This window comes from Oncorhynchus kisutch, linkage group LG18 (assembly GCF_002021735.2).
Source record: "Oncorhynchus kisutch isolate 150728-3 linkage group LG18, Okis_V2, whole genome shotgun sequence".
Classification (NCBI taxonomy): domain Eukaryota; kingdom Metazoa; phylum Chordata; class Actinopteri; order Salmoniformes; family Salmonidae; genus Oncorhynchus; species Oncorhynchus kisutch.
The window spans coordinates 42,662,220-42,726,853 of NC_034191.2; the positions used below are offsets into that span (position 1 = coordinate 42,662,220).

Here is a 64,634-nt window from a genome sequence, read left to right on the forward strand (position 1 = left end):
TAGAGGGAGCTGTTTAGTCCCAGGGTCCTTAGCTTAGCAATGAGCTTTGTGGGCACTATGGTGTTGATCACTGAGCTGTAGTCAATGAACAGCATGCTCACATAGGTGTTCCTTTTGTCCAGTTTACCGAGGAGTATAGAATGCAGTGATGTGTCCAATAAAGAGCATTGGTGGCAAATCTGATGGCTGAATGGAAAGAACATCTAGCCGAGCGAGAGCACCATTACCTGTCCATCTATAAATTCCGGGTAGAACGATCATCTGAATCAGAGTTAGTTTGGCAGCTGGGGTGAAAGAGGAGCAAATTACGAAAGAGGAACCAAGTCTAGATTTAACTTTAGCCTGCAGCTTTGATATGTGCTGAGAGAAGGACAGTGTACCGTCTAGCCATACTCCCAAGTACTTGTATGAGTTGACTACCTCAAGCTCTAAACCCTCACCCCTAGTTAGCAAACTAGGCCAAAGACCCCTCAGAGACACCAATACTCCTCAGCCGGCCCACAAGAATGGAATGGTCTACCGTATCAAAATACTTTGGCCAAGTCAATAAAAATAGCAGCACAACATTGCTTAGAATCAAGGGCAATGGTGACATCATTGAGGACTTTTAAGGTTACAGTGACCCATCCATAACCTGAGCGGAAACCAGATTGCATACCAGAGAGAATACCATAGACATCAAGAAAGCCAATCAGTTGATTATTGACAAGTTTTTCCAACATTTTTGATGAACAGGGCAAAATAGAAATAGGCCTATAACCGTTAAGATCAGCTTGATCTCCCCTTTTAAATAAAGGACGCACTGTGGCTGCCTTCCAAGCAATGGGAACCTCCCCAGAGAGGAGAGACAGGTTAAAAAGGTCAGAGATAGGCTTGGCGATGATCGGAACCTTAAAGAACCTTAAAGAAGAAAGGGTCTCAAGTTTAAGGAGCTCCTTTAGCACCTCAGACTCAGTGACTGCCTGCAGGGAGAAACTTTGTAGTGGGGCAGGGGAAAAAGAGGGAGGAGCATCGGGGTTAGTTGCATTAGAAGGGGTGGGAGATGAGGAAATGTTGGACGGGCATGGAGGCATGGCTGAGTCAAATAGGAATCCTGAGTTACTGAAGTGCCGATTAAACAACTCAGCCATGTGTTTCTTGTCAGTAACAACCACATCATCAACATTAAGGGACATGGGCAGCTGTGATGAGGAGGGTTTATTCTCCAGGTCTTTAACCGTTTTCCAGAACTTCTTGGGGTTAGACCCACACAGAGAGAACTGCTCCTAAAAGCAACTAACTTTGTCCTTTCGGATAGCCTGAGTACACTTATTTCTCATTTGCCTGAACGAGAGCCAGTCAGCCTGAGTATGCGTGTGCCGAGCCTTTCGCCAAATACAATTCTTGAGATGGAGTAACTCTGCAAGATCACGGTCGAACCAGGGGCTGAACCTGTTTTTAATTCTCATTTTCTTTATGGAGGTGTATTTGTTAACAATACCACTGAAAAAAGCACCTTCAACAGAGGGGATCAAGCTGATTCTATAACAATTTACAGAAGCCAGGTCACGAAGGAAGGCTTGCTCATTCAAGTATTTTAGCAAGCGTCTATGACAAATCAGGACAGGTTGTTTCACTGAGCAGCCATTACGAACACAGGCTGTAAAACAGTGATCACTAAGGTCATTACAGAAAACACCAGACTGACACCTATCAGAATTATTTGTGAGGATAAAATAGAGGAGAGTAGCCTTTTCTGAGTGTTTGGAGTAATACCTTATGGGATTGATAATAATCTGAGAAAGATTTAGTGAGTGCCATTGCTTTAGGACTTGGTCAGGTGGTTTAAGCATGTCCCAATTTAGGTCACCTAGCAGGACAAATTCAGACTTAGTGTAAGGGGCCAGGTGTGAGCTTAGAGAGCTTAGATAGGGTACTAAATGATATAATATTTTTTTTACATTGTTTGCAAACTGATATGTGACATGTATTAATTCCAAAATAACATGCAAAACAGGCAGGCCCCCAAAAAAATAATATATATATATATATATTTTGCTAAAAATGTGGGTCTCAAAACAAGTGGGGCTCTGCTCTGAATGACATGTCGCCACTGACCATTGTAGCAATTAAAAAGGGAACAGTTTGGAGATTATGGGAAAATTATTCGACTAAAGGTGAGGTCACAGTAGTTCCCCTGACATGTTCCCCAGTTCCCCTGACATGTTACTGTACAGCCACTGTTTCAATTTAGGCGCTTATCAGTGTCCAAATCTGCCCTTTTCAACCTGTATAAGGGTACAAGTGTAAATGGCTCCCAGATACAAAGTGTAGTACAACTGCTCTCAATACAATACAGAAGGGCGTTGTAATAACTCTGTACTGTGCATGTCCTCACTGTTTCTCTGGTTAGGCATTTTAGCAAGGAAGTTCTACTAGTGTGCAGTAACCGTTGCTAGGTGAAACATACTTGGGGTTTCACACTTGAATAAATGATGCATTTTTTTATTTAACCTTTATTTAACGAGGCAAGTCAGTTAAGAAACAATTCTCATTTACAATGACGGCTTACCTCGGCCAAATCCGGACAACGCAAGGGCCAATTGTGCGCCGCCCTATGGGACTCCCAATCACAGCCAGAACCAGGGACTGTAGTGACACCTCTTTGCACTGAGATGCAGTGCCTTAGACTGCTGCGCCACTCGGGAGCCTGATGATGACCATGTACGTATCATTGGAAAGAGTGTTGGTTGAGACTTTTCCCTAGAGGAGTGCAGACAGCCATGAGACTCGTGCTTCTGGAGAGTTCAACAGACCAACTTCATTCTCTATCATCATCATCATCATCACTGTCTGTAGAGATGGAGGAGACCTTCTTCACGGCAGATGAACTGAAGCTCAGTCTAAAGTTAGCCTGTTTTCAGGAGAACTCAAATACAAGCCTTCTCGCGCTATAAAAGAAGCTGTTTCGACTCACGCAATCAACAAAATAATGTTTAAGCCCACAGCATTAGTTTACTTGTCCTGGAAAGTCTGTCACCTGTTATCAAATCAAATCAAAGTGTATTTGTCACGTGCGCGAATACAACAGGTGTAGGTAGACCTTACCATGAAATGCTTACTTACAAGCCCTTCACCAACAATGCTTTAAGAAGTTTTCAGAAAGAAAATGTCAGGTAAAAAAATAGATAAGTAAAATTTTTAAAATAAAAGTAACAAATAATTATACAGCAGCAGTAAAATAACAATGTGGAGGCTATATGCAGGGGGTACCGGTACAGAGTCAATGTGGAGGCTATATGCAGGGGGTACCGGTACAGAGTCAATGTGGAGGCTATATGCAGGGGGTACCGGTACAGAGTCAATGTGGAGGCTATATGCAGGGTGATACCGGTACAGAGTCAATGTGGAGGCTATATGCAGGGGGTACCGGTACAGAGTCAATGTGGAGGCTATATGCAGGGGGTACCGGTACAGAGTCAATGTGGAGGCTATATGCAGGGGGTACCGGTACAGAGTCAATGTGGAGGCTATATGCAGGGGGTACCGGTACAGAGTCAATGTGGAGGCTATATGCAGGGGGTACCGGTACAGAGTCAATGTGGAGGCTATATACAGGGGGTACCGGTACAGAGTCAATGTGGAGGCTATATGCAGGGGATACCGGTACAGAGTCAATGTGGAGGCTATATGCAGGGGGTACCGGTACAGAGTCAATGTGGAGGCTATATGCAGGGGGTACCGGTACAGAGTCAATGTGGAGGCTATATGCAGGGGGTACCGGTACAGAGTCAATGTGGAGGCTATATGCAGGGGGTACCGGTACAGAGTCAATGTGGAGGCTATATGCAGGGTGGTACCGGTACAGAGTCAATGTGGAGGCTATATGCAGGGGGTACCGGTACAGAGTCAATGTGGAGGCTATATGCAGGGGGTACCGGTTCAGAGTCAATGTGGAGGCTATATGCAGGGGGTACCGGTACAGAGTCAATGTGGAGGCTATATGCAGGGGGTACCGGTACAGAGTCAATGTGGAGGCTATATGCAGGGGGTACCGGTACAGAGTCAATGTGGAGGCTATATGCAGGGGGTACCGGTACAGAGTCAATGTGGAGGCTATATGCAGGGGGTACCGGTACAGAGTCAATGTGGAGGCTATATGCAGGGTGGTACCGGTACAGAGTCAATGTGGAGGCTATATGCAGGGGGTACCGGTACAGAGTCAATGTGGAGGCTATATGCAGGGTGGTACCGGTACAGACTCAATGTGGAGGCTATATGCAGGGGGTACAGGGTCAATGTGGAGGCTATATGCAGGGGATACCGGTACAGAGTCAATGTGGAGGCTATATGCAGGGGGTACCGGTACAGAGTCAATGTGGAGGCTATATGCAGGGGGTACCGGTACAGAGTCAATGTGGAGGCTATATGCCGGGGGTACCGGTACAGAGTCAATGTGTGGGGGCACCGGTTAGTCGAGGTAATTGAGGTAACATGTACATGTTAAAGTGACTATGCATAGATAATACCGTGCCTTGCAAAAGTATTCATCCTCCCTTGGCATTTTTCCTATTTTGTTGCATAACAACCTGCAATTTGATTGGATTTTTATTTTTATTTGGATTTCATGTATTGGACATACACAAAATAACAAGATAAAAACGGATATGTGGTGCGTGCGTATGTGTTCACCCCCTTTACTATGAAGTCCAATAAATAAGACCTGGTGCAACCAATTACCTTCATAAGTCACATAATTAGTTAAATAAAGTCCACCTGTGTGCAATCTAAGTGTCACATGATCTACCACATGATCTATATATACACCTGTCCAGAAAGGCCCCAGCGTCTGCAACACCACTAAGCAAGGGGCACCACCAAGCAAACGGCACCATGAAGACCAAAAAAACTCTCCAAACAGGTCATGGACAAAGATGTGGAGAGTATAGATCAGGCTTGTGTTATAATTTGTTTTATCTGAAACTTTGAACATCTCACGGAGGACCATTAAATCCATTATTTAAAAAAGGAAAGAATATGGCACCACAACAAACCTACCAAGAGAGGGCCGCACACCAAAACTCACAGACCAGGCAAGGAGGGCATTAATCAGAGAGACAACAAAGAGACCAAAGATAATCCTGACGGAGCTGCAAAGCTCCACAGCGGAAATTGGAGTATCTGTCCATAGGACCACTTTAAGTACACTCCACAGAGCTGGGTGTTATGGAAGAGTAGCCAGAAAACAGCCATTTCGTAAAGAAAGGCATGTGGGAGACTCACCAAACATTTTAAAGAATGTACTCTGGTCAGATGAGACTAAAATTGAGCTTTTTGGCCATCAAGGATTTAAAAAAGTTTTATTTCACCTTTATTTAACCAGGTAGGCTAGTTGAGAACAAGTTCTCATTTACAATTGCGACCTGGCAAAGATAAAGCAAAGCAGTTCGACACATTCAACGACACAGAGTTACACATGGAGTAAAACAAACATACAGTCAATAATACAGTAGAAAAAGAAGTCTATATACAATGAGCAAATGAGGTGAGATTAGGGAGGTAAAGGCAAAAAAAGGCCATGGTGGTGAAGAAAATACAATATAGCAAGTAAAACACTGGAATGGTAGATTTGCAGTGGAAGAATGTGCAAAGTAGAAATAAAAATAATGGGGTGCAAAGGAGCTAAATACATAAATAAATAGTAGGGGGAGAGGTAGTTGTTTGTGCTAAATTATAGATGGGCAATGTACAGGTGCAGTAATCTGTGAGCTGCTCTGACAGCTGGTGCTTAAAGCTAGTGAGAGATGTGTTTCCAGTTTCAGAGATATTTTGTAGTTTGTTCCAGTCATTAGCAGCAGAGAACTGAAAGGAGAGGAGGCCAAAGGAAGAATTGGTTTTGGAGGTGACCAGAGAGATATACCTGATGGAGCGCGTGCTACAGGTGGGTGCAGCTATGGTGACCAGTGAGCTGAGATAAGGTGGGTACTTTACAGAGCAGGGTCTTGTAGATGACCTGGAGCCAGTGGGTTTGGCGACGAGTATGAAGCGAGGGCCAGCCAACGAGAGCGTACAGGTCGCAGTGGTGGGTAGTATATGGGGCTTTGGTGACAAAACGGATGGCACTGTGATAGACTGCATCCAATGTATTGAGTAGGGTATTGGAGGCTATTTTGTAAATGACATCGCCGAAGTCGAGGATCGGTAGGATTGTCAGTTTTACAAGGATATGTTTGGCAGCATGAGTGAAGGATGCTTTGTTGCGAAATAGGAAGCCGATTCTAGATTTGATTTGGGATTGGAGATGTTTAATATGAGCCTGGAAGGAGAGTTTACAGTCTAGCCAGACACCTAGGTATTTATAGTTGTCCACATATTCTAGGTCGGAACAGTCCAGGGTGTTGATGCTAGTCTGGCAGGCAGGTGCGGGCAGCGAATGGTTGAAAAGCATGCATTTAGTTTTACTAGCGTTTAAGAGCAGTTGGAGGCCACGGAAGGAGTGTTGTATGGCATTGAAGCTCGTTTGGAGGTTAGTTAGCACAGTGTCCAAGGAAGGGCCAGAATCGAGAGCGACATCATTGATATATACAGAGAAAAGAGTCAGCCAGAGAATTGAACCCTGTGGTATCCCCATAGACTGCCAGAGGTCCGGAGAACATGCCCTCCGATTTGACACACTGAACTCTGTCTGCAAAGTAGTTAGTGGACCAGGCGAGGCAGTCATTAGAAAAACCCAGGCTATTGAGTCTGCCGATAAGAATACATTGATTGACAGAGTCGAAAGCCTTGGCCAGGTCGATGAAGACGGCTGCACAGTACTGTATTTAATCGATATGATATTGTTTAGTACCTGGCGCGTGGCTGAGGTGCACCTGTGACCGGCTCGGAAGCCAGATTGCACAGCGGAGAAGGTACAGTGGGATTCGAAATGGTCAGTGATCTGATTAACTTGGCTTTTGAAGACTTTAGATAGGCAGGGCAGGATGGATATAGGTCTGTAACAGTTTGGGTCTAGGGTGTCACCCACTTTGAAGAGGGGGATGACCGCGGCAGATTTCCAATCTTTAAGGGTCTCGGACGATACGAAAGAGAGGTTGAACAGGCTGGCAATAGGGGTTGCAACAATGGCGGCAGATAGTTTCAGAAAGAGAGGGTTCAGATTGTCTATCCCAGCTGATTTGTACGAGTCCAGGTTTTGCAGCTCTTTCAGAACATCTGCTGTCTGGATTTGGGTGAAAGAGAAGCTGGGGAGGCTTGGGAGAGTAGCTGCGGGGGGGGGGGGGGGGGTTGAGAAATGCTTATTTTAATTATCATGGATTTATCCGTGGTGACCGTGTTAACTAGCCTCAGTGCAGTGGGCAACTGGGAGGAGGTGCTCTTGTTCTCCATGGACTTTGCAGTGGCCCAAAACTTTTTGGAGTTAGAGCTACAGGATGTGAATTTCTGCTTGAAAAAGCTATCCTTTGCCTTCCTGACTGACTGCGTGTATTGGTTCCTGACTTCCCTGAACAGTTGCATATCGCGGGGACTATTCGATGCTGTTGCAGTCCGCCACAGGATGTTTTTGTGCTGGTCAAGGGCAGTCAGGTCTGGAGTGAACCATCTGTTCTTAGTTCTGCATTTTTTGAACGGGGCATGCTTATCTAAGATGGTGAGGAAATGACTTTTAAAGAATGACCAGGCATCCTCGACTGACGGGATGAGGTCAATATCCTTCCAGGGTACCCGGAAAACGCTATGTCTGGCGCAAAGCCAACATAAGACCTGGTGCAACCAATTACCTTCATAAGTCACATAATTAGTTAAATAAAGTCCACCTGTGTGCAATCTAAGTGTCACATGATCTACCACATGATCTATATATACACCTGTCCAGAAAGGCCCCAGCGTCTGCAACACCACTAAGCAAGGGGCACCACCAAGCAAACGGCACCATGAAGACCAAAAAAACTCTCCAAACAGGTCATGGACAAAGATGTGGAGAGTATAGATCAGGCTTGTGTTATAATTTGTTTTATCTGAAACTTTGAACATCTCACGGAGGACCATTAAATCCATTATTTAAAAAAGGAAAGAATATGGCACCACAACAAACCTACCAAGAGAGGGCCGCACACCAAAACTCACAGACCAGGCAAGGAGGGCATTAATCAGAGAGACAACAAAGAGACCAAAGATAATCCTGACGGAGCTGCAAAGCTCCACAGCGGAAATTGGAGTATCTGTCCATAGGACCACTTTAAGTACACTCCACAGAGCTGGGTGTTATGGAAGAGTAGCCAGAAAACAGCCATTTCGTAAAGAAAGGCATGTGGGAGACTCACCAAACATTTTAAAGAATGTACTCTGGTCAGATGAGACTAAAATTGAGCTTTTTGGCCATCAAGGATTTAAAAAAGTTTTATTTCACCTTTATTTAACCAGGTAGGCTAGTTGAGAACAAGTTCTCATTTACAATTGCGACCTGGCAAAGATAAAGCAAAGCAGTTCGACACATTCAACGACACAGAGTTACACATGGAGTAAAACAAACATACAGTCAATAATACAGTAGAAAAAGAAGTCTATATACAATGAGCAAATGAGGTGAGATTAGGGAGGTAAAGGCAAAAAAAGGCCATGGTGGTGAAGAAAATACAATATAGCAAGTAAAACACTGGAATGGTAGATTTGCAGTGGAAGAATGTGCAAAGTAGAAATAAAAATAATGGGGTGCAAAGGAGCTAAATACATAAATAAATAGTAGGGGGAGAGGTAGTTGTTTGTGCTAAATTATAGATGGGCAATGTACAGGTGCAGTAATCTGTGAGCTGCTCTGACAGCTGGTGCTTAAAGCTAGTGAGAGATGTGTTTCCAGTTTCAGAGATATTTTGTAGTTTGTTCCAGTCATTAGCAGCAGAGAACTGAAAGGAGAGGAGGCCAAAGGAAGAATTGGTTTTGGAGGTGACCAGAGAGATATACCTGATGGAGCGCGTGCTACAGGTGGGTGCAGCTATGGTGACCAGTGAGCTGAGATAAGGTGGGTACTTTACAGAGCAGGGTCTTGTAGATGACCTGGAGCCAGTGGGTTTGGCGACGAATGGCGGCAGATAGTTTCAGAAAGAGAGGGTCCAGATTGTCTATCCCAGCTGATTTGTACGAGTCCAGGTTTTGCAGCTCTTTCAGAACATCTGCTGTCTGGATTTGGGTGAAAGAGAAGCTGGGGAGGCTTGGGAGAGTAGCTGCGGGGGGGGGGGGGGGGGGTTGAGAAATGCTTATTTTAATTATCATGGATTTATCCGTGGTGACCGTGTTAACTAGCCTCAGTGCAGTGGGCAACTGGGAGGAGGTGCTCTTGTTCTCCATGGACTTTGCAGTGGCCCAAAACTTTTTGGAGTTAGAGCTACAGGATGTGAATTTCTGCTTGAAAAAGCTATCCTTTGCCTTCCTGACTGACTGCGTGTATTGGTTCCTGACTTCCCTGAACAGTTGCATATCGCGGGGACTATTCGATGCTGTTGCAGTCCGCCACAGGATGTTTTTGTGCTGGTCAAGGGCAGTCAGGTCTGGAGTGAACCATCTGTTCTTAGTTCTGCATTTTTTGAACGGGGCATGCTTATCTAAGATGGTGAGGAAATGACTTTTAAAGAATGACCAGGCATCCTCGACTGACGGGATGAGGTCAATATCCTTCCAGGGTACCCGGAAAACGCTATGTCTGGCGCAAAGCCAACACCTCTCATCATCATGCATGCTGTGGGGATGTTTTTCATTGGTAAGGACTGAGAAACTGGTCAGAATTGAAGGAATTACGGATGGCGCTAAATACAGGGACATTCTTGAGGGAAACCTGTTTCAGTCTTCAAGTGATATGAGACTGGAACAGAGGTTCATCTTCCAGCAGGACAATGACCCCAAGCACACTGGTAAAGCAACACTCGAGTGGTTTAAGAGGAAACATTTAAATGTCTTGGAATGGCCTAGTCAAGGCCCAGACCTCAATCCAATTGAGAATCTGTGGTATGACTTAAAGATTGCTGTATACCAGCGAACCCATCCTACTTGAAGGAGCTGGAGCAGTTTTGCCTTGAAGAATGGGTAAAAATCCCAGTGGCTAGATGTATCAAGCTTATGGAGAAATACCCCAAGAGACTTGCAGCTTTAAGTGCTGCAAAAGGTGGCTCTACAAAGTATTGACTTTGGGGGGTGAATAGTTATGCACGCTCAAGTGTTCTGTTCTTTTGTCTTATTTCTTATTTGTTTCACAATTAAACAAATTTTGTATCTTCAAAGTGGTAGGCATGTTATGTAAATCAAATGATACAACCCCCCCCCCCCCCCCCCCCCCCCCCCCCACACAAAAAATACATTTTAATTCCAGGTTGTAAGGCAAAATAGGAAAAATGCCAAGGGGGGTGAATACTTTTGTAAGCCACTGTAAACAGAGAGTAGCAGCAGCGTAAAAGAGGGGTCTGGCTAGCCCTTTGATTAGATGTTCAGGAGTCTTATGGCTTGGGGTAGAATCTGTTAAGAAGCCTTTTGGAGCGAGACTTGGCGCTCCGGTACCACTTACCGTGCAGTAGCATAGAGAACAGTCCAGGACTAGGGTGGCTGGAGTCTTTGACAATTTTTAGGGCCTTCCTCTGACACCGCCTGGCATAGAGGTCCTGGATGGCAGGAAGCTTGGCTCCAGTGATGTACTGGGGATTACGCACTATCCTCGGTAGTGCCTTGCAGTCGGAGGCCGAGCAGTTGCCATACCAGGCAGTGATGGGACCAGTCAGGATGTTCACGATGATGCAGCTGTAGAACCTTTTAAGGATCTGAGGATCCATGCCAAATCTTTTCAGTCTCCTGAGGGGGAATAGGCCCTCTTCACGACTGTCTTAGTGTTTTTGGACCATGATAGTTTGTTGGTGATGTGAACCCCAAGGAACTTGAAGCTCTCAACCTGCTCCACTGCAGCCCCGTCGATAAGAATGGCGGCGTGCTCTGTCCTCCTTTTTCTGTAGTCCACAATCATCTCCTTTGTCTTGATCACGTTGAGGGAGAGGTTGTCCTGGCACCACACAGCCAGGTCTCTGACCTCCTCCCTATAGGCTGTCTCATCGTTGTTGGTGATCAGGCCTACCACTGTTGTGTCATCAGCAAACTTGATGATGGTGTTGGAGTCGTGCCTGGCCATGCAGTCATGAGTGAACAGGGAGTACAGGAGGGGACTGGGCACGCACCCTTGAGGGGCCCCCGTGTTGAGGATCAGTGTGGCGGATGTGTTGTTACCTACCCTTACCACCTGGGGGGGGGTCATCAGGAAGTCCAGGGACCAGTTGCAGAGGGAGGTGTTTAGTCCCCGGGTCCTTAGCTTAGTGATGAGCTTTGAGGGCACTATGGTGTTGAACACTGAGCTGTAGTCAATGATTAGCATTCTCACAAAGTGTTCCTTTTGTTCAGGTAGGAAAGGGCAGTGTGGAGTGCAATAGAGATTGCACCATCTGTAGATCTGTTGGGGCGGTATGCAAATTGGAGTGGGTTTAGGGTTTCTGGGATAATGGTGTTGGTGTGAGCCATGACCAGCCTTTCAATTGACTTCATGGCACCAGACGTGAGTGCTACGGGTTAGTAGTCATTTGGGCAGGTTACCTTAGTGTTCTTGTGCACAGGGACTATGGTGGTCTGCTTGAAACATGTTGGTATTACAGATGATAGTATACATTTACATTTTTTCTCATTTAAGCAGACACTCTTATCCAGCGCAACTTACAGTAGTGCATTTTGCATTTTTGTACTTTTGTAAGTATAAGGCCGTGGGTTGTAGGTGTTGAAGTTGAAGAAGCTTACATAATGCATCATCAGTACATTAATGCTGAGACAAAAAAGAGGAGCGGTATTCATGTCACCTCCACATACTACATCCCTCAAATTTAATTTTGACATCAAAGGCAGTTCCGCTGCTTTTTGAATCGGGGAAGGATTTAGACCTTGGACACCAGCTGGGTGCAATTAATTAATTATCAAGTAGAACAGAAAACCAGCAGTAGTCCAGACCTTGTAGGGTAAGACTTTAATAACCTTGCACTACATCAAAGATTGTCTATTACATTGACAAGATAGACATGTGACCAATCTAGCAAAGAAAATACATGTCTTCAAATACGGAAAGCAGGAGGAAGAAGGCTAGATCAGCTGGGACCATTGTAGCCAATGAGAGGGCAAATACACCTGTGAACAACAGGCCATAGATAATAGAGGACTCATCTTTGTATCCTCTGTTCTGTTTTGTTCCTCTGTTCCTCTGGTGATGTAGAGGTGAATCCAGGCCCTGCAGTGCCTAGCTCCACTCCTATTCCCCAGGTGCTCTCTTTTGATGACTTCTGTAACCGTAATAGCCTTGGTTTCATGCATGTTAACATAAGTCTCCTCCCTAGGTTTGTTATATTCACTGCTTTAGCACACTCTGCCAACCCGGATGTTCTAGCCGTGTCTGAATCCTGGCTTTGGAAGACCACCAAAAATTCTGAAATCTTCATCCCTAACTACAACATTTTCAAGACATGATAGAACGGCCAAAGGGGGCGGTGTTGCAATCTACTGCAAAAAATAGCCTGCAGAGATCTGTCCTACTATCCAGGTCTGTACCCAAACAATTTGAACTTCTAGTTTAAAAAATCCACCTCTCTAAAAATAAGTCTCTCACCGTTGCGGCCTGCTATAGACAACCCTCTGCCCCCAGCTGTGCTCTGGATACCATATGGGAACTGATTGCCCCCCATATATCTTCAGAGCTCGTGCTGCTAGGCGACCTAAACTGACATGCTTAACACCCCAGCCATCCTACAATCTAAGCTTGATGCCCTCAATCTCACACAAATTATCAATGAACCTACCAGGTACCACCCCAAAGCCGTAAACACGGGCACCCTCATAGATATCATCCTGACCAACTTGCCCTGTAAATACACCTCTGCTGTTTTCAAACAAGATCTCAGCGATCACTGCCTCATTGCCTGCATCCGTAATGGGTCAGCGGTCAAACGACCTCCACTCCTCACTGTCAAATGCTCTCTGAAACACTTCAGCGAGCAGGCCTTTCTAATCGACCTGGCCGGGGTATCCTGGAAGGATATTGATCTCATCCCCTCAGTAGAGGATGCCTGTTTTTTTTTTAAATGCCTTCCTCACCATCTTAAATAAGCATGCCCCATTCAAGAAATTTAGAACCAGGAACAGATATAGCCCTTGGTTCTCTCCAGACCTGACTGCCCTTAACCAACACAAAAACATCATATGGCATTCTGCATTAGCATCGAACAGCCCCTGTGATATGCAGCTTTTCAGGGAAGCTAGAAACCAATATAAACATGCAGTTAGAAAAGCAAAGGCTAGCTTTTTCAAACAGAAATTTGCTTCCTGCAACACAAACTCAAAAAAGTCCATGGAGAATAAGAACACCTTCTCTCAGCTGCCCACTGCACTGAAGATAGGAAACACTGTCCACCGATAAATCCACTATAATTGATAATTTCAATAAGCATTTTTCTACGGCTGGCCATGCTGTCCACCTGGCTACCCCTACCCCGGTCAACAGCACTGCACCCCCCACAGAAACTCGCCCAAGCCTTCCCCATTTCTCCTTCTCCCAAATCCAGTCAGCTGCCACCCCTATTACTAGCCTGTTCAACCTCTTTCGTGTCGTCTGAGATTCCCAAAGATTGTAAAGCAGCTGCGGACATCCCCCTCTTCAAAAGGGGGGACACTCTTGACCCAAACTGCTACAGACCTATATCTATCCTACCCTGCCTTTCTAAGGTCTTCGAAAGCCAAGTCAACAAACAGATTACCGACCATTTCTAATCCCACCATACCTTCTCCTCTATGCAATCTGGTTTCAGAGCTGATCATGGGTGCACCTCAGCCACGCTCAAGGTCCTAAACGAAATCTTAACCGCCATCGATACGAAACAATACTGTGCAGCCGTATTCATTGACCTGGCCAAGGCTTTCGACTCTGTCAATCACCACATCCTCATCGGCAGCCTCGATAGCCTTGGTTTCTCAAATGATTGTCTCGCCTGGTTCACCAACTACTTCTCTGATAGAGTTCAGTGTGTCAAATCGGAGAGCCTCAAATCGGAGAGCCTGTTGTCCGGGCCTCTGACAGCCTCTATGGGCGTGCCACCGGGTTCATTTCTTCGACCGACTCTCTTCTCTGTATACATCAATGATGTCACTCTTGTTGCTGGTGAGTCTCTGATCCACCTCTACGCAGACGACACCGTTCTGTATACTTCTGGCCCTTCTTTGGACACTGTGTTAACAACCCTCCAGACGAGCTTCAATGCCATACAACTCTCCTTCCGTGGCCTCTAATTGCTCTTAGATACAAGTCAAATTAAATGCATGCTCTTCAACCGATCGTTGCCTGCACCTGCCCGCCCGTCCAACATCACTACTCTGGACGGTTCTGACTTAGAATATGTGGACAACTACAAATACCTAGGTGTCTGGTTAGACTGTAAACTCTCCTTCCAGACTCACATCAAACATCTCCAAACCAAAGTTAAATCTAGAATTGGCTTCCTATTTCACAAAACAAAGCATCCTTTACTCATGCTGCCAAACATACCCTTGTAAAACTGACCATCCTACCAATCCTCGACTTCAGCGATGTCATTTACAAAATAGCCTTGGAGGCCTACCCTACCATTTTGTCACCAAAGCCCCATATACTACCCACCACTACGACCTGTACGCTCTCGTTGGCTGGCCCTCGCTTCATACTCGTCGCCAAGCCCACTGGCTCCAGGTCATCTACAAGACCTTGCTAGGTAAAGTCCCCCCTTATCTCAGCTCGCTGGTCACCATAGCAACGCCCACCTGTAGCACGTGCTCCAGCAGGTATATCTCTCTGGTCACTCCCAAAACCAATTCTTCCTTTGGCCTCCTCTCCTTTCAGTTCTCTGCTGCTAATGACTGGAACAAACTACAAAAATCTCTGAAACTGGAAACACTTATCTTCCTCACTAGCTTTAAGCACCAGCTGTCAGAGCAACTCACAGATTACTGCACCTGTACATAGCCAATCTATAATTTAGCCCAAACAACTACCTCTCCCCTACTGTATTTATTCATTTGTGTATTTTGCTCCTTTGCACCCCATTATTTCTATCTCTACCTTGCACATTCTTCCACTGCAAATCTACCTCAAATCTAAATCTTCACCACCATGGCCTTTTTTTGCCTTTACCTCCCTTATCTCACCTCATTTACTCACATTGTATATAGACTTATTTTTCTACTGGTTGTTGTATGTGTCGAACTGCTTTGCTTTATCTTGGCCAGGTAGCAATTGTAAATGAGAACTTGTTCTCAACTTGCCTACCTGGTTAAATAAAGGTGAAAATAAATACATAAATACAATTTTAAAGAATCTGTGCCATTATAGTGTCTGTGACAGCATTGGCCGCATCATTGAGGCTATCTCCATTTCAAAGTAGTCAATTATCTTCTTCTCTATTGTTTGATTCCTCCTAAATCCAAGGAATTCCCACCCAGTTGACTACCTTCAAATGTTGGAAGCAGGGCCTCCCGTGTGGCGCAGTGGTCTAGGGCACTGCATTACAGCGCTAGCTGTGCCACCAGAGACTCTGGGTTCGCGCCCAGGCTCTGTCGCAGCCGGCCGTGACCGGGAGGTCCGTGGGAAGATGCACAATTGGCCTAGCGTCGTCCGGGTTAGGGAGGGTTTGGCTGGTAGGAATATCCTTGTCTCATCGCGCACCAGTGACTCCTGTGGCGGGCCAGGTGCATGGTGTTTCCTCCGACACATTGGTGTGGCTGGCTTCCAGGTTGGATGCGCGCTGTGTTAAGAAGCAGTGGTTGGGTTGTGTTTCGGAGGACGCATGGCTTTTGACCTTCGTCTCTCCCGAGCCCGTACGGGAGTTGTAGCGATGAGACAAGATAGTAATTACTAACAATTGGATACCACGAAAAAGGGGGTAAAATTAAAAATAAAATAAAAATGGTGGAAGCCCTCAAAGGTAAAGTCCATGCTAAAATGGGTCATATACATGATAAATCCTCTATCTCTATGACAACAGACACAACTTTCAAAGTTGCCAAAATGCCACATGCGTCCACTTATATCAGTGCATTCGTAACAACTATTATGACTATTATGAAACTTCTATTGGATCAAATAATAAATAAAATAATAATAATAATAATAATAATAATAAATAAAATAAATAATAATAATAAAATTAGCAATTCATTTTTTGGTTGACCAAATTTGACACTCTCTCATTGACCGCCATACAAAAATTCCTCACGTTGTGGGCTTATTTTCGTGGACAGATTGTGGGCTGAGTAAAAACGCTCGCTTCGCCTCTTCCTCTTTGCCTACATCATGGCAGCTCTGACTTATCTTCTACCCAGAAGTCCTTGCTCTAATACGGGAGCCAATTAGAATACAGGTAGCCTATGGACAGATATCAGGATAAAAGTCCTACACATATTAGAGAACGACTGATATGGATTTTTTTAGAGCAGATGCCAATCTTTTGGGTGTCATAGATGAGATTTCCCACACATCGTCACTTCCTGTTGAACCCGGAATGAGGCAGCGCTCAGTTCGCTGGTTAGGAAGGTTTTGAAAGTGTCTGAAAAGGTGTTCTATTGGAAAAGTTTTGTTACTAGCTAGCTACCTTTTGATTTTGGATCCCGCAACGCGGTTGGTATCAGTTGCTGGGACCGCTGCTATCTGTCCAGGGATCCTAACGACCGAGGGGCTGATGATTGAACTGTTTGGCATAGCAGCTAGCCTAGCTCTACTGTTAGCTGCCTATCAAGCTAGCAGGGTTTCCTTGAGGGATTGAACACAGCCGAGGCTCTGGGTTCGTAGCTTTAACACCGCAGCACACACACACACGCTCACACACACCAACTGATTAATGGATTGCTAAATGTGTGTTTTTTTTCTATTACTTTGCTTGTTATTTTCCATATTATGTCTATAACTTGCTAACATCAGATAACATTAATATATTAGCCATTTATGAGACTCACTTAGATAATTACCTTGATAATACAGCAGTAGAAATACAAGGATATAACATCTATAGAAGAGACAGGACCGCTTATGGGGGAGGTGTTGCTATATACATTACCAGTCAAACGTTTGGACACACCTACTCATTCAAGGGTTTTTGTTTATTTTTACAATGTTATACATTGTAGAATAATAGTGAAGATATCAAAACTATTAAATAATACATATGGAATCATGTAGAAACCAAAAAAGTGTTAAACAATCAAAATATATATATGAGATTTGAGATTCTTCAAAGTAGCCACCTTTTGCCTTGATGACAGATGTTCATACTCCTGGCATTCTCTCAACCAGCTTCATGAGGTAGTCGCATGGAATGCATTTAAATTAACAGGTGTGCCTTGTTAAAAATTTATTTGACTTCTTATGCGTTTGAGACAATCAGTTGTGTTGTGACAAGGTAAGGGTGGTATACAGAAGATAGCCCTATTTGGTAAAACACCAAGTCCATATTATGGCAACAACAGCTCAAATAAGCAAAGAGAAACTACTGGCCATCATTACATTAAGACATGAAAGTCAGTCAATACGTAACATTTCAAGAACTTTGAAAGTTTCTTCAAGTGCAGTCGCAAAAACCATCGAGCGCTATGATGAAACTGGCTCTCATGAGGACCGCCACAGGAAAGGAAGACCCAGAGTTACCATTGCTGTAGAGGATGAGTTCATTAGAGTTATAAATGCTTCACAGAGTTCAAGTAACAGACACATCTCAACATCAACGGTTCAGAGGAGACTTCGTGAATCAGGCCTTCATGGTCGAATTGCTGCAAAGAAACTACTATCAAAGGACACCAATAATAAGAAGAGACTTGCTTGGGCCAAGAAACATGAGCAACGGACATTAGACCGGTGGACATCTATCCATTGGTCTGATGAGTCTAAATGTGAGATTTTTGGTTCCAACCATGTCTTTGTGAGACGCAGACTAGGTGCTTCTACACCTGCATTGCTTGCTGTTTGGGGTTTTAGCACTTTGTGACATCAGCTGATGTAAGAAGGGTTTTATAAATACATTTGATTGAATTTGATTGATAGGTGAACGGATGATCTCTGCATGTGTGGACCCCACCGTGAAGCATGGAGGAGGAGGTGTGATGGTGCTTTGCTGGTGACACTGTCTGTGATTTATTTAGTATTCAAGGCATACTTAACCAACGTGGCTACCACAGCATTCTGCAGCGATAAGCCATCCCACATGGTATGCGCATAGTGGTACTATCATTTTTCAACAGGACAATGACCCAACACACCTCCAGGCTGTGTAAGGGCTATTTAACCAAGAAGGAGAGTGATGGAGTGCTGCATCAGATGACCTGGCCTCCACAATCACCCGACCTCAATCCAATTGAGATGATATGGGATGAGTTGGACCGCAGAGTGAAGGAAAAGCAGCCAACAAATGCTCAGCATATGTTTGAAATCCTTCAAGACTGTTGGAAAATCATTCCAGGTGAATCTGGTTGAGAGAATGCCAAGAGTGTGCAAAGCTGTCATCAAGGCAAAGGGGTGGCTACTTTGAAGAATCTCAAAACATTTTTTTTTTGGTTACTTCATGATTCCATACGTGTTATTTCATAGGTTAGATTTATTCACTACTATTCCACAATGTAGAAAATAGTCAAAATAAAGAAAACCCCTTGAATGAGTAGGTATATCCAAACTTTTGACTGGAACTGTATATATTCAGAGCCATATCCCTGTAATTCTTAGACAAGATCTCATGTCAAGTGTTATTCAAGTACTGTGGCTGCAGGTTCACCTGCCTCATCTAAAGCCAATTATTGGAGTGTTGCTATAGGCCACCAAGTGCTAACAATCACTATCTAAATAATGTGTGTGAAATGCTTGACAGGGTATGTGATGTAAACAGAGAGGTCTACATTCTTGGGGACCTGAATATTGACTGGTTTTCATCAAGCTGTCCGCTCAAGAGGAAGCTTTTCACTGTAACCAGTGCCTGTAATCTGGATCAGGTTATGAATCAACCTACCCAGGTGTTTACAAACACTACAGGAACAAGATCATCCACATGTATTAATCACATTTTAACTAATACTGTAGAACTTTAATCTAAAGTTGTATCTGTACCCCCTGGATGCAGCGATCACAATATAGTGGCTATATCTTGGAGAACCAAGGTTCCAAAAGCTGGGCCTAAAATACTGTATATTTTTATTTAACCTTTATTTAACGAGGCAAGTCAGTTTTAAGAACAAATTATTATTTACAATGACAGCCTAGGAACAGTGCCTTGTTCCGGTGCAGAACAACAGATTTTTACATTGTCACCTCGGGGTTTCGATCTCACAACCTTTCGGTTACTGGCCCAACACTCGACTGTGACTCTTATGTAAATGATCTAAAATATATTTGTTGGTCTGTTGTGATTAATAAGGAGCATCCAGATGCTGCACTTGATGGATTTATGAAATTGCTTCTTCCAATTATTTATTAACATGAACCTGTTAAGAAACTGACTGTTAGAACTGTTAAGGCTCCGTGGATTGATGAGGAATTGAAAAACTGTATGGTTGAAAGCGATGGAGCAACAGGAGTGGCTAATAAGTCTGGCTGCACATCTGACTGATTTACTGCAAATTGAGAAATTATGTGACTAAACTCAACAAAAAGAAGTATAAACTGTATTATGAAGTCAAGATCAATGATCAATAGGAGAAAAAAAACTATTGTATACTTTAAATGAAATTATGTCCAGAAAGACAAATTCAACTCCATCATTTATCGAATCAGATGGCTTATTCATCACAAAACCACTTGATGTTGCCAATTATTTTCATGATTGCTTCATTGGCAAAGTGGGCAAAATTAAACAAGAAATACAAACAACTAACAGTGAGCCATCGTATTCATGCATAAAAACAAATATTATAATGAAAGAAAAACGTTATTGTAAGTTAGTTTGGGACAGGTGGGACAATTATTGTTATCGATTATTAATATCAAACCTCCTGGCATTGTCAGCTTAGATGGAAGGCTACTGAGGATGGTAGCTGGCCACTCCTATCTGTCATATCTTTAATCTGAGTCTAGAGAAGGAAGGTGTTTGTCTTCAGGCCTGGAGGGAAGCCAAAGTAATTCCGCTACCCAAGAGTGTTAAAGCGGCCTTTACTGGTTCTAAAGCAGACCTATCAGCTTGCTGCCAATTCTTAGATAACTGTTGGGAAAATTGTGTTTTTGACAACATTTCCCAGAGACAGCCATGTATGCATTCACGCATCAATTTTAAAATCAAACAATACATTTGACTTTGTTTTTACCAATCTAACTACATAACATAACGGTAGTAATTGTATTTGAATGGTAAATCTCTTGATAAATGAATAAATGGTCAATGAATATGGCATAGGCCTACTCACAATACAGATATGCATATTCAATATGTGTGCGTGCATTGAGTGTGTGCATGCATTGAGTTATTGAGCTTGTTTCAGCTGATGAGTGGAGTCTATGGTGCTACAGATGACAAACAATCTGTTGGTCTTCCATTTGGGACTTATATTAGCCTACTGATCAGCAACATTTGAATTGAGGCATCACCCCAGTATGTCACGCCTGTATGGTAGGAAATCATCATATAGGCACCGCTGTTAGTTTGAGAATATGAAAGAGCATCTATTCAATGCAAATGGGACCACCGTAAACATCAAGATTTGTGATCACGGCTACTTATGAAACTAGTGTTTTTAGTCATTGTCTGTGATCGGGATATAGTTGTTGTTTTTCTCCAGCTGTCAGGACAAATCTCTAAACAATGCGGCTGCCAGGACAAAATTTGAAACAACTCAATTGGCAATTTCAGCTATCTGTCAAGAAATGGGCGGGTTGGAATTTGATCCTACTGCTACAATTGGATAGAGGCTTTATCTTCTCCCTTTCACATCTCCTCACATCTCTCTCCATCGCTCCTATCACTTACTGCTGTTTACTGCTACTATGAGAACTAGCTCAATGGCGATGACATTTGCTACCAAGCCATTAATGTGCATAATGTCTATAGAAGAACGAGGGCAGTAAAAAAAGTTGAAACGACGCTACACGTTCTGTCTGAATGACTCAAATCTGCCCATAGTTTGAGAAAGTGAGAACTCACAGACGAGCGCTGATCTACACCTTTCTTGGTCCATAAACATGCAGGAAGATTCGCAGGTAGCTAACCCTATTGCCAACCTTTATTTGGGCATTTTAAAACACTTCCTTTTTTCATATTACCACAATCATCTAATTCAACTATCAGCTGCCAATTTACAGATACGATTGGGGATGGGGTCATATCAGCACATCAGTAAATAGCTAACGTTACACTGCAAGTCAGATAGCTCGTTGCCAAAAATTGTGCACTTTCAAAATGATAAGCAGTTAACGTTAGCTATCTACGTTGGCTATTAGCTCCTATCTGATATCTTAGCACTATGTTTATCTAGCCAGCAAGCTAGATAGCTAACACCACAGATGAAAGAGTTAGGTATTGTAATATTGCTAACAGGTCACATAGCTATCTGCTTAGCTAGCTAACTAACTTACTTATTGCATGCATGTCATGGCGCGTCAACACAAGCCTTATTATTAGTGAATTAACTAAACTAATATTTGTAACTGACCTTAGTCACTGTGTCAATTCATCCATTTCTCAATACTGCACTTTTCTGTTGGAGAATGATCTAGCTTGCTGCTGCTGCTGATTTTCCCAGCTAGACATCTCTCGGCATTGTGCAGAGCTTGAGGCATAACAGTAGTTTCGCTATGTAGAGGGAATTTCAGCAAAGCCGATAGAGAAAGGCCGATATCAGCCCGATATATCGGCTTGGCCGACTATTGTCTTCTCTAATGCATATGCCACATCACGTTCCAGTCCCAAAATAGAATAGGGCTTATAGTGCATACAGCTAGGCCCACAGTTGGTCACGGTTATCATTTCAGTGACTGATCAATTTAAACAAGCAAAACTGTTGATTGAAAATACATGTTATATTGCAGCAATGGGTCTTTGCTATTTTGATATATTGATCATCTGAAAATAAAATTGTCTCACTAACCGGATTGGTTTTGGTGTTTGGGCTCCATTGGATATTCCTACTCGGTTTCTATTCTTGAATTTGATAATTAAAACTTACAACTAAGCTACGGTGTGATTATGTTTAAAAAATTAAATAATTTAGCAATATTTCCCTCAAAAATTGGGATTCGTCAGGTTTCCAGGTCGCAGTTTGGCAGGCAAACAGAAGTGCATTTGAGAATGCAAGGTTTATCCAGTGTTGCTGGTCAGGCTAATGTTTCTAATTCCCAGAGAGAGCATGTCTGTATCCCTATGCTCTAGTGTTGCTTATGGTTAATTAGGAAATTGGTATGCTCTGGTTGCATTCTGGGTAAGGTGTGTCCTATTTAAACCTGGTCATTACTGTCTTGGCCAGACTGTCAGCATACCGGTGCATATTTGATGCTTGTGTCATCTTTTGAAAGAGCGCTAGCCTACTTATATTTTGAATCGGTTCAGTTTATGTCCCTTTCATCATCCTGCTTGTTATTTTTGTCGAACAGGCCTATACTGAATACAGTTTTGCCCGGCTTTACATCTTCAAATTCACTGTTAATGAAAGCAACATCCTGGGCAATCAAACCGTAGTCTACCATCATTGTCTGCCTCCTCACTCTAGCATCCAGCGCGACGGCCTACCTCACACAGCTGAAGATGCTAATATCGGTTGCCAGTGGTTACTGTGTGAATCTGTTGCAGACAGAATCCTGGAAGAGGAGAGCCTCTGATCACAACTATAGATAAACGCAAGTCACCATCCGTACCTGCCAGAAAAGGTACAGTGACTGTTCCAATGTCGCAATATTAAACAAGGCAACAATAAACATGTCGTCCCTCGCAAATGATGCAACATCCCCCCTTGGGCCAATTGAGATATTGTGTGTGACTAACACATTTCAGTTAATTACTATAGCTCCCGCCTTGGGAGAATCAGTGTCATTTTGTAAATGCCGGATCTCTATGGCAAGACTCATCATTCACCCGAGTTACGTCAAAATTAGGCCAGTGCTTTCTGAGATATCGGAGACAGATGGACGGCTGGATGGAGAGCCACAGTCCCTTCCCCGATTTCATCGTGGGGGACAATGATCCAAAAGAGTCACGAGACAGAGGAAAGGTCAGTTCAAAAGACACAGGAATTTAAAACATCTGCAAGACTCATATTCACAGATGGTCCCTTTACCGTTCTCTCTCTCCCTTCCTCTATATCTTTCTCCCCCTCCCCTCTCTTTCTCACCCTTACTTTCCCTTTCTGGGAGCAAGCGGTAGGGTCGGAGAGTGTGTTCGCTGTGGAGTGGAGGCCTGCTGTGCCCTAGAGGAAATTCTCAGGGTGATCGATTGGGAGGATTAGGACCGGCTTTGGGGCTCAGAGGCCTGGATCTGAACAGTACTCTCAGGAGAGACCTGGGAGAGCCAGAGGGGAGAACCAGGGGGAGAGTCAGGGGGAGAGAGGGGAGAGTCAGGATGAGAGGGGAGAGAAAAGAGAGTCGGGAAGAGAGGGAAAATGCAAACTTGTAACTGTCAGCAGGCAGCATGAGGGGCGGCCAGCCTGGGAATGGTAGGGTCAGGTTGATGTGAGTGGCACTATGTGTCTCCCACATAATGCTTTTTCTATGACTTGAGGTAAGGTGTGGATAAAGATACAAGCCTGTGTTTGTTATGACTTTATGAGAACCACAGATGCCATTATGTTGCCACACAACATGATGAACCAGGTCATTTTCTGTCTATCTGTGTGTAGAAACTATTTTTCTCATGATCGGTCAGCTCATTCGCTTTCACGCCGCTCTCCCCTGGGTGGGCACGGTTGGAGCCATGATTGATTTCGGAATGGAGAAGAGGAGAGAGACGGAGAAGGAACAGTAGAAGACCATGGGGAAATTATGGCAGAGCTTTTTGGACCTAGAATTAAACAGCATAATTAATCAAGCAAAAACAAGCACGTACTGTAGCTCATGCATTTATTATTTGCATTTTTTCCACTTCAGGAAAATGCAATCAGCGCACATGTTGGGGCCAACTAATTCACGGCACACGACAGTTAGGCCAGCCACCCGTTTTGATGGACCACTGACCCCTAAAGGTGGCCCCGGTATCAGTTGGACTTAATGGTTTATTTTCACATTATCATCTTCACTCTCCCTCCTCATGACATGAACGTAACTATCAGCAGTTTCTATTGCTCTTTACTATTATGTTATGTTCCAGTTGCACATTTTACACAGACGGCATTGACCTATTATAAAACAGTGGAGGCTCCTCGGAGGAGGAAGGGAGGACCATCCTAATCAGTGAATTCCATTTTTTTTTTTTACATTTAAACATAAAAAAGGTATATATATATTTTTTTAGAAAAAACAATACTAAATATATTCATGTCACCAAATAACTGATTAAAACACACTGTTCTGCAACAAAGTGCTACAGTAGTCTCAACAGGACCCTCAAGGGTAGCACCTTGGTGTTGCCAGAGGACAGCTATTTTCTGTCCTCTTATGGATACATTGACTTCAATACAAAACCTAGGACGGTCATGGTTTTCACACCCTTCCATAATCTTACACAGTAATTATGACGACTTCCGGAGGATGTCCTCCAACCTATCAGAGCTCTTGCAGCATGAACTGACTTGTTGTCCATCCAATCAAAGGATCAGAGAGTAAATCTAGCACTGAAAGCATAAGCTACAGCCAGCTAGCACGGCAGTGTAAAAAGTGTGGTGAGTAGTTGACTCAACGAGAAAAACAATAGTTGATCAGTTTTGAACAAATTAATTTGTTCAAAAATTAAGGTAGAAGCAGCAGAGAGTAATAATTGCATTTTAGTTTACCTTTCACTTGATTAGCTAGCTAATTCCTACTCAACAACCTGATTCAAACAGATTGGAATTGTATTTATGTTAGCTAGCGGGCTAAGACTATCCAACACTACAACTCCTCCAAGTCAAGGTAAGCTTTCGGTTTTATTAATTTATTGCCACCGGGGCCCGCTGGTATAGCTGCTAAATTGCTTGCTGTGCACTTTACTATGTGATTGTAAACATAGATTGAATTGAGGGTTTACTAACGTGTTAGTTCTAGTAGCTAGCTTTGTCGACTATGATGTTAGCTAATATGGTGACAACGATGTAGCTGTGTAGCGGTTAGCGGTTATGGTATGAAGGTTTGGCTTGGAGAGATTTTTTCGCCGGTCGCAGAGACAGTTCAAGGAAAAGGTTGAGAGGAGAAGAGCACATAGATGCGAGAAGGAATTATACAATGGGAAAAGTGAGGATGCTGTAAGTGGCTGCTATGAAAATTAACTGTAAATGAATTAATTACATTTTATTTTTGTGTCAAATCGCCAATTGGCAACCCATCCCCTATGGGATTAATTGACAGATAAACAAACAAAATCATTCACTATGGTAATTAAATTATAATTCTTCTCCCATGTTCTCTGCATTGCACAGTGAAAAATCAATATATAATAGTAAATAAGGTTATCCAAACAATAATTACATCCCAAGAGCAGTAAAAGAACATAAACATACATACATACATACATACATACATACATACATACATACATACATACATACATACATACATACATACATACATAACATACATAACATACATAACATACATAACATACATACATACATACATACATACACTGCTCAAAAAAATAAAGGGAACACTTAAACAACACAATGTAACTCCAAGTCAATCACACTTCTGTGAAATCAAACTGTCCACTTAGGAAGCAACACTGATTGACAATAAATTTCACATGCTGTTGTGCAAATGGAATAGACAATAGGTGGAAATTATAGGCAATTAGCAAGACACCCCTAATAAAGGAGTGGTTCTGCAGGTGGTGACCATAGACCACTTCTCAGTTCCTATGCTTCCTGGCTGATTTTTTGGTCACTTTTGAATGCTGGCAGTGCTTTCACTCTGGTGGTAGCATGAGACGGAGTCTACAACCCACACAAGTGGCTCAGGTAATGCAGCTCATCCAGGATGACACATCAATGCGAGCTGTGGCAAGAAGGTTTGCTGTGTCTGTCAGCGTAGTGTCCAGACCATGGAGGCGCTACCAGGAGACAAGCCAGTACATCAGGAGACGTGGAGGAGACCGTAGGAGGGCAACAACCCAGCAGCAGGACGTCACCGATTGAAACACTATTTAGCGCGCACCACCGCTAACTAAACTAGCGTTTCACATCCGTTACACTCACCCCCCTTTTGACCTCCTCCTTTTCCACAGCAACCAGTGATCCGGGTCAACAGCATCAATGTAACAGTATAACTTTAGACCGTCCCCTCGCCCATACCCGGGCGCGAACCAGGGACCCTCTGCACACATCAACAACAGTCACCCACGAAGCATCGTTACCCATCACACACACACACATACACACACACACACACATACATACATACATACATACATACATACTGGCACAAAGAGAAGATTCCATCCCACTGTGTGAGCGAGGTAGGCATTGATTTTCTGGGTCAGTGTGGAAATGTCTGTATTGTGCACTGGGAGCAAGCGGACCCTAATGACCAGTTTTAAGTGAGATGGTTGGTTTGACATACACGTTAATGGGGGTTGAGGGTTACAATATGTATGTGGCAGCAAGAGGGGTCATGGACACTGGTCAAATTCCAGTGGCAGTCAGTGCCGATTAGGATTAAGGAGAATGGCCATATTTCTATTACAGCATATTGGATGACTGTCATTCATATTCCATTCACCCAGCTCAATGTAACATAATTATGTTTAGGCTACAACATGATGTAATCGTTAGTCTAAAAACTTTCAAAAGAGTTTCGTTTTGCAACTAAAACGAGAGTTTCTATTGGACACCTCCAGATAGGTTCATCGCCGTTTCGTTATGTTTGCTTCTATTTAAGAAACGTTTTGCAACCAAATCGGCGGAATTAAAATCAATGCCTACCTCGGGGAGAGAGAGGGCACCAAAATGCATCAATGAGAGTGATCGGCCCCAAGTCAGGCTCGGACAGCGCTATTGATAAGAGAATTTCCACCTGTAGCGATGGGAGTGCTTGAGCCGGAGACTGCCTCATCTGAATTCAATACCCCCAGCAGCTGCAAGTGAGCTCCAGAAAGACACGGATGAACGGAGATACGTGCCTCGACTGATCATAAGAGCAGCCGGACCAGAACCAATAATCTTCTCTCTCTTTCTCCTCCACTTTCCCCAGAACTTTTCAATCACACCTTGTGGCATAAAACAACGGTAGCCTACGTAGCCCTATAAAATGACGTTTTTTTTGTGTTGTCTTTCCGAAGTAGGCTAAATATTGTTTGACATCTCTGGGTTGAGCACCGTACATTTGGCCTACCTGCTGCTTTTGCAGTTTCCAGGGTTGAACTTCACGGTTCATGCTGTGAGAGATGTCGAGTCAGGGTTTAACATCTGGATTATAAATCTGAGATGGGCCGCTTTAAATTATATTGGTCACAAATGTGCCGTATTATTAAGCGTTGTCTCCGAGTTAACACCCAAACCCCGGACCACGTACTACAGTCTCATTGGTATTAATGCACAGAGGCAATGGGACAGAAAATCTGAATGTGTGACAAGGAAGCCGCCTAGTGGTAGCCGTGTGTAAGCGCAGCACAGACCCATAGTGCGTTTCGGCCAATGACCGGTATGAGGCCTATATATACCTGTGGTGCGCGGGTCAGCTGTTTGTTCACCCGCAGCCGTCCGCAATTGCTAATAGCCCATCGGCAACCGCGCTACTAAAGTAACAAATCTGAGGCCCACTGTAGGCTGCAATCAAAGATGACGGAACGTGCAGGATTTTTTGGGGCGTGATTTAGATATGTTTCTGCTTATAATTTTCAACATTTTGGTAGGCTATTTGTTAATCAACTTGTCTATAATTAGATACATGCAGCTTCTCCTCTGTTGCTTTAAAATACTAAATAAACCCTTGATCACCAGAATAATGTTATTTATCAATAGAATTAATGTTTCAATCTAGTTGACATTGGTAACGTTTTCTGTCATCTTTTTCAGAGCAGATACGTTTAGGGGCCGGGGAGAAAATGCAATAACTCCCCCAAGAAACTGGAAAGATTTTCTGTGCAAAATTTCCAAATTGCATCAGTTTGACTAGTTGTAAGATAAATAGAAAGGTGTGAAACGACCCAACATGTTGATTAAAACACACTTTTGCAATAAAGGTCTACTGTAGCCTCAACAGCACTCTCTGGGGTAGCATCATGGCGTAGCCAGAGGACGGCTAGTTTCCATCTGCCTCTGGGTACATTGACTTCAAAGGAAAACTGAGAAAGCTCATGGTTATTATTATATTATAGTAATTATGACCATTTTGGAGGACATCCTCCAACCTATCAGAGCTCTTGCAGCGTGAACTGAAATATTTTCCACCCAATCAAAGGATCAGAGAATCAATCTAGTACTGAAAGCAAAAGCTACAGCTAGCTAGCACTGCAGTGCAGACAATTTGGTGAGTAGTTGACTCAAAGAGAAAGACAATATTTGAACAGTTTTTGAACAAATACATTTGATCACTTTCCCTTACTTAGCTAGCGAATGCAGCTTGCTAGTTTAGCCTACTCAAACACCCTGCCCCATCAGAGAGGGGTGTTATGTAAGCTAGCTGGCTATGGCTATCCAACACTGGAATTCTTCCAAGTCAAGGGTAAGCTTTTGGTTTTATAAATGTATTGCCACCAGGGCTCACTAGTGTAACTGCTAAACTGCCTGCTGTACACTGTACTGCATGGTTGTAGCAGGTTTACTAACGTGTTAGTTCTAGTAGCTATGTTGACTATGACGTTAGCTAATATGTTGACAATGATGTAGGCTGTGTGTAGCGGTTAGGAGTTATGGTATGAAGGTTTGGCTTGGAAAGTTTTTTTTTGCCTGGTCACAGACAGCTGTTGTGTTGTGCAATGATGTCCTCAAGCGAAGGGAAAAGGTGAGAGGAGGAGAGCGCGTAGATGCGAGTAGGATTTATACAATGAGCAAAATGATCATGGTGTTTGTATGTGGCTGCTATGAAAGTGAACTGTGATTGTGGGTAATTAGGGGTGTATTCATTCCACCGATTCTGTTGAAAAACATTTTTCTTAAAGCAAACCGAACTAAACGGGGATAAACATACCTGAATTTGTCCAATAAAAACTTTTGTTTGCAACTGTTGGACTAATGATAAAGAGTGTGCAAGGTGGTATTGAATGTGTCACTGTCTTGTCACCTTGAATACTCAAATATTTATCTCGACCTGTGCACACACCTATGTTGTAAACTTCAATTCCTAGGCTAGGTTGTAGCAGCCTCATGATAGGTATAGGGAAAATCTGAGTATCATGTCGAAACCTAAACCTATCGATGTTACATTGAGCTGGGTGAATGGGATATGAATAGCAGACATCCAATATGTTGTAATAGAAATAAGGCCATGCTAAAAAAATAGCATCCCTCATCTTAAATGGCACCGACTTCCACTGACATTGTCCTTTTTCCCTCCGTGGATTGAAGTTAACTTTTTCTGCTTGTTACCAAAGGCATTTGGCGATTGGTGTGTGGGCTATTTGGGCATGTACAGTGAGGCCCTAATGCTTATGCACTAACGTTAGATAGCCTAAAATAATGAAATAGCCTATAGATAGATATAAATTGCACAAGAATGATACATTTTTAGATTTTTTTAAGGTATTGTTTTCTCTTTATTTAACCGGCCCGCCACCCTTCATCCACACAATATTTAAAGATCTTAAACGCGGCTGCCCAGCAGATATAACCATGGGTTATGAGTCAACCCGCGCAACACTAATAAACTCAGCAAAAAAATAAACGTCCCTTTTTCAGGACCCTGTCTTTCAAAGATAATTCATAAAAATCCAAATAACTTCACAGATCTTCATTGTAAAGGGTTTAAACACTGTTTCCCATGCTTGTTCAATGAACAATAAACAATTAATGAACATGCACCTGTGGAATGGTCGTTAAGACACTAACAGCTTACCGAAGGTAGGCAATTAACGTCACAGTTATGAAAACTTAGGACAATAAAGAGGCCTTTCTACTGACTCTGAAAAACACCAAAAGAAAGATGACCAGGGTCCCTGCTCATCTGCGTGAACGTGCCTTAGGCATGCTGCAAGGAGGCATGAGGACTGCAAATGTGGCCAGGGCAATAAATTGACAGCGCTACAGGGAGACAGGACGGAGAGCTAATTGTCCTTGCAGTGGCAGACCACGTGTAACAACACCTGCACAGGGTCGGTACATCCAAACATCACACCTGCGAGACAGGTACAGGATGGCAACAACAACTGAGTTACACCATGAACGCCCAATCCCTCCGTCAGTGCTCAGACTGTCCGCAATAGGCTGAGAGAGGCTGGACTGAGGTCTTGTAGGCCTGTTGTAAGGCAGGTCCTCACCAGACATCACCGGCAACAACGTCGCCTACGGGCACAAACCCACCGTCGCTGGACCAGACAGGACAGGCAAAAACGGCTCTTCTCTGACGAGTCACGGTTTTGTCTCACCAGGGGTGATGGTCGGATTCGCGTTTATCTGTACTCTGGAACGGGATCGATTTGGAGGTGGAGGATCCGTCATGGTCTGGGGCAGTGTGTCACAGCATCATCGGACTGAGCTTGTTGTCATTGCAGGCAATCTCAACGCTGTGCGTTCCAGGGAAGACATCCTCCTCCCTCATGTGGTACCCTTCCTGCAGGCTCATCCTGACATGACCCTCCAGCATGACGATGCCACCAGCCATACTGCTCATTCGGTGAGTAATTTCCTGCAAGACAGGAATGTCAGTGTTCTGCCATGGCCAGCGAAGAGCCCGGATCTTAATCCCATTGAGCACTTCTGGGATCGGAGAGTGAGGGCTAGGGCCATTCCACCCCAGAAATGTCTGGAATCTTGCAGGTGCCTTGGTGAAAAAGTGGGTAACATCTCACAGCAAGAACTGGCAAATCTGGTGCAGTCCATGAGGAGATGCAATGCAGTACTTAACACCAGATACTGACTGTTACTTTTGATTTTGACAACCCCTTTGTTCAGGTACACATTTTTCCATTTCTGTTAGTCACATGTCTGTGGAACTTGTTCAGTTTATGCCTCAGTTGTTGAATCTCGTTATATTCATACAAATATTTACACATGCTAAATTTGCTGAAAATAAATGCAGTTGACAGTGGGAGGACATGAGTTTATATACATCACATGACAACAGATGTCTTTTACCACAATCATGTCCTTTATGCTCAAAATCAAACTATACTGAGCAAAAATATAAACGCAACAATTTCAACGATTTTACTGAGTTACAGTTCCTATCAGTCAATTGAAAGACATTTATTAGGCCCTAATCTATGGATTTCACATGACTGGGCAGGGGCACAGCCATGGGTGGGAATTGGCCCACCCTCTGCGGAGCCAGGCCCAGCCAATCTTAATGTATTTTTCCTCACAAATGGGCTTTATTAAAGACAGAAATACTCCTCAGTTTCATCAGCTGTCTGGTTGGCTGGTATCAGATGATCCCGCAGGTGAAAAAGCCAGATGTGGAGGTCCTAGGCTGGCATGGTTACACATAGTCTGCTGGTTGAGCGTACTGCCAAATTCTCTAAAACGACATTCAATTCTTTGGCAACAGCTCCGGTGGACTTTCCTGAGTCAGAATGCCAATTGCGCGCTCTCTGAAAATGTGGACATCTGCGGCATTGTGTTAAGAAAATGCTTTTTTATTGTACTCAGCACAAGGTGCACATGTGTAATGATCGGGCTGCTTTTTTGGTACTTTTTACCCCTTTTTCTCCCCAATTTTGTGATATCCAATTGGTAGTTACAGTCTTGTCCCATCGCTGCAACTCCTGTGCGGACTTGGGAGAGGCTAAGGTTGAGAGACATGCGTCCTCCGAAACACGATTCTGCCAAGCCGCACTGCTTCTTGACACACTGCTCGCTTAATCCGGAAACCAGCCGCACCAATGTGTCGGAGGAAACACCTTATAGCTTGCAACCGAAGCCAGCGTGCATGCGCCCGGGCCGAAACAAGGAGTTGCTAGAGCGTGAAGGAAACAAGGACATCCCAGCCGGCCAAACCCTCAACTAAACCGGACGACGCTGGGCCAATTGTGCGCCGCCTCATGGGTCTCCCGTTCGCGGCCGGCTGCAACATAGCCCGGGATCCGCCTCTGGCACTGATCAGTGCCTTAGACCGCGGCGCCATTCGGAAGACCCCTAATGATCATGCTGTTTAATCAGCTTCTTGATATACCACACCTGTATGGTGCATGGATTATTTTAGCAAAGGAGAAATGCTCACTAACAGGGATGTAAACAAGTTTGTGCACAAAATTTGAGAGAAATACGCTTGTTTGTGCGTCTAGAAAAATTCTAGGATCTTTTATTTCTGCTCATGAAACATGGGACCAACACTTTACATGTTGTATTTATATTTTTTGTTCAATCTAAATGCTATTTCCTGCTGGTAAGTGGTCTAGGTAAGAAACCTTTCCATCACTGTCCTTGTCTCTCTTTAAGATGACTTGATTGGTTGAAGCCAAAAAGATTAAGTCCTATCCAGCCCTTGACCTACTAATGGGGAAAGAAATGAGGAATGGCGTACCAGACACAACCTCTATTCTAACCGAGTCCCTATACCCTGATCATTAATGCGATGGTGGCTACATCTCCAGGTCATCAAACCATCCACAACTCCCCCTTGACACCCCCTAAAGGTCGTAGTTCAGAGGTCAGTCTTCCTATGCGCTCATGAGGCTGCCCTTTTCAGTCCCAATCAGCAGCTCTTTTTTCCAGCGCCAGAATGAAAAGACGTGTGACAAAGGTCATGAAAATGGATTTACTTTGCATTTGACTGGATGAAAAGGTCAGAGGAAGGGCATCCCAAAATGGCACATAACCCTGCACCCTCACAGGGACTAGGGGAATTGCTTTGCCACTCTGACCTCCAAACAAACCCATCATAGGAAGAGACCAGTAGTGGAAAAAGTACCCAATGGTAATACTTGAGTAAAAGTAAAGACACCTAAAAGTGAAAATCATCTAGTCAAATACTACTTTTACATCAAGTTTTTAATATTTAAATTTATAGGATCCATACATACTTTTTTCTATGTGTCCAGAGTGGACACCTTGGCCCTGTGGATCCTGGCTGTGGAGAGCTCCATAAGTACAACCAGAGTGGACACCTTGGCCCTGTGGATCCTGGCTGTGGAGAGCTCCATAAGTACAACCAGAGTGGACACCTTGGCCCTGTGGATCCTGGCTGTGGAGAGCTCCATAAGTATAACCAGAGTGGACACCTTGGCCCTGTGGATTCTGGCTGTGGAGAGCTCCATAAGTACAACCAGAGTGGACACCTTGGCCCTGTGGATCCTGGCTGTGGAGAGCTCCATAAGTACAACCAGAGTGGACACCTTGGCCCTGTGGATCCTGGCTGTGGAGAGCTGCTAAATTTCCTTAAATGTGAGCAGCAATTGTTGCAATGGTAACTGTACAATAATTTTCTTTTTTTTCTTTAGGGGATGGATCAGCTTTAATATTGCAGATAGATTGTAGCTTCCAACAGCCCCAAAACATCACTGCTCTAGAGGAGATCTGCATGGAGGAATGGGCCAAAATACCAGCAACAGTGTGTGAAAACCTTGTGAAGACTTACAGAAAACGTTTGACCTCTGTCATTGCCAACAAAGGGTATATAACAAAGTATTTACCCTCACATTGTAGGATTTTTAATGAATTTATTTGCAAATTATGGTGGAAAATAAGTATTTAGTCAATAACGAAAGTTTATCTCAATACTTTGTTATATACCCTTTGTTGGCAATGACAGAGGTCAAATGTTTTCTGTAAGTCTTCACACACTGTTGCTGGTATTTTTGGCCCATTCCTCCATGCAGATCTCCTCTAGAGCAGTGATGTTTTGGGGCTGGTGCTGGGCAACACAGACTTTCAACTCCCTCCAAAGATTTTCTATGGGGTTGAGATCTGGAGACTGGCTAGGCCACTCCAGGACCTTGAAATGCTTCTTACGAAGCCACTCCTTCGTTGCGCACGCACACACACACACACACGCACGCACACGCACGCACACACACACACACAGACAGTTTAATTCAGAAGTTTACATACACCTTAGCCAAATACATTTAAACTGAGTTTTTCACAATTCCTGACATTTAATCCTAGTAAATATTCCCTGTTTTAGGTCAGTTAGGATCACCACTTTATTTTAAGAATGTGTACCTGTGGATGTATTTCAAGGCCTACCTTCAAACTCAGTGCCTCTTTGCTTGGCATCATGGGAAAATCCAAAGACCCCAGAAAGACATTGTAGACCTCCACAAGTCTGATTCATCCTTGGGAGCAATTTCCAAACGCCTGAAGGTACCCCGTTCATCTGTACAAACAATAGTATGCAAGTATAAACACCATGGGACCACGCAGCCGTCAAACCGCTCAGGAAGGAGACGCGTTCTGTCTCCTAGAGATGAACGTACTTCGGTGTGAAAAGTGCAAACCAATCCCAGAACAACAGCAAAGGACTTTGTGAAGATGCTGGAGGAAACAGGTACAAATGTATCTATATCCACAGTAAAACAAGTCATATATCGACATAACCTGAAAGGCCGCTCAGCAAGGAAGAAGCCACTGCTCCAAAACATTAAAAAAGCCAGACTATGGTTTGCAACTGCACATGGGAACAAAGATCGTAGTCTTTGGAGAAATGTCCTCTGGGCTGATGAAACAAAAATAGAACTGTTTGGCCATAATGACCATCATTATATTTGGAGGAAAAAGGGGGAGGTTTGCAAGCCAAAAAACACCATCCCAACCGTGAAGCACGGGGGTGGCAGCATCATCTTGTGGGGTTGCTTTGCTGCAGGAGAGACTGGTGAACTTCACAGAATAGATGGCATCATGAGGAGAGAAAATTATGTGGATATATTGAAGCAACATCTCAAGACACCAGTTAAAGCTTGGTTGCAAATGGGTTTTCCAAATGGACAGTGACCCCAAGCATACTTCCAAAGTTGTGGCAAAATGGCTTAAGGACAACAAAGTCAAGGTATTGGAGTGGCCATCACAAAGCCCTGACCTCAATCCCATAGAAGATTTGTGGGCAGAACTGAAAAAGTGTTTGCAAGCAACAAAGGCCTACAAACCGAACTCAGTTACGCCAGCTCTGTCAGGAGGAATGGGCCAAAATGTACCCAACTTATTGTGGGAAGCTTGTGGAAGGCTACCTGAGACGTTTGACCCAGGTTAAACAATTTAAAGGCAATGCTACCAAATACTAATTTAGTGTATGTAAACATCTGACCCACTGGGAATGTGATGAAAGAAATTCAAGCTGAAATAAATCATTCTCTCTACTATTATTCTGACATTTCACATTCTTAAAATAAAGTGGTGATCCTAACTGACCTAAAACAGGGATTTTTTTTTACCAGGATTAAATGTCAGAAAATTTGAAAAACTCAAGTTTAAATGTATTTGGCTAAGGTGTATGTAAACTTCCGACTTCAACTGTACATACTATACACATTTTACGGACACAATCTATTTTAAAATAGTTATATTTTGTTATATTTTTATTCCTGGCCCTCCTCCATTTCTCATGTCCATTCAGTTTGATTTCTATTTGCCCTAGTTTTGTAACAGTGCTTTTTCACAGAGGTCCTGAACCTAAATACATTTTACAGACCCAGTATGTTTTACATTTGTTCTCTTGTTGTTATGAGTCCCACCCTTCTGCTCCATTCAACACCTCTCATCTATCTCTTGACACAATCCATATTGGATTTCTATTTGCCATATATTTTTCAACTGAGCTGTGACGCTTGATTTTCTTAACAGCTGTGGTTTCTGCCAACCACACTCTCTGTTGGCGTTCTGACAAGTGCAAATTAGAGTAATCACAAAGCACCATCACTATTGGATCTAATGGCAGTATTTTCCCTATATCGATGACATCGTTAACTTTCCCCCAGAAGTAAACCACCCTCAGGCATTTCCACAGCACATGCTGAAAAGTACCAAGGTCCCCTGTGGTGAAGAACTCACAAAATGGTGATGGACTAATTACCCATCTGATGTATTTTTGGAGGTGTTATTCTTTAAAAAATGTAGTAGCTAATTGGTGAATGGGGTTTCTAGACGATCCAAATATATTTTTTCCAATACGGTCTCCCAATTGATTTGTCTGTCAGCAAGTGTAAAATCCTTTTCCAATACAGAAGATATAGTTAATGGTGTTTGTTCGGCTAGAATGAATTGACTATAGATATTAGAAATAACTCCTTTTGAGGGGCATATGTCCATTAGAAGTTTGACCGATGGGTGTACTGCTAGTTCTGCTGGATAGGCGGAGTTGAAGGTAAAGACAAAATGATGAGCCTGGGACATTAAAACACTGGCGTATTTCCTGGAAACTGAGGAGTCCGTTCAAATTGAATATGTCTTTGAAAGTATAAATACCCTTCTTAGACCAAGAATCTGATATAAATGGTTTCTTACACGCTAAGAATTCTTTATTACGCCATGTTGGAGAGGATAAATGCCATTTAAGATTAGATCTCATATGCTTCTCTGTAGCTTTCCACACATTTACTGAGTGTGCTATAATGGGTCCAAACAATAAGGCACATTTTTTAAGGAGTCAATCCAGAAATTAATACATCTTGTAATCAAATTGGTGAAACTATTGACCCTTCTATAGCACGCCAAGGAACTCTGGGTTTAACCAGGTGTTCAGGAAATGCATTTGGTGTGGTGTGGTGAATGATGTGGTGATTAAAAAAAACATTTATTTGGAACTGCAAGTACACCTGAAGCTTTTTGTTCTCTGTTAGCGTTCCATATTTAATCTGTGGCCTCGTTCTCCCCCAAAATGAACTTCTTTCTGACAGTCATCGTGTCTTTTTGGATCTTTTGAAAGGTTTCTAAGTAGTGTAAATAGAGATGGATACGGTGATGCCGAATTAACGGATTTGTTTCTTCACTGGGATCATGGGTGGTAGTTGCACGCTTCCCAATAGCTGAGTTAAGAGGTAGTGGAGCTGAGTTAAGAGGTCGTAGAGCTGATTTAGACTAGTTGATCTTGGAACCAGACCATGAGCTGAACGCTGTGAAAATAGCCATTATTGTCTGGAGGGATTTCTGAGCGTTTGTGGCGTCGAGCAGTATGTCCTCTGCATCCAGAGAAATTGCTGGTTCAGTTGGCTTGATTTTGAAATGTGAGGAAGCCGAATTTTGACGTATGCTTTGTGCCAGCGGTTCAAAGAGTGAGCAAATAGCATAGGGAATGGCGGGACAATCTTGTTTACACCCTCGTTGTATGATAAAGGGATTAGAATGTGTAGTGCCTGTAGATATAATCAAAGGATTCACGTACATGTATAAATCTAGCTCCGAAACCAAAATGTTCAAGAACAAGGCCATAAATATTCCCCACCTTAGCAGTCAAAGGCTTTCTCTGCATCTAAATGATAACACAGTACATGGGGTGTCCAGATAGGAAGCCTCAGCAACCACATGAAACGGGTGGAGCATGTTATCGGCTGCCTGACGACCCTTAAACCCTGTTTGGTCAGGATGTGCGCGCTTGTTAATAACTTCCTCTTCATGGCTAGAACTTTGGCATACATCTTCATTTCTGCTTCAAGTAAGCTGATTGGCTGAAAAATGTTCACAATTTGTGAGGTCTTTCTCTTTCTTAGAGATATAACACCTGTGATTGAGGTCTCTGTGGAATTGTCCTTTTTCAATAGCAATGTTAAGCGATTGAAGAATAACTGGTCCTAGCTCATCCCAAAAGTTGAGAATGAGTTCAGGAGTTATTCCATCAATACCAGGCACTTTATCTTTATTCATTTTTTTTTTTTTAATCAGCTTTCAGTTCAGATAATGTCTCAGATTCCTCTAATAAAATGGTTTCTTCTTGAGAGAGTAACTGCCGACTCCAGGAACTGCCGACAAACAGGAGTAATAAAGCTCTGTGAGGAACTATATACATCTGAATAACATGCTCTAAGAGTTGTGCTCTACTTCTGTGGGATCAGATATCAGTCCCTTCGTAGAGGATCTTATCGGCTGTATTGATGATCTTGTTTCAGCTGCAGTAACTGGCTACTCCCTTGAAAATAGTATTTTTTTCTCGCACCCTCTGCGTAATGAATTCTGCTCTACGTCGCAACAGGTCATTAAGTTCCAACCGACTTGTTTTTTTTATAGCTCAAATTCTCTCTGTTGAATAGTTGCTTTTAAAAGAGAATCTTCCAGCATTTTACAACGATTTTCAAATTCACTGATCTTCTGAAGCCTTCATTTCTGTAAATTTGAAGGAGAATGTGTAGGGTTTCCTCTTATGAACATTTTTACAGCTCATAGCGGAGTCCTGCGATGAGTGGTCATTTATTCCAAAACATTTTAAAATGAAATCGAAACTGAAAAGGTGCAGTCAGTTGTGTAGTAAAGTATTATCAAACCATCTCAGTGCACACTTGTTCATTGGGAAGATTTGAAATTGACAAAGAATGGGATTAGGATCAGATAGAATGGCCGGTAATGTTTTTACAAGTTCCACGTTACCTGGAATTTAAGTAGACGTTAAAACATAGTCAATTGTCGAGAAAGTCTTAAATCTCGCGGAAAATGCGAGTTATCCAAGCCTGAGACTGGGTTTCGTCATTTGGAAATTGAATTAATGATAAATACATAGGAAGATTATGCTTTGTAGATTATTTGGAGATAACAGCATTTTCTTGTTCATCTCCTGACATACAAAGAGGCCCAACCTACTTTTTGATACAAAACATACCGGAGTAAAAGGAAAGACACCTTAATAGAAAATGACTAACAGAAAAGTGAAAGTCATCCAGTAAAATACTACCTGAGTAAAAGTCTTAAGTGTGTATATATACATATACTGTTAAGTATCAAAACTAAATGTAATTGCTAAAATATACTTAAGTATCGAAAGTAGGGGCCGTGGGGCGACGCACAATTGGCCTAGCGTCGTCCGGGTCAGGGAGGGGTTGGCCGGTAGGGATATCCTTGTCTCATTGCGCACCAGCGACTCCTGTGGCGGGCCGGGCGCAGTACACGCTAACCAAGGTTGCCAGGTGCACGGTGTTTCCTCCGACACATTGGTGCGGCTGGCTTCCGGGTTGGATGCGCGCTGTGTTAAGAAGCAGTGCGGCTTGGTTAGGTTGCGTATCGGAGGACGTATGACTTTCAACCTTAGTCTTTCCCGAGCCCGTACGGTAGTTGTAGCGATGAGACAAAATAGTAGCTACTAAAAACAATTGGATACCACGAAATTGGGGAGAAAACGGGGTAAATTATTTTATTTTTTTTAAGTATCCAAAGTAAAATAAAAAAATAAAAAAAGAGAATGAATAATTAAAAATTCCTTATATTATGCAAACCAGACGGCACTATTTTCTCGTTTTTTAAATTTACGGCTAGAAAGGCACACTCCAACACTAAGACATCATTTACAAACGAAGCATGTGTTTTTAGTTAGCCCGCCAGATCAGAGGCAGTAGGGATGACCAGGAATGTTCTCTTGACAAGTGCGTGAATTAGACCATGCTCCTGTCCAGCTAAACATTCAAAATGCAACAAGTACTGTTGGGTGTCAGGGAAAATGTATGGTACTTTAATCTCTATCTCTTACAGTGGTGTACAGTAAAATGTAGCAAATCGTTACTCTAAGTAAAGCTATTCTAATGTTCTAGGCAGTTTTCATTGGGAAAAGTCACTTGACAACACTAAAAGTTAACTCTTGTCTTTTTAGAATATAATGATGAGAAACACCTGTCAACTGTAGAAAAGTACTTAGGCCCATCGCCCCATGGAGCACAGGTCATTAATGACGGCAGCCTCTAGTGAACTCAACATTGGGCAGTTTTCTCCACTTGGTTCCAGGAGTAGCCGATCTTTCTGTGGAAATAAGTTATTCAATTCCTTTCATTCATTTCCAGTCAATGAAATATGGCCAAATGTATGAATCCATAGTTTAATATTTGACACCTTTTCTCACAGTACACACTGATAATACTACATGTATATGCAAAGCTGTGTGTGGTGAGCCAGGGGATGAGTCAGTGGGTTTTGCACAGACAGACAGACAGGAGGCAGGCTTTACAAGATTGATTTATTAACTAGAATACAGGTCCACGTAAGGCCTTGCTGTATACACCATTCCTATTGAGACAAATTACCATACTCTTAGCAAATAATGACAGCATTTTTTTGTGTTGACAGAATTTTTTTTGTTTTACTTCCATTTGATCTTTTATACAGGTTAACTTTTCCCCCATTATTTCATTGTTTTTTTAATCTTCTTGTCTTAAATACTGAAGAGTGGTCAAGCCACCTCCCTTGCCTGGGCAAATATCATGCACTATAACCGGGCTGGTCTCTTCACCATTCACAAAATTGTTTAAAAAACAAACAAAACATGTTTGTTTTTTTATTATTAAAAAGAAAAACAATTCTATCACCATTGACTAAAGGGCAAAGTGTTAGACCCCCTAACATACAAATAAACAACCATTTGAATATAGTTTGCTTGTTTCTCATTTTAACTTAACAGACCATCTCTCACCATTGTTGCAAAGAATAAAGAAAAAGAAAAGCCACAAGATCGCAGAACCAAAGTCACATTTTTAATACCATGGTTTTTTTCCTCTCCACGTGTCGCTTTGCTTCCTCTCTCCCCCACCTTTTTGTTGTTGTTGTTGTACAGTCTTTGGCTGCCTCACAGTCTGTTCAGTATTAACACATTGATATACACAGGGAATGCCACTGGCCGGCATTCAAAAGTACCAGAGTTTGCACAACCCCCCTTCCTCCCTCCATCTCCCAAATAATGATCCCATTCACCTCTCTCTCTCTCTCTGACTCACTCTCCATCTGTGGAGAAACCTATAGGTAACTAAGAGGATAACTGTGGTCAGGTCCAGTTTTACATTATGTGGGGTAATGACCGTGAGGATAAATACATTCTCGACTATAAGCGACATGGTCTTAAGTGTCGAGTTTACACTGATGTCTGGCTACTGTTGACAGCTCAAATGACATCAGTCCTTAACACAGACAAACAAACGTCATATAGGTAGTGTATGATAGGTCATTGGGTCGGCGTCAGGGTATAACTCCAGTGATTGGAAGGGAGGCCTGTCAGTCAAGACAAATGGGAACTGGAGAGAGGTGGAGACAAGCATGAGTGTGTAAAGCGGAGGGTCAAAATGAAACAAATTACATGACCTTGGATTCACTCTAACGTGCACGCGCGCACACGCACACACACACACTAGCGATCAAACAGGTTTCTATGACAACCACAGACAGAACCATTGGAATTCCGCAGTCATCAACACAGATGAATAGATGGTCTGTTCTGCTCCATCCCGGAGCGCCTCTCTGGACTAGGGAACGGTGCCGTTTCAAAAGAGGGCAGGGGTACCAAGTGGTGCCAACCAGGAAGTGGGACACCAATAAACACAGGATGGCATTGAGGGACTATCAACACCACTGGCTGCGTTTCAATACTCTGAACGAGCTTCCTCATCTCCTTTCCTTTGTGTCCTTCCCGGTCATAGTCAGCTGAATGGATCTGAACCACTATCCTGAGCCAGCCTCGGTACAAAAACACATGACTACACATCACCACATACCACCAACTAGCAGAGCCCAGATGGACACTGGACTAGTCACTGGACTGTCTGCATCATGGACAGCTGACATGAAATGTCGTCATACGCTCCTTCAACACCACACTCTGGAGAGTATATACATCTGTAGCAAAGTGCTGGCACCCTAAGCAACACAACAGATATGAGCCTCATCCACAGGCTAATCTCAATGCAGTTTATATGGCTTTCATAGTATAGACTCTCCATTTACGTTATATACAAAGAATTCCTATTGGGCTCAATATGTCCCATTTGACCTGACATTCAATAGGTAAATATGGGGGATTACGCATGTAGAAAGATCTAATATTACACCCGGGGGGGAATGGTGTTCCGCCCATGCAGTGGTGGGTGAGGTCATAGCTGCAGTAACTATGTTGTCCACCAGATGGCAATGGTGTGTTCTCAGTGAGGTGGCTACACGACTTCACAACGCATTAGACGTGGTGAGAAAGTGTTGGCGCACTTTGCACTAAAGAGGATCCCAAAAGTGCTCTGCAGTCTCTCAATCTCAATAAACTTCAGAGATCTCTACACTAATGATTATCCCGCTCTCTACCATATTAGAAGCATGTGCACACATGTACGCAGACACACACACACAAAGGTCATGCCCCCCATGTCTCTCCAGGCTTCCAAACCCTTCATTGGTAACAGGAGGAAGTATGAATTCCCTGCCACCACTTCCCAATGCCTCCTGGGATCCTTATGGTTGTTCCTCTTGGCATTCCGTGTCTAATTCTCTAAATGCTTTTCAGAGTCCGTAAAGTGCATCCCTGAATCCCACCCCTTCCAAATCCCAATCCATATCCCAGTCCTTCCTACCTCTCCATTACAGTTATTCACAGAAAGCACATGGGCCAATAAGAAGTAAGCATTGATATCTGACAGGAGGGATTTGCTGTGTGAGAGTGCATTCTGATTGGTCAGTCATCAACAGAACACTCCAAAACTGATCCACAGTTTGAAAATCAAAAAATGGAAGCATTGGGGTGGGGGGGTGGTTGGGGGGGAGAACTAAAGAGGAAAGGTGGAACAACAAACATCAGGAAGAAACAGGGGGGGTAAAAGATATCCTCTTTAATCAAAAGAAAAACAGTCTTCCAGCGTTGCCTGGAGGCTCGGGGGCATGTGTCAGAGGAGAGAGAGCGGAACGGAAGGAGCTCTCCCAAGATGCCGAGGGTGTGAGACCACCCAAAGTTCCGTGCTCTAGCCTCCCTGCAGGTCCAGTTAGTTGAGAATTTTGTTCTTGGCATTATCTCTGGCTGTAGCAGACACTGAAGCGAAGGGGGTGGGGGTTAGGAATGAGTCTATTGAAGTGGAAGCTGGTCCATGGGGGAGAGGTGAAGCATGCCTCTAGTCCATTTCCTGGTAACAGTGGTCAAATAAACATAGAGAAGCTACTGGTCAGGTCCTCCCTCCACCTGGACCCAGGATCAACCTGGGAGGACAGGGCAGTCGCTGGCAAACCACAGCCCCATCGCGGTGAGGAGTGGTGGGGGCGAGGAAAGTGGGACACTGGGCAGTGGTTTTAGAGTCCAGCTAGGAGGTCCATATAGTTCAATGTCCTCCCACACTTCCCCCACAGATACCCTGCCTGGCTACAGTCAGCAGTTCTGAGGTCCCTTATGGTTGGGGAGGGACATGTACACGTGGTGTGTGTGTGTGTGTTGGATGGGGAGAGAGGGAGGTACTCTCTAAGGCAGTGGAGAAGGGGGCAGAAGAAATGGTAGCGGGAGAAGAGTCAATAGACTACAGTGGTACGGGAAGACACATGTTGTACTAGTGGCTCAAAAGTTCCTCTTTCCCACCCCCTTCCGTGCGTAGTGTGTGTGTGTGTGTGCGTATATCTTTAAAATGCAAATGGGGGTTGGATAACCCCCTCTCCCAACAGTTTTCCCAAATATGTACTGCATCTCACTCACCCCCTCATCTTCTCGTTCGCTTTCCCTCTCTCAAACCCACTCTTCTCTCGTTCCCTCCATACATCTCACCACCCCTTCAAAATCTCGTCCACTTACATTCTTCTCTCACCGCTCCCTCATACCTCTGAATCTCAAACTCTTTCCATCTCGCTCTCAAATCTCTCTTTCCTTCCATCACTGGTTCACAGCATGTGTTGTTCCGTGGGGGGGTGATGGGGGTGCAGGGGGGGCAGTAGGGCCTGGATGGGGGACTGGGGGGTGTGGGGCGGGGAATGCTGGATCTGGGTATGGGGCGGCCCGTAGTGTGGGATGACTGGCGGCGTGGCGGGCATAACGTAAGGGGCCGGGGCCGGTGTGAGGGAGGGAGAGTTGTACGCCAAGGAGGAGTAGGCCGAGGTTCCCCCGTGGGAGGAGAGGGTGGCTGTGGGGGAGGCGTGCCCGCCAGGGGTGTCAGACAGGGGCTGGTTGTAGAAGAAGAAAGCACACTGGTGGATGAAGGACTCGATGATTGTCTGGTAGGTTCGTGTGGCCGTCAGGGCGTCCATGGTGGTGAAGTCGGGCCGCATCAGAGTGGGCCAGAAACAGATGGACAGGTTCTCACTGGTCATCAGGTTCAAACGGTTATTCTGACTCACCCTGAGAAAGGGAGGGAGGGTTAAGGGAGAGAGAGAGAAAACAATGTAAGTTGTTCAAGAAATCCTAAAGTAACAATCTAGAAATCTAAACTCCCCAGTGTTCAATGACTCAACTGACTGAATATAAAGCTGACTCAATAGAGCCAGGGGTGTAGCTGACAGGGTGGAAGGTCAAAGGTTGCGGGGTGGACGACTGTTACTGTGGTCAGCATGACTGTCACCGCCCTGTCACTGAGCCACTCACTTGTTCAAGTGATTGATGACGTATTTGAAGACGTCATAGTTCTCCCTGGGGAAGCGGCGCAGGATGTCCTTCATGGCGTGAACTCGCTGATCCCGATCGTTGATCTCTGATCGGGGCGAAAGGAGACAGGAGAGGTTAGAGAGAAAGAACGAAAGCACACATGTGCAGGGGTGGGGGAAGCATGGCAAACACTGAGACAAACTGAAATCACAGCTGAGAGCCAGAGATGACTCAACAATGCATAGCAGTGATCATACACACAGAGTTCTAAATCCGCACATGAACACACACACAGGTCCTCTGGGTTGTGCTGAGCCCAATGATAGGAGTGAGTCAGACAAGCTGATATCAGCACTCCCAACACAGCCAGTCTTATGTCTCCATGTGAGCGAGGCAGATGGAGCCACACACATACACACACACCATTTCACATGTTATCCAGCTCCTTCATCAAACCATGTGTTCACTTCTTCTGCAGTCTACAGGGTCATACGCAGAGTTCTGCAATCCATCCTGGAAGCGTTTATTTTCTAACTAGTCTTTAAACGGTGTGTGTAGAGTCTCTCTCCTGCTGCAGGCTGCAGGGTTTCATCAGGGTTTTGTCACGGCTCAGGGGCCTCGCACACACACACACACACTCACTCACTGAATGATGACCGCCCTCCGGAGTAGAGGTAAATCTCTGGGCCGCGACGCTACACCTTAAATCTCCACGACAACAGATTACAAAACGCAATGGGAGTGAAAGAACAGAAAGGAAAGAAGTGTACTTGATATTCTAACATTCTGTATGACTTTTGTTTGTCTTGCTTCACAGCAAATTTGTGCATCTTCCATTGGAGGAGGAGGAGGGGGAGGACCATACTCGTTGAATTTCATAACAATATACTAACTATATTGCACCATGGTGTAGCTGGAGGACAGGTAGCTTCCGTCCTCATTTTTTTCACACCTTTATTTAACCAGGTAGGCCAGTTGAGAACAAGTTCTCATTTACAACTGCGACCTGGCCAAGGTAAAGCAAAGCAGTGTGACAAAAACAACAGAGTTACACGTGATAAACAAACATACAGTCAATAACACAATAGAAAAAATCTGTATACAGTGTGTGCAAATGAAGTAAGGAGGTAAGGCAATAAATAGGTCAATAGTGGCAAAGTAATAACAATTTAGCAATTCAAACTGGAGTGATATTTGTGCAGATGAGGATGTGCAAGTATAAATACTGGTGTGCAAAATAGCAGAAAAACTAAAGAAATATGGGGATGAGGTGGGCAGTTGGTTGGATGGGATATTTACAAATGGGCTGTGTACAGCTGCAGCGATCGGTAAACTGCTCTGACAGCTGACGCTTAAAGTTAGTGAGAGAGATATGTCTCCAACTTCAGTGTTTTTTGCAATTTGTTCCAGTTGCTGGCAGCAGAGAACAGGAAGGAAAGTCAGCCAAAGGAGGTGTTGGCTTTGGGGATGACCAGTGAAATATAACTGCTGGAGCGAGTGCAAGGGATGGGTGTTGCTATGGTGACCAGTGAGCTGAGATGAGGCGGAGCTTTACCTAGCAAAGACTTGGAGCCAGTGGGTTTGGCGACGAATATGTAGCGAGGACCAGCCAACGAGAGCATACAGGTCGCAGTGGTGGGTAGTATATTGGGCATTGGTGACAAAACGGATGGCACTGTGATAGCAAATTGGATGCAGTCTGAGTAGAGTGTTGGAGTGTTATTTTGTAAATTACGTCGCCGAAGTCAAGGATCGGTAGGATAGTCAGTTTTACAAAGATATGTTTGGCAGCATGTGTTGAGGAGGCTTTGTTGCGAAATAGGAAGCCGATTCTAGATTTAACTTTGGATTGGAGACGCTTAATGTGAGAGTCTGGAAGGAGAGTTTACAGTGTAACCAGACACCTAGGTATTTATAGTTGTCCACATATTCTAAGTCAGAACCATCCAGAGTAGTGATGCTAGTCGGGCGGGCAGGTGCGGGCAGCGATCAGTTGAAGAGAATGCATCTTGTTTTACTAGCATTTAAAAGCAGTTGGAGGCCAGGGAAGGAGTGTTGTATGGAGTTGAAGCTCGTTTGGATGTTAACACAGTGTCCAAAGGGCCAGAGGTATACAGAATGGTGTCGTCTGCGTAGAGGTGGATCAAAGAGTTCTCCCGCAGCAAGAGCGACATCATTGATGTATACAGAGAAGAGTGTCTGCCCGAGAATTGAACCCTGTGGCACCCCCATAGAGACTGCCAGAGGTCCGGACAACAGGCCATCCGATTTGACACACTGAACTCTATCCGAGAAGTAGTTAGTGAACCAGATGAGGCAGTCATTAGAGAAATCAAGTATGCCGAGTATGCCGATAACAATACGGTGACTGACAAGAGTCTAAAGCCTTTGCTAGGTCGTTGAAGACGGCTGCACAGTACTGTCTTTTATCAATGGCAGTTATGATATGTGTGTCACAGTGTCTCCTGACCCCTCCTGTCTCAGCCTCCAGTATTTATGCTGCAGTAGTTTATGTGTCGGGGGGCTGGGGTCAGTTTGTTATATCTGGAGTACTTCTCCTGTCCTATTCGGTGTCCTGTGTGAATCCAAGTGTGCGTTCTCTAATTCTCTCCTTCTCTCTTTCTTTCTCTCTCTCGGAGGACCTGAGCCCTAGGACCATGCCCCAGGACTACCTGACATGATGACTCCTTGCTGTCCCCAGTCCACCTGGCCATGCTGCTGCTCCAGTTTCAACTTCCACCTGACTGTGCTGCTGCTCTAGTTTCAACTGTTCTGCCTTATTATTATTCGACCATGCTGGTCATTTATGAACATTTGAACATCTTGGCCATGTTCTGTTATAATCTCCACCCGGCACAGCCAGAAGAGGACTGGCCACCCCACATAGCCTGGTTCCTCTCTAGGTTTCTTCCTAGGTATTGGCCTTTCTAGGGAGTTTTTCCTAGCCACCGTGCTTCTACACCTGCATTGCTTGCTGTTTGGGGTTTTAGGCTGGGTTTCTGTACAGCACTTTGAGATATCAGCTGATGTACGAAGGGCTATATAAATAAATTTGATTTGATTTGATGATATCATTTTGGACCTTGAGCGTGGCTGAGGTACACCTGTGACCAGCTCGGAAACCAGATTGCATAGCAGAGAATGAACGGTGGTATTTGAAATGGTCAGTGATCTGTTTGTTCACTTGGCTTTCGAAGACTTTAGAAAGGCAGGGCAGGATGGATATAAGTCTAACAGTTTGGGTCTAGAATGTCTCCATCTTTGAAGAGGGGGATGACCTCGGCCGCTTTCTCAGACGCTTTCTCAGAAACTCAGACGATTCGAAAGATCAGACTAGTAATAGGGGATGCAACAATGGCGGCAGATAATCTCAGGAAGAAAGGTTCCAGATTGTCTAGCCCAGCTGATTTGTAGGGATCCAGATTTTTCAGCTCTTCCAGAACAGCAGCTGTCTGGATTTGGGTGAAGGAGAAGCGCGGGGGGGGGGGCAGTTGGGCCAGTTGCTTAAGGGGGTGTGGGGCTGTTGGCCGAGGTTGGGGTAGCCAGGTGGAAAGCATGGCCAGCTGTAGAGGAATGTTTATTGAAATTCTCAATTATCATGGATTTATCAGTGGTGACAGTGTTTCCTAGTCTCAGTGCAATGGGCAGCTGGGAGGAGGTACTCTTATTCTCCATGTACTTTACAGTGTCCCAAAACTTTTTGGAATTAGTGCTGCAGGATGCAAATTTCTGTTTGAAAAAGCTAGCCTTTGCTCTCCTAACTGACTGTTTGTATTAGTTCCTGACTTCCCTGAAAAGTAGCATATTGCGGTGACGATTCGAAGCTAGTGCAGTACGCCACAGGTTTTTTTTGTGCTGGTCAAGGGCAGTCAAGTCTGGAGTGAACCAAGGGCTATATCTGTTCTGAGTTCAATTTTTTTTTGAAAGGGGCATGCTTATTTAAGAAGGTGAGGAAAGTACTTTAAAAGAACAACCAGGCATCCTCTACTGATGAGATGAGGTCAATATCCTTCCAGGATACCCGGGCCAGGTTGATTAGAAAGGCCTGCTCGCAGAAGTGTTTTAGGGAGCGTTTGACAGTGATGAAGGACCCATTACAGACCCATTACGCAGTGATCGCTGAGATCCTGGTTGAAAACAGCAGAGGTGTATTTAGAGGGCAAGTTGGTCAGGATGATATCTATGAGGGTGCCCGTGTTTACGGATTTGGGGTTGTACCTGGTAGGTTCCTTGATAATTTGTGTGAGATAGAGGGCATCCATCTTAGATTGTAGGACGACCGGGGTGTAAAGCATATCCCAATTTAGGTCACCTAGACGATAGATGGGGGGCAATCAATTTACATATGGTGTCCAGGGCACAGCTGGGAGCTGAGGGGGGTCTATAACAAGTGGCAACAGTGAGGGACTTATTTCTGGAGAGATGGATCTTTAAAAGTAGAAGCTCGAACTGTTGGGCATAGACCTGGATAGTATGACAGAACTCTGCAGGCTCTCTCTACAGTAGACTGCAATTCCGCCCCCTTTAGCAGTTCTGTCTTGACGTAAAATGTTGTAATTGGGGATGGAAATTTCAGAATTTTTGGTGGCCTTCCTAAACCCGGATTCAGACACCGCTAGGACATCGGGGTTGGCGGAGTGTGCTGAAACAGTGAATAAAGCAAATTTAGGGAGGAGGCTTCAGATGTTAACATGCATGAAACCAAGGCTTTTGTGGTTGCAGAAAAAAAAAAATGAGAGCGCCTAGGGACACACAGGGCCTGGGTTAACCGCTACATCACCAGAGGAACAGAGGAGGAGTAGGATGAGGGTATTGCTAAAGGCTATAAGAAATTGTCATATAGTGCTTTGCGAAATGAGATTAAAGGGTGCAGATTTCTGGACGTGGTAGGATAGATTCAGGGCATAGTGTACAGACAAGGGTATGGTAGGGTGCGAGTACAATGGGGGTAAACCTAGGCATTGAGTGGCGATGAGAGAGGTTGCATCTCTGGAGGTACCAGTTAAGCTAGGTGCAGTCAGACCAGTCGTGATGGATCGGCGGGGCTCCGTGTTGACAAAGGGTCCAGGCCAACTGGCAAGAGAGGTATTGTAGTTGGTGTACTTCGTTTGCTAGACGGGAGATGGGCCTAGTTCGAGGCTAACTGGTGCATGCTTTTGGACAAGGGCGTTAGCCACAGTAGCCACTCGGTAGCAGCTAATTAGCTGCGAAGATCTGGTGTAATGGTCCAGAGCTTGTGGCAGGATTCCGGTGATGTAGTGGGGAAAAAAATACGTCCGATATGCTCAGGGCTGATATCGCTCTGTGCTGACTGGCAGGTGTTTTCCGGGCTAAAGCAGCTTGTGGAGAAGCTAAAGGTAAAGACCACTAGCAGTGGCTAACAATGACTAAATAGCTAGTAGCTAATTAGCTGGCTAGCTTCTGATGGAGGTTCCAGTTATAAGGTCTAAAAAATAGCAGATCCGTACCACATTGGGTGAGGCGGGTTGCAGGAAGGTACATTTAATTCGAAAATGAAAAAAAAAGAGATCGAAATAAAATTAAATGTATACAAAAAATACAATATTTACATGGGACGAAAACAAACACGTCTTACTGCTGCGCCATCTTGGAAGGGTGCATTGACTTCAATACGAAACCTAGGAGGCTCATGTTTCTCACCCCCTTCCATAGATTTACAGTAATTATTGCAACTTCCGGAGGACGTCCTCCAACCTATCAGAGCTCTTGCAGCATGAACTGACATGTTGACCACCCAATCACATTATCAGTGAATGAATCTGGTACTGAAAGCATAAGATACAGCTAGCTAGCACTGCAGTGCATAAAATGTGGTGAGTAGTTGACTCAGAGACAGAAAGACAATAGTTGAACAGTTAAATTAAATTTTTCAAAAATGAAAAGCAAAAGAGCTTTGTAGTTGTCTTTTTTTCACTTTCACTTACTTTGCTAGTGAATGCAGCTAGCTAGTTTAGCCTATTCAAACACCCGGCTCAAACAGAGAGGGATGCTGTTAGCTAGCTGGATATCCAACACTGGAACACTTCCAAGTCAAGGTAAGCTTTTGATTTATTCATTTATTGGAACAAGGGCCCACCGGTGTAACTGATAAACTGCTTGCTGTTGACTGTACTACATGATTGTAATGGGTTTACTAATACGTTAGTTCCAGTAGCTATGTTGACCATGGCGTTAATATGGTGACAATGTAGGCTGTGAAGTTTTGGCCTGCAAAGTTTTTTTGTCTGGTCACAGAAAACTGATGTGCTGTACACTGAAGTCCACAAGCGAAGGGAAATGGTGAGAAGAGGAGAGCAGGTAGATGTGAGAAGGAATTATACAATGATCAAAAGGATCATGCTGTTTGTATGTGGCTGCTATGAAAGTGAATTGTTTTTGCGTGTGATCAGGGGTGTATTCATTCCGCCGATTCAGTTTAAAAAAACCCATCTTAAACGGAAGCAAATGGAACGAAACTTGGATAAACATACTTGCTTATGTCCAATAAAAACTCTTGTTTGCAACTGTTGGACTAATGTTTACACTCTAGATCAGCTAGATGCAGGCAAGAGAGCGCAAGGCGGTATTGAACGTGTCAATGTCTGTCACCTTGATTACTCACATTTCGCTTGACCTGTGCACCTAAGTTGTAAACTTTCATTCATAGGTTGTAGCAACCTCATGATGGGTATAGGGAGAATTTGACTATCATGTAGTGGCTTAAACCTAATGATGTTACATTGAGCTGGGTGAATGGAATATGAATGGCAGTCATCCAACATGTTGTAATAGAAATAAGGCCATGATCATAAATTTAAAAAAAGAAAAAGTGTCCTCCCTTATCTTAAACAGCACCGACCACCACTGGGTTCTTCATAGAGCAAGGACAACCCTAATAACTCCTCTCCCCAGCCCCAGCACTCCCCCAAGCCTCTCCCCTGCCCAGCCCTCTCTCCCCCCCCCCCTTCTCCACCCCACTCTCCCCAGCCCAGCCCCCTCTGTCCCCTCTCTTCTCCACCCCACTCTCCCCAGCCCAGCCCCCTCTGTCCCCTCTTCTCCACCCCACTCTCTCCAGCCTAGCCCCCTCTGTCCCCCCCCCCCTCTGTCCCCTCTCCCCCCCCACTCTCCCCAGCCCAGCCCCCTCTGTCCCCTCTCCCCCCCCCCACTCTCCCCAGCCCAGCCCCCTCTGTCCCCTCCCCCCCCCTCTTCTCCACCCCACTCTCCCCAGCCCCCTCTGTCCCCTCCCCACTCTCCCCAGCCTAGCCCCCTCTGTCCCCTCTCCCCCCCCCCCTCTTCTCCACCCCACTCTCCCCAGCCTAGCCCCCTCTGTCCCCTCCCCCCCCCCCCACTCCCCAGCCCAGCCCCCTCTGTCCCCTCTCCCCCCCCCACTCTCCCCAACCCAGCCCCCTCTGTCCCCCCCCCCCCCCCCTCTTCTCCACCCCACTCTCCCCAGCCCAGCCCCCTCTTCTCCACCCCACTCTCCCCAGCCCAGCCCCCTCTCCCCCCCCCTCTTCTCCACCCCACTCTCCCCAGCCCAGCCCCCTCTGTCCCCCCCCCCTCCTCTTCTCCACCCCACTCTCCCCAGCCCAGCCCCCTCTGCCCCCCCCCCTCCTCTTCTCCACCCCACTCTCCCCAGCCCAGCCCCCTCTGTCCCCTCCCCCCCTCTTCTCCACCCCACTCTCCCCAGCCCAGCCCCCCCCCCTCCTCTTCTCCACCCCACTCTCCCCAGCCCAGCCCCCCCCCCCTCTTCTCCACCCCACTCTCCCCAGCCCAGCCCCCTCTGTTGTCCCCCCCCCCCCCCCACTCCCCTCTGTCCCCTCTCCCCAGACCCATGTCTTACTGAAGGCCTCCACCAGTTCGATCTGATGGCTGTAGGGCACCAGGGGTTCTGGCAGCTCAGAGAAGAAGGCCTTCATGGCCCCAGCCACCGTGTTGATAGTGAAGTCCTTCTCCACCAGGTCCAGGTTATGGTCTAGCAGAGAGACAGAGAGCGAGGGAGAGACAGAGGTTCATGAGAATAAGACACGGAAGAGACACCTAATTTAGGACATGATCTACAAGAGACAACAATATGAAACGCACACACAAAAGGTCCGCCTTAAACTCGTTCGTTTCACTGCTATAGTATCACCCCACCTGGTGATGGACTAAAATACCTGACTAAACAAACCACAACACCAGCACACAATAAAAGTTCTGTATATCTTAGTTCCGTATATCACTGCTCATCCCGTTAGAAGGAACTGCACCCAATTGGCTCCAGCTCCTCGGTGAGTCTCTTTTATTCAGTGTGGCAGGTCAGCACAAGGGACCACATGGGAGAGAATGGGAATGAGGTCAGCAGCACCAGAAGCACAACTGCTGATTAAAAACTATAAACCAAGAGTAATCACAGGCGACGCCTGTCCCACTTGACACGGGCTTGTTGATCAAAACACAGAGAAAAGAGTGTGAGAGAAGGAAGGGGTGAAGGAGGGGAGGAGAGAAGGATACAAATATATAGACTATTAAAAACCCTTCTCTGATTACTCTCTCTGATCTATGACAAATGTGGAGGAAGAGAGGCGGGGAGATGGGGGGGAGGAATAGAAAGTAGGGGGATTGATTGTGGAAGAGTTAGACAGATAGCAATGGTGAGGGGGATAAACGAGGAAGGATGAAAAAGAGACCAAAAAGAGAGAGGATGAAAATAGGACCTGTTGTGTGCATAACAGAGCAGCTTCAGTGATGACACTGGTCCCAAGTCAGTTCTCACCCAGTAATGCCTAGTGCTTCTGATTCAGACCTGTTCTCAGACCAGGCCTCAGAGTGAGCTTCAGATCTCAGTGCTCCGGTTTAGATAAAACAGCCGACATAAGGAGAGACGAGACAAAACTAGACCGTTTTAGAATTTTGTGTGGAAGAATAGCTGACTAAAGACAGGGCATTCAGATCAAGAAGACGAGATGGGCAGTTGAGACTGTTTCCACGGTAACAGTGAATCTTCACAATGACTTCGATAACAACTTTGATACAAAGTTGCCACTTGTTATAGCACAGTGTTGTAGTGAACAAGTATCATGAAATACATGCACCAGAAACAGGGCACACAGACTTGTCAGATAAATATCAGCAAGCTAGGCTTGCTAACGGCAGAAAAATAGCTAGCTAGCGGTTTGCTTGGCTAAACACAGAACGTCAGGGCACTGCTCTCTAATTGGCTAAACAAATCCGTCTCATCCCAAGTCTTTAGCTAAGATTTGACATGTTGAACCTTGGAAACTCCAGCAGCCGACATGAGAAGTTCTAAAACTAGTCTGGTCTCGGCTGTTGTATCTGAACTGGGTGTGTGGTTCTATTGCCATGGGTTACCTTTGCTGTAAAGGGTGGCTAGGTGATATCTGATTGGGTGCTATGGTCTACCGGTGCCGTAATTTCACGTGTAATTGTATTGTCACCTTGGTCTAGGGTCCTGTTCGACTGGACACAGGACTTCGCTTCTGATTACCTCAGGCGGATTCAGCCTCACTGATTTCACACACACACACACACACACACACACCACACCAGCGAGCATGCTTCATTAACCAAACCAATCTGGGAGGAAATTAACGGCCCACACCACACATATGCATGTATACACACACACACACGCTACGGTGTGAGGAAGGCCTCTCCTTCCTGCATATCCATGATACAGATGCTCCCAGGTTAATTAGGTGAATCCATTGGACAACAGGCTTCTGGACAGATACAACACACTAACACTGCACCTCCATGGCCTGTTTGTGCCTAGGTATACGTGTGCGTGTGTGTGTATTGGTGAGTGTGTGTGTATTGCTGAGTGTGTGTGTGTATTGGTGAGTGTGTGTGTGTGCCTGTATGTGCATAGGTCAGTACGTGTACATAGGCATTGGCCACGGGTGGCACGGGGTCTGACGACCCTACAATAATTACACTCAGTCTGACCAGGCAAGGTTTTTCCACTCCTCAATTGTCCAGTGTTGGTAAGTACGTGCCCGCCGCAGCCGGTTCTCGTTTTTAGCTGATAGGAGTGGAACCCGGTGTGGTCGCCTGCTGCAATAGTCCATCCATGACAAGGACCGGTGAGTTGTGCTTTATCAAATTACGTTCTGCACACCACTGTTGTACTGTGCTGTTATTTGCATGATTCGTGCCATTCTCCTTCGACCACACATCAACGAGCTGTTTTCACCCACGGGACTGTCACCGACTGGATGTTTTCTGTGTGTCGCCCCATTCTCGGGGAACCCTTGACCAGCGTGCAGGGGTGCACGTCCAGGTTTTTTGCCCTTACACGACACAGCGGATTCCAACTATCAAAGCTTGATGATTAGTTGATTATTTGAATCAGCTGTATAGTGCTAGGGTTAAAAACTAAAACGTGCACTCCTTGGGGTACAGAGGTACTCGCGGGTTAAAAAAAAGCCCAGGAGGCCGGCCGTTTCTGAGATACTGGAAACGGCATGCCTGGCACCGATGATCACACCACACTCAGTTGCCTAGGTCACTTGTTTTGCCCATGCTAATGTTCAATCGAACAGTAACTGAATGCCTCGATGCCTGTCTGCCTGCTTTATATAGCAACCCACCGCCAAATTACTGTAGGAGTGGAGCTTTTTCGTGAACCTAATAAACTGGCCACTGAGTGTTAGGCATATTGTTGACAATTCATATTGTTGGTGTGTGTTGAATGTCTACGGTCAAAAAGAGAGGGTCTGGTAACTCACCCTGGTCAAACTGCCTCTGCATGCTCTCCATCTCTGACTTGTTCCCACTCACCCTGTAGATCCCTTCTGTAGTGATACCTGAGAGAGAGAGAGCGGAGAGAGAAGCGAGAGAGAGAGGGACTCAGTACACTTTATCCACTTGATGCATTCAACATGACATTTTATCATCAATCCAACTCAGTCTGAACATATACACACACACACACACACAGATAAGTACCCCTATATATCCTCTGCGTAAGCAGCTCCAATAGAGTGCTGTTAGAAACCGTGTTCTATGCAGAGATTGTGTGGTAATGAAACAGACACATTGGAGAGTCTATTAGTGGCCTCCCACCGAGACAGATCATAAGCGCCATCAATGAGACTCATAAAGCACCAGGGCAGGCTTGCAGAAAGCGTTCCGGTGCTTTCTGTCCTTCTGGGGCTACTAGAGTTCAAGATCCATAAAAATGACTTAATGAACTCTGGTCCCATGTGTTCCATCATCCCGCTCTTTCTCCTCCTCTCTCCTTATCATCCTCTCCTCTCTCTGCAATCCATGCCTTTACCACAGTCATGGAGAGGACAAGGGTGTGGAAAGGTGGTGAGTGAGAGCGCTAGAGAGAGGGAGGCGGGAGGGAGACAAAGACAAAATCCCGAGACAGGGAGAGGCGGGAGGAAATGAGTCTCTCAGTCAAGACGAGCAGCATCGATCCCCTCCTTCTGCCGATCAATTATCCACAAAAGCTTTTCTAGCCAGACTCCAGGGGAACAGGGGATGGAAAGCGAGATGGAGAGGGGAGGAGGGAGACAGAGGGAAGTGGAGGGGAGACATGGAGGGAGTGGAGGGAGAGAAATAGAAGAGAATAGCAAAAGGAGAGGAAGAGACATACTATATAATAATACATGCCATTTAGCAGAGGCTTTTATTCAAAGTGAAAACCCTTTCCCATTAGTGGCCCCAGCAGGAATCAAACCCATGACCCTGGCGTAGGGCTGTTATGGTGACCGTATTACCGCCACTCACGAGTCATGACCACAGTCAAATTGCACGTGACCGCTGAGTCATAGCAACCAGGCTTCTCCAAAACCGCTGATGGTCATTAGTAGCCTACCAAACTTGCTAACGGCCAGTCGCTAATGGCCTGTCGCTAATGGCCTGGTACTCAGCGCTCCATTGTCCCTCTAATCACTCCGACATCAATGCAAATTCAATAGAAAATCAAATCAAACACTTCACGAGAGCCCTGGCATTCAGAGTTTGAGCGGAATGGGATCACCTGTTGCTCAGCGAGAGACAGCTCCTCATAGCCGGTTGAGGCACGGGATTAAATAAGTGTTCCTATAAACCCACGTTGCGCAACATTTCTATAAACTATGCTAGGCAATTGTGTGAGAAAAAAAAGAGTTTTGATCGCCTCTATTAAAAAAAAAGAGGATCTCATCAGCTTTCTGTAAGCTATAACTATATTTATTTAGAGACTTTCCTAATATTAAGCACATTGCTTCACTTTAAAAATCGGTGTAGACTATCTGGCTGGCATGAACATGAACGGCAGGAAAAGTGTCCTCCATTCGCCCCTCTTTCGAACAGGTGCATGGTAATGGAAAGGTGCAACATATTTAGCAGATGTATCTAAATGCTTGTGTTCATAGCGCCAACAGAGCAGAAATATCTAACAATGCACACAAATCTAAAAAGGAATACATAAAGGAATGTCACGATGAGCAATGTCAGAGTCCGGAGTATAAATATACACAAACGTACACTACCTTTCAAAAGTTTGGGGTCACTTAGAAATGTTCTTGTTTTTGAAAGAAAAGCAAAAAAAAATTGTCCCTTAAAATAACATCAAATTGATCAGAAATAAAGTGTAACGTTGTAAAAGACCAGCTGGAAACGGAAATGGCAGACCAATTATTAGCAACCATCACTCCTGTGTTCCAGTGGCACGTTGTGTTAGCTAATCCTAGTTGATCATTTTAAAAGGCTAATTGATCATTAGAAAACCCTTTTGCAATTACGTTAGCACAGCTGAAAACTGGTGTTCTGATTAAAGAAGCAATCAAACTGGCCTTCTTTAGACTAGTTAAGTATTGGGAGCATCAGCATTTGTGGGTTCGATTACAGGCTCAAAATGGCCAGAAACAAAGTACTTTCTTCTGAAACTTGTCAGTCTATTCTTGTTGTGAGAAATTAAGACAATTCCATGCGAGAATTTGCCAAGAAACTGAATATCTCATAGACCACTGTGGACTTCTCCCTTCAAAGAACAGTGCAAACTGACTAACCAGAATAGAAAGAGGAGTGGGAGGCCCCGGTGCACAACTGAGCAAGAGAACAAGTACATTAGGGTCTAGTTTGAGAAACGGACACCTCACAAGTCCTCAACTGGCAGCTTCATTAAATACTACCCGCAAAACACCAGTCTCAACGTCAACAGGGAAGAGGCGACTCCAGAATGCTGGCCTTCTAGGAAGAGCTGCAAAGAAAAAGATCTCAGACTGGCCAATAAAAAGATTAAGATGGGTGAAAGAAAACAGACACTGGACAGAGGAACTCTGCCTAGAAGACCAGCATCCCTGAGTTGCCTCTTCACTGTTGACGTTGAGACTGGTGTTTTGTGGGTACTATTTAATGAAGCTGCCGGTTGAGGACTTGTGAGGCGTCTGTTTCTCAATGGCAGGGACTGGGAGACTAGTCAGGTTTGAGGGAAAGATGAATGGAGCAAAGTAGAGAGATTGAGGACCTCAGACTGGGGTGAAGGTTCATCGTCCAACAGGGCAACGACCCTAAGCACACAGCCAAGACAACACAGGAGTGGCTTCTGAATGTCCTTGAACCCGATCGAACATCTCTGGAGAAAACTGAACATATCTGTGCAGTGACGCCCCCCATCCAACCTGGCGGCGCTTGAGAGGATCTGCAGAGAAGAATGGGAGAAACTCCCTAAATACAGGTCTGCCAAGATTGTAGCGTCATACCCAAGAAGACGAGGCTGTAATCGCTGGCAAAGGTGCTCCAACAAAGTACTGAGTAAAGGATCTGAATACTTATATAAATGTGATGTCTGTTTTTTATTTTTTATAAATTTGCACAAAAGAAAATGTAAAAATATTTTTTTCCCCCTTTTTCTCCCCAATTTCGTAGTATCCAATTGTTAGTAGTTACTCATCGCTACAACTAGTGCACGGACTCGGGAGAGGCGAAGGTCGAGAGCCATGTGTCTTCCGAAACACAACCCAACCAAGCCGCACTGCTTGTTAACACAGTGCGCATCCAACCCGGAAGCCAGCCGCACCAATGTGTCGGAGGAAACACTGTACACCTAGCTGCCTGGTCAGTGTGCACTGCGCCCGACCCGCCACAGGAGTCGCTAATGCGAGATGAGACAAGGATATCCCTGCTGGCCAAACCCTCTCTAACCCGGACGGCTCTAGGCCAAATGTGCGCCACCCCATGGGCCTCCCGGTCGCGACCGGCTGCGACAGTCTCTGGTGGCACAGTTTTAATTAATCAATTTTAGAATAAGGATGTAACATAAATGTGTAAAAAGTCAATGGGTCTGAATACTTTCCGAATGCACTGTATGTCTATCTACATACAGTGGTGGTTCCTCCTTTAAAAGTTGTGTCATACTGCGGCACACCCAGCGTTCTGTGGCACGTCATTTAGTTCTCAGCCATTTCTTCTGTTACTGCTAGTTATTGCTAGTTTGACCACCAGAGGGCATCTTTGAGAAGCATTTGATAATATTCCGTATTGGCATTACCAGAGAATTTAATACCTTTTTTGTAATAACATAGTATATGGGATTGATTAAGACATTTGGTTTAATTAATTTGATTAATATTATGGTGTTTCCATTCAGAGAAAATTGTCAGTTTGTAAATTCGGGCCGTTTCGCTCACGGAGTGCAAACTGGACGTTCGGGCCAAGGAGTAAGGTTGATTTGAGCGTTCTGGCATTAACGGCAGTCATCACCCAAGCTAATGTTGGCTAGCTACTTCCAGACACAAATGAGACAACTTTTTTACAACCATTTTACTCACCCTAGCAGAGCTGGTAAGGCCGTCGTTTTTAAGTCATCGCAACAAAACAAAAATAGCAATGCTAATAGCATTTCAAATCTGTGACGTCACTCGCTCTGAGACCTTGGCTTTTGTCAAGCGATGGGTAACAATGCTTCGAGGGTGGCTGTTTATGTGTGCAGAGGGTCCCTGGTTCGGGCCCAGGTAGGGGCGAGGAGCGGGACGGAAGCAAAACTGTTACACAGGCATAATTTTAAAAATCTGGATAATCTCCTCTTTGTATTTATGTAAGCGTGCTCATTTGTCATCGATCGCCAGACCAGAAATCGTCAAACGTTTATTTTCTCCCTACTTTTTCATTACGCACACATAAGCACAGTTGACACCATCGAGGTGCGGATGTTTACTTTTACACAAGTTGTTTCTTTCCAGTTTTGTCTGACGAACAGGATTATAGTGGTAAAATAAAAAGGGATACATTTTTTATGGAATTCTAAGCATCACTCACACAAAACAGGCTCTGCGAACGTTCAATTCCATTCATTTGCTATGGGCTCGCGCTAGTGTTCCAGTTTAGACAACGTTCTTAAGCCGAATTTTGACTCGTTCTATTGTAGCCAGATAGCCAGAGTGAATTTACGAAAGCACCCAAATGTCCATTGAGAAAGCACAACGACCATACCATTTAGCTAAGCTAAGAATGACGAGAATAATCAAGTCAATAAACGTTGGGTAGTTAGATAGCCTATAGGCTAATATACTAGCAAGTTTGATGTATAACTACCAACGTTAGGCAGCTAGCTAACATACCGGTACATACTGCTGTAATGATATGCTATGTGGTTCATAATGATAGCTAACAAATTGTCAGCCAACGTTATTTGAAAAGTCATTACTTTATTACATTGTAATTACCCCTTGGTCATTGGGCAAATCTGGTCTGTGATAAAGGGGGGGTTTTCACACCTAGCACAGCTATTAGACTATTCTTAAGTAAAGGTTGAATAGTCTATTGTTCAGCTATTAGCCCTCCTCCCCAACTTGCAACAAATTGCTGTTCCCATCTCATTCCTTTCCCTTTTCCACGCATCATCATTCTGCTCTGGAGTGGCTTGCCTGTGGGCGTGCTGGCAGAATATGGCAGCATCTTCGGTTGTGCGTCAAGAATTCTGCATACAGTAGCATGTTTGTATGAAGGTGTGGTTACTCACAGGCAAATTGTTATATGCAATGGAGGTACATTTGTGTCTTTTGTCAAGAGCAAAACCTTTTTCATTTTCAATCAAAAATAATTTGTTCTGAAAGCAACTTTTTCCCCGACACAAATTAAGTCAAAGCGGACACCTACGAAGATGGCATCTCAGGTAAACAGCACTGGGCTGTATTGACATATCCTAAAATGACATCTGCTGCTTTAGATTGAATGGTCATATCTCAGTTATTGTTTTTCATATCTATAAAAAAAAAAATCTGTTTTCTTTACTTTCAGAGAGCGAGTTGACAAAGGGGTCGAAAATGTATATATTGCCAGATGTTCACTCTCTGAGGAACAGGCAGTGGAAGCTTTATTGCTGGCAAAAGTGTCCATAACCAGAACTAATTAAACTGTTCTGTGTTCTTTTTCTCCATCTCTGTCTGTCTTGTTGTACATGGAACCTGTCTCACATGCGTTAATTAAAAAACCCTTTAGATGTCAGCTGCTAATGTTCAGATTTACACCACATAAACACGGCCATTTTCACTATCTGTTGCTGCCAAGTCATGATTTCCCTGGGGGTTAGCCTTGCAATAACCAAGTGGTGAGACACATAGCCCTCTATATTTAAGTGTTTCAGGTACACTCCGATAGATGTCAGCGTCACATACAGTATCTTCTATTGTTTGTCCTCAAGTGTCTGTTTTTCAGCATAAAGTTCTCCGTAGCCACTTAGTGTGGACACCAGGTGAGACGACACAACACACACACACACACACTAACAGTCTCCTTCACTTCCTCCCTCTCCCTAAACCCTCTAGGTTATATCAGCTGTTTTGGTGAACCCCTCCCGCATCTGAACTGGCTGACACAGAGGGCACAGCATGATCATAGGTGAGAGGTCACTTGGTCGGGTCAACAGAAAGTATTATAAAAGAGATGCTTTACATTGATATACAGACAGAGATGTAGGAGTCCCAGAGTTAATGATCCAAGGTCAGTTTTGCATTTCACCTCCTGATTTAAGATGACTGACCGTGTTAGAAAAAAAACCCAAGGCTTAATCATGCTCTCTCGTCTGCAGGTAGGTTTTGATGTGAAAGAGGAAGGCAGTCCTGTCATTGCCACCTCACCCGCTCTTAAGATAACCCTCGGGCCAAACTGGGTGCCCAAGGCTGGTTAGGAGACACCACAACTGTGATGAACAGAGAATATTAGGGTAGCACTGCAATCTTACGCTGTCTGCCACTGTTCTTACCTCTCTCCCCTTCTGTCTGCTACACCTCTCTCCCCTTCTGTCTGCTACACCTCTCTCCCCTTCTGTCTGCTACACCTCTCTCCCCTTCTGTCTGCTACACCTCTCTCCCCTTCTGTCTGCTACACCTCTCTCCCCTTCTCTTCTTTCTTCCTCCTTTTATAATGCACACCATATGTGCATTGAAGTACAGATTGAACTTGTATTTATAATATTACAATTATCATAATTACAATGCATTCGTAACACCTGGATAATGAACTTCTTTCAATAAAAGTGTTTCACATTCTCCACTGGTTGAAATTAAGTATCTCATTGAAATACTATCCCGTGTCCTCAGATTAATGCAGATGTAGGGAGTTAAATATGCACCGTTTTTTTTCTGTAGACATAAATTACAAATCAATCATGTTTCTAGTCTATTGCATCGTTACAATGTGTAATCATTGATGTCCCAGGAGCAGACGTGGTTAACACCGTTGAAGTGTATAATTGTAATACATACATGCAGACACAGCATCACTCAAATAATGAGTTTGAAAAAGAATGTCTCAGAGATTTATACCTGAATTTGCCATTCGCACCTTTATTTGCCAAGGAAGAGTACATGATCAGTGAATATATTCAATGTACAGGCTACAATGTGCGAATGTGGGCTACAATGTACAGGCTACAATGTGTGGTAATAACTACAGTACATGTGTATATAGGACTTGCATCCTTGGCACAATAAAGTTATTATATTCTACTCTATCCATAGGCTTCATTAATGCCATTCAGACTTGAAGTTGATACAACAACTATGATAGCTGAGGTTCATAGATAGGTTCTGAACTAATATTCATACCAAACGTTTCAGGGTCCATATAGAGATCGGCTACATACTGTAGCTAACTACACATGCATAGGCATACAGTTATTTTTATTCTCCACTACACAATAAGCAAGTAAACAGTTAGCTAGCTATGTTACTTCAGCTGCATTACAAGGCAAGCTTACACAATTGTACATTCAATTTGCAGTAAATGCTTTAGCTAGCTAGATTCTTTAACTTCTTGGATATAGGGGGCGCTCTTTTAATTTATGGATTAAAAAAACGTGCCGTTTTAAGCGCAATATTTTGTCATGAAAATATGCTCGACTATGCATATAATTGACAGCTTTGGAAAGAAAACACTGACGTTTCCAAAACTGCAAAGATATTATCTGTGAGTATAACAGAACTCATGCTACAGGCGAAACCAAGATGAAACTTCAAACAGGAAATGAGCAGAATTTGAGGCTCTGTTTTCCATTGTCTCCTTATATGGCTGTGAATGCGCCAGGAATGAGCCTGCACTTTCTGTCGTTTCTCCAAGGTGTCTGCAGCATTGTGATGTATTTGTAGGCATATCATTGGAAGATTGGCCATAAGAGACTACATTTACCAGGGGTCCGCCCGGTGTCCTTTGTCTAAATTGGTGCATAATCTACAAGCTGCACGCAGTCATCCAGTGATTGAGAGGAGAGAGGAAGCTTCCACGAACGATATATCATGAAGAGATATGTGAAAAACACCTTGAGGATTGATTCTAAACAACGTTTACCATGTTTCAGTCGATATTATAGAGTTAATTTGGAAAAAAGTTCGGCATTTTGATGACTGAATTTTCTTTTTCTTTTTTTTGTAGCCAAACGTGACGCACCAAACGGAGCGATTTCTCCTAAACAAAGAATCTTTCAGGAAAAACTGAGCATTTGCTATCTAACTGAGAGTCTCCTCATTGAAAACATCCGAAGTTCTTCAAAAGGTAAATGATTTATTTGAATGCTTTTCTGGTTTTTGTGAAAATGTTGCCTGCTGAAGCAGGCTAACGCTAAATGCTACGCTAGCTGTTACACAAATGCTTGTTTTGCTATGGTTGAGAAGCATATTTTGTAAATCTGAGATGACAGTGTTGTTAACAAAAGGCTAAGCTTGAGAGCTAGCATATTAATTTCATTTCATTTGCGATTTTCATGAATAGTTAACGTTGCGTTATGGTAATGAGCTTGAGGCTGTATTCACGATCCCGGATGGCTAGAATCAAGAGGTTTTAATGAATTAATCCACTATTTCACAAGACAGCAGCCTGGTTTGCTGGTTTTCTCAGGAGTCCCTAAAACATTAAACAACACAAATGACAAATTAATTCTCCTAACACTAGCTAGCTGGCTAATGATAGCTAGTCAGATAACTTGCTAAATAGCGATTTTCGTAAATGAACTTTATGAGTAAAAAATATGCAAACGTTTATCTCTACATTAAGTAACATATTCCTCTCAATTGTAACAACTTACATCTGGTTCCACCGCAATGTTTTATCAGCCATCTTTGTTGAAGAACGCCACATGGCAAGGGTGGCTCGATCCAAAATGCGTCATTGGAACCACGTGATATGATTGGTCATATAAAAATCTTGGGACCCAAATGCATAATGAGTGCTCTAACTGCCCCTTGTGGTGGCCTGGAGCAATGACGCCGTGACGCTGGGTACCTCTAAGTCCCGCGGTGCAAGCTCGCAACTTTTAAAGGAAGAACCACTGTAGGGCAGCAGGCTCTAAGGTGCAGGCATGAGTAACCGGGTGGTAGCCGGCTAGTGACAGTGACTAAGTTCAGGGCAGGGTACTGGGTGGAGACCGGCTAGTACCGGCTATTTAACAGTCTGATGGCCTTGAGATAGAAACGGTCTCTCGGTCCCAGCTTTATTTTGTTTATGTAAAGATAAGTGAGAATATTCAGTTGAGTGAGATATT

The 64,634-nt window shown here is 44.2% G+C and overlaps 1 protein-coding gene across 1 annotated transcript; it reads right to left on the reverse strand.

Annotated features, from left to right (window-relative positions):
• Window positions 1-40,299: 40,299 nt before the first annotated feature.
• LOC109881112 (rho GTPase-activating protein 35-like) lies at window positions 40,300-55,510 on the reverse strand. Its single transcript, XM_020473267.2, has 4 exons — window positions 55,396-55,510; window positions 52,506-52,637; window positions 44,666-44,771; window positions 40,300-44,422 (listed from the first exon to the last, which is right to left on the reverse strand). The coding sequence occupies exons 1-4, from the start codon at window positions 55,424-55,426 to the stop codon at window positions 43,969-43,971; spliced, it is 723 nt and encodes a 240-aa protein (XP_020328856.2). The 5' UTR covers window positions 55,427-55,510; the 3' UTR covers window positions 40,300-43,968.
• Between the last annotated feature and the right edge of the window lie 9,124 nt (window positions 55,511-64,634).

What these genes read in the sequence shown, in the direction of transcription:
- LOC109881112 (XM_020473267.2), bottom strand. Translation starts at nt 55,426, where the DNA reads ATGGAGAGCATGCAGAGGCAGTTTGACCAGG. An exon ending in GCAGAGGCAGTTTGACCAGG is followed by an intron (nt 52,638 to 55,395) that starts GTGAGTTACCAG and finishes TCTCTCTGCTAG; the next exon opens with ACCATAACCTGGACCTGGTG. An exon ending in GTCATCAATCACTTGAACAA is followed by an intron (nt 44,423 to 44,665) that starts GTGAGTGGCTCA and finishes TCCCTTTCTCAG; the next exon opens with GGTGAGTCAGAATAACCGTT.